Genomic DNA, 72089 nt, shown 5'->3' with positions numbered 1-72089 from the left:
AGTCCTGGCACACCCACTAGAGACATAGCCAATGCTACATATTCTGCTTTATTAAGTAAGGTTGTCTCAGAGTCACAAGTGCTGTCTAGCGTGACCCCGTGTCGAGAACGGTTCAAGTGAACTTGTTGTTTGGAAAGCAAAACAGGAATCATCTGGCTGAGGCAACACTGTGCTTCACTAATATTAGCAGGAATATAATTAAAAGTTTCTTGACCACATGTAAAAAACCATCTTTGCGGTAGCCAAACATGTCCAAAATGAAAGGAAGTCTCTTCAAAAGCTGTGCAATTTAAAACAGGTGAGCTAATGCGATGACAGTGAAGTTTTTTACTTGAAGAAGTACAATTAACTATTTTTGCACATGTTATATTAGCAGGGATTGCTACCACCGGGGTGTGCAAAGCAATAGCGTCAGGGGGTGGATAATAAGCAGTAACCCCCCAGCTAGATATAGCCTTATAGTTAAAGTTCCCATTGAATAAAATTGTGCTATAGCCAGTGAAGTTTTGAATTACTGCAGAAGGGGTACAAACAGGGACTAAACATGTAGAAAGCAAATTTTCCATGTCATGTGCTTCAGATAAGCAAAAGACATCATTTTGTGTGATGTTAGCCAGCTGCACCCATAGATTTTGCTTCATTCCTTGCTCGAATGATTGTTTGGGTGGGATGACAGTTGTTGTTGTCAAAAGGCAGATGTTAACGATCAGACACAAATAAATGATGGCTAAGGAATTTACAGTTAAAACCGCAAAAATGGCAGCACACAGGTTCTCGGGGATTTGCTCTACTTGTTGCTGCTGCAGCACTGCCTGTGCTTTGGTGGTCAAGTTCTTTACATCTCCCCATGTCACTGGCCGACTGGCATACCAGGATCAGATTGGTTGCTGTGCCATCTGTAGAATCACCCTAGCCACTTCTGGGACTGGGTCCAGGGACTGGTGCCACGACATCCCTGGCTGGGTGAATGTAATGTGCTGGAATCCACAAAGGTCCTGTAGGAGTAAGCACAGCAGCATAGCCTCTCCCCCAAGTGACAGAGAGATTGGCCCCAACCATGCTTTGTCTGGTAAAGCCCAATAATATACCAGAGGCAGAGGCAAGCTTGTTTTCTGTTGAAAGTGTCACTGATAAGAGGTGGAATTTTGAATGGAAATATTCAAATACTTTTTTAACTTGTTGTGTTACCCATGACAAATTGGGTACCCTAGATCCATCCTTTTTTATTTGTTTGTGTGGAAGCAATCTTTAAAGGATTGATTAGCACGTTCCACAATGGCTTGACCCATGGAATTATAGGGAAGACCATGAGTAAAAACAATATTCCAGGTTGTGCAAAATTGCAAAAAGGCCACTGAAGAATAGGATGGCCCATTATCAGTTTTTAAGGAAGAGGGCTTACCCAGGGCTGTAATGGCCGAAAAAAGATGAAAAATAACATGTGCAGCTGTTTCTCCTCATTGAGGCGTGGCCCAAATTGCTCCTGAATAGGTACCAATAGATAAATGAATATATTTCCATGGAGCCAAAAAGGGAACATGGGTAACATCCATTTGCCATAGTTGATTAGGGGGAAAACCACAGGGATTAGGAAGACATAAAAAAAAAAAGTTAGGCCCAGGAAGGGAGGAGTGACTGCGTATATGAGAAATAAAATATAAATGATTTCAGTCTTGTAGCAGCTGCTGTAAAGTTAAAAAAAAGCCATAAGACTGGGGTTGATCTTGGGTGTGATATAAGCACCTAGAAGATTAAAAATAAGTTGGCACACATAATGAGAGTCAGAGATTAAGTTAAAAGGCTGTTGAGAAAAGGTGTGGAAAGCTAAAATAGCAGCAGATAATTCTGAGCGTTGTGGTGAGGATTGTATTGCAGTGTAGGACACTTTCCAGGTATCATCATGAGGATCCTTGTAAGCAATTGCTCCTCTCACTCACCCTCAATCTGAAAAAACAGTAGGAGCTTGTGGCAAGGGAGAAGAAGAAAGCAGTGGGCAGACAGGAAAGGAAAAAAATCATTAAACAAGTAAGTCAAGGATTTTTAGGCAGATGATATGAAATACAGTCTATATTATAGTCAGTTAAAGCACACTGAAGAGATAGGTTATTCTGAAAAAAAATTGAAAATCAGATTTTGAGATAGGAAGAACAATATTAATTAAATCAGTCCCATTTCGACAACAAGCTCATGTGCATCCTAAGGTTATTATTTCAGCAACCACCTGGATAAAAAATAAAACATTTTGGGATGGGGTGTGGGGTAAGTAAATATCAAAAATGTTAACTGACAATTTTTATGTGGAATTCTGTCCACAAATTGAGTATTCAAGATGTCATTAATTTGTTCAACCATGGCAAGTGGTGTAGATGGAACTACAATGAGATCTCCAGGTTGTTTTCCTTAGGTCAATAAATTAAATAATGGACTGAGCAAATTTGTAGGCAAAGAAAAATATGGGCGAACCCAATTAAGGGTGCCTAATAATTGCTGTAAATTGACCAATGAAATAATTTTGGGTAGGCTCAAATGAGGAAAAGCTTGGGCAGAATAAGATTGCAACATTTTAGGCCCTAAATAAAGATAGGGAGAATGCAACAGTATTTTTGGGGGGGCAACTTGCAATAAAAACCTAAATCATTTTGTATTTCTGAAAGCCAATTAGATTGTATCTTTGGTGCTCCAATTAAAATATTATTCATATAATGATATATCAAAGCCAATGGATGATGTTTACGAAAAGGAGCCAATGCTGCAGCAACATAAAGCTGACATAATGTGGGACTGTTTAGCATTCTTTGTGGCAAAACTGTCCAGTGATAACATTTATTAGGTTCTGAATGATTCACTGCAGGCACAGTAAATGCAAACTTTTCCTGAGAGTGGGTATCCAATTTAATCAAATTCCATTCAGATGGAAACAAATTTCCAATAAATAAGTGAAACATTTACAAATCTAAGCAAAACAATTCAGAGTCAGTTCTTTTGGTTGATGGATATATAGGTCTAACTAAACAATTTAAACTCAACAATTTCCCCCCCAAAAAAATATTGTCCAACAATTACTGTTTCCTCTTTTGAGTAAAAAATGTGCAAGCTGAAACTTCAAGAGTGGGCATCCACTCCACCCTTCTCAAATCACAATTCTAAGCAGAGGAAAATAAGTTTAAAATGAACAGCTCCCCCTTCTTCTTTCTCTCTCTCTTGCTCTTAAAGCAACACGGCCAGCGGAGAGACAAAAGAGACAGGAAAAAAAATCTCACCACCAAAAAATAGTTTTCTCTCCTTCACATGCATTTTCCATAAATTCTGTCACACATCTGCCATAGAACTCTTCTCATGCAAACACTTACTATTATTTTTCAATTACTTTTACAACAATAAAATCTGCAGTTTACTATTTCTTTCACAGCCTGGGAGAGAGTGGGTGGGGGGTGGGGTTTGAGGGCTAACACACACTTAGGTATCAACAAATTAATTCATTCATTTCCATTCTAACTGTTTGCATAAACAATTCCACATACAAATATTTCATCTCATACTTTCTCCAGGCAAACCATTTATTTTTAAATAAAGCCTTTTTGTGTGTTGTTATCAGAGAGGGTTTGACCCTCTTCCAAGTCTTGGAAATAACACAGAACAACACAGACAAACATATATACACAAATACTATTAAAACAACATTTATTTAAACATATGACTTGTCCTGCAAGAAGCGAGAAAAATCATGAGGTGATTCCAACTAAACATGGTTTTTATAGGGCCCTTTAACCATCTCCTATTTTTCCTCACCATTCAAAGCCCAAGTATAATGTTCTGGGTGCCCCCCAACACACACACACACATACATATATATATATATACATACATATATACATACATACATACATACATATATATATGTGTGTGTGTGTATTATATATATATATATATATATATATATATATATATATATATATATAGTTAATAACACTAAAAATATGAACCCTGGGAATATTCATATCTAAAATAAAATGATGCATTTGCCGGCATCATCAGGGCTGACGGTCCAGCCCTGATGATTCTGGCAGATGATGGCGAAAGCTTGGCGTTTTTAAATTAAACTCTTATAGTTTTAATCAATACCTTGGTGTTCATTTTATTATATATATATATATATATATATATATATATATATATATATATATATATACACACACACACACACAGACACAAACACAAAACACACTACACATCAGCATAAAGCACCACCAGACATTGTCTGACAGGGTTAAATGTAACAGCCACATGAAGTTTCAAAACATTCCAATTGTTCAAAACACATTGCAGAGGAGTACATTTTGAGTTAATTTGTGTCTTTAAATTACTCTGACGATTCCCTTTATTATCTTTTTCTACTTCGAGATTGTTCCTCTAATATTTTCCTTGTGGGGTGTATGAGGTCTGGGAAGAAGCAAAAGAATTAACCTCTTCAGAAGGAGCTGGAGATCCAATTAAAGATGCTTTAGGACAGTGGTTCTCAACCTGTGGGTCTTGACCCTTTTGGGGGTCAAACGACCGTTTCACAGGGGTCGCCTAAGACCATTGGAAAACACATATTTCCAATGGTCTTAGGAGCCGAGACACCGCTTTGCATCCATCTCCGCATGGCCTCCTCCGCCATTTGCAGAGAGGGGGGGGCTTACCTCCTCCAGAGCTCCTGATTGGTCCTGTGCCCGGGTGCCCCACCCCCTGGGAGAAGCGCGGCCAGGGACTCATAGCCTTTGAGCCACCCAGGGAAGCCCTGAGATCCCTGTTGGGAGTGGCCCGCTGGAGGCTCTGCTGAGCGGACCAGCCCTCCCACAAGCCATGGCCCAAGGGAGACCAGCCCCTGCGATCCCCAGCCAGCCCAACCATTGGACCTGCTGGCCAGGAAGGTGCGCCAGAGTCCAGGCTGCCAGGAAGGAAGAAGGAGATTCAGCAAAGGTAGGAGAGGAGAGCCGCCTCCTGGGGCCCAGCACTGGTGGCAGCTTTCTTGCCATCCTCTTCCTCCTCCCCTTCTTCCTCCTACTGCCCCAAGGCGGCTCGGGCGGGCACCGGGGCAAAAGTGGTGCCTGGGGGGGAGCAGCCAGGCTGGACATGGGGCTGGTGGGCCACATGGCACCAGCCCCCACCATGGCTCTATTGGATGGGTGAAGGACGAGGCCGGACAGCGGGGGGGCGGCAGGGATGGCAGCAGCAGTTTTCTTGCCCTTCTCCTCTCCTTCTTCCTCCTGCTGCCCCAAGGCAGCTTGGGCAGGCGCTGGGAGGAAGAGGGGTGCCTGGGGGGAGCAGCCGGGCTGGCAGGCCGCACGGCACCAGCCCCTACCATGGCTCCATTGATGGACGGAGGACCAGGCTGGGCAGCACGGAGGTGGCAGGGACCCCTGATGATGCAGCAGCAGCTGCCGCTGCTGCCATCCCTGTGCTGCCTGGCCTGGGCCTCCGTCCATCAATGGAGCCGCAGTTGGGGCTGGTGCCGTGTGGCCTGCCAGCCCCTCCACCAGCCTGGCTGCTCCCTCCAGGCACCCCTCTTCCTCCTGGCTCCTGTCCGAGCCGCTTTGGGGGCACCATGAGGAAGGAGAGGAGAAGGGCAAGAAAACTGCTGCTGCCGCAGCTGGCTGACCTGAGCTGCGGTGTCGAGCCGGTCTCCGTGCCTTCTGGTTGCCCGGCCACGCTCCGCCCCCAGCTGCCCTCCATAGTGTGTGGGAGTCTCCCCCGCACTGTCCAGTCTGCCTCCCTCACCATCAAAGGCCACCTTGGCCCTCTGGCACCTGGCGCGGCCGTGGGGCTGCCAGGCAGGAGCAGCTCCTTCCTGGCTTGCCGGGCTCTGGGCCTCGGAAGCGGCCAGGGGGTGGGAAAGAGAGCAAGGTGGCGGCAATGCCTGGATGTACATCGGAGGCCAGCCAGCCGGGCCGGGAGGGGAGAAGTGGCACCTTCCAAGTGGGAGCTGGCGCTCCGGCTGCACCCCTCTCGCGTGCGATGGGCTGTGCGGCATGGAAAGGGGCTCCCGTGACCCCACCACTGTGATGGCTGGAGGGACGGGCAGGTCCCGGAGGGGCAGCTGGGAGATGGCAAGAAGTGCTGGGATGAAGATGGGGGGCTCCAGGTTGGCGCGTATGAGAGGGCGGCCAGCGGCTCTGAGGCGTGCGGATCTTCCGTGCGACTTCCGAGGCCCCGGAGGTGCCGCCACTTGGCTCTCCACCAGCCTCTCCGCCAGAGCCTCCTCCCCTCCCAGGGCAATTGTGCGGAGCTGCTTGTGCATCCTTGGCAGCGTCTCCCCTCTTCAATCTCCTTCCTTCTCCATCTCCTTCCTTTCCCCTTCAATCTTCCTTCTTTCCTTCCATCTCCATCCCTTCCCCTTCAATCTCTCTCTCCTTCCTTCCTTTCCCCTTCAATCTTCCTTCCTTCCATCTCCAACTCCATCCCTTCCCCTTCAATCTCCCTCTCCTTCCTTCCTTCTTTCCTTCCCCCTTCAATGCCCTTCTCCATCTCCTTCCTTTCCCCTTCAATCTTCCTTCCTTCCTTCCATCTCTATCCCTTCCCCTTCAATCTCTCTCTCCTTCCTTCCTTCCTTCCTTCCTTCCTTCCTTCCTTCCTTCCTTCCTTCCCCCTTCAATCTCCTTTCTTCTCCATCTCCTTCCTTCCCCCTTCAATCTTCCTTCCTTCCTTCCCCCTTCAATCTCCTTCCTTCTCCATCTCCTTACTTTCCCCTTCAATCTTCCTTCCTTCCTTCCTTCCATCTCCATCCCTTCCCCTTCAATCTCTCTCCTTCCTTCCTTCTTTCCTTCCCCCTTCAATCTCTTTCCTTCTGCATCTCCTTACTTTCCCCTTCAATCTTCCTTCCTTCCTTCCATCTCCATCTCCATCCCTTCCCCTTCATTCTCTCCCCTTCCTTCCTTCCTTCCTTCCTTCCTTCCTTCCTTCCTTCCTTCCTTCCTTCCTTCCTTCCTTCCTTCCTTCCTTCCCCCTTCAATCTCCTTCCTTCTCCATCTCCTTCCTTTCTCCTTCAATCTTCCTTCCTTCCTTCCCCTTCCCTCCCTCCCAACATTTTTGAGCAAGGAAGAATAAGCTTCTCCATCGAACATTGCTATATTGTTTTTGTGGTTAATCACTATGCTTTAATTATGCTTCTTCGTAACAATGAAAATACACGCTGCATATCAGATATTTACATTACGATTCATAACTGTAGCAAAATTACAGTTATGAAGTAGCAACGAAAATAATTCTATGGTTGGGGGTCACCACAACATGAGGAACTGTATTAAAGGGTCACAGCATTAGGAAGATTAAGAACCACTGCTTTAGGGGGAATAAGTTTTACTTTATTGTAATAAGGAGGGGGGCTGGTAGTTAATTGCTGCCCTTCTGAAGCATCTGAGCCATATTTTTCCACTGCCTGACAACACTGATGCCATCGATGTAAGATCTGTACTGGAGCCCGAGGTTCAAGATGTAAAGTATGTCCTACCTTTTCCCAATCTCGTAGCCTAAGCGTCCGGCACTCAAGATTCCAAGGGCAATGTTTCCCTACCTCATCCACCAGCTTCCTTATGTCTGCCTCAGGCTCTGTCACACCTGATTTATGTAGCAGGAATCTGAGTTCCTGTGCATGTTTCTGCTGGTGCTGAAATAACTTGTGACCCATACCTACCAGTGAGGGGTCCTGGAGGACAAAAGTGCATTTTGAGGTCTGATCCAGACTCTGGTAAGTATGTTGGCTGTCGCTCTTTCCCCAGGGGGGGTCCCAAATGTCCCTGTTTGGGCACCAGCTGTAGGAATCAGTGTTCAGTCATTGCAGGGTGCAAATATGGCTGACTGCTTTCGCAGTGTTTATTGCCTTATATATAGGTATTCAAATAGAATATACTAGCCAGGAGGCCCCAGCCAGGGAGCAGTGTCTACCATATCCTGTTGATGTAACCAGGCTGAAATCATGTGAACCAGGTGGTATCATGTACCAACCTGGGATATTTTCCCACATTGCCATGGTGATGTGAATAGATGAGATCATGTAGAGAGAAGAGGCATGCAGGCGTTGGAAGGGCAGTTTGCTGCTCACAACCTCTACTTGGCCCCCATCTCTACAATGAAGAATGGCTGCTGGACTTGGGTCTGGCTAATCTAAAGAAAAGAAGAAACAGGGATGACATAATAGCAGTATTTCAGTATTTGAGGAGCTGCCACAAAGAAGAAGGGATCAAATTATTCTCCAAAGCACCAGAGGGCAGGACAAAAAATATAGGTTGGAAACTGACCAAAGACAGAAGCAACTTGGATTTAAGGAGTAACTTCCTAACAATGAGGACAATTAAGCAGTGGAACAGCTTGTTTTCAGAAATCGTGGGCACTCCATCACTGGAGGTTTTTAAAAAGAGACTAGACAGTTGCTTGTTGGAAATCATATAGGTTCTCCTGCTTGAGCAGAGGGCTGGACTAGAAGACCTCCAGGGTCCCTTCCAGCTCTATTCTATTCTTTAGGACTTAAAGTTGGCTATATTGTGTAACCAAGTACCATATCTGTAGAAGCAATCTGGTCTACAAAATCTCATAATGCTTGATGGCTCTTCCTAAGTTACTACTCTGTTTATTAGTGGAGCCCCTGTGGTTAGAGCTGCAATGCAAACACCCCCTGACCCCATGAATTATGATGCAGGACCAATGAATTATGATGTTCCTGCTAGCTGAGTACACAGAATAATTCATTCTCACCTTTTGATAGGGGATTGTATAAATCATTTTTTCAGTTCCTTGTTTTTAAAAACTAAAATCTGTCAGCCCTCTTACCTTTCCAGAGGGGGTATTTTGAGATATTTTAGATATTTTCTTACAGTTCACATGCATCTAGTCTGTATCCTCTTTATTCCTAGTTTGAAGAACCTTGAGAGAAATAAGGGAGTTGAAGCTCATAAGTTTGATGGAATTTGGAACTGATGTTTGCCTAACAGCAAGGTACAATCTTAGTAACATCTTCATTTAATTGAAAAACACAGAGGAAGAAGGAAATCCCATAATCCTGGACTTTAGTTGCTGGTGCCTATTGCAATGCCAATCAATTATTGACCAAGTCATTTGTTAGATTTTGGTGATGGCTGGGAATTTAGAAGCTATGAATTATACTGCAAGAGTTGAAAGTCAATTCTATTTTCAGGCACATAATTAATCCATACTGGCACTGGATACAGAACTGGGTATTGGGACAGGATACTTGATCATTTCAAGAATTGCCCTAGGGATTTAATCTCCACTATGGAGGAGATTTCCTGGGATCAAACAGGGTGATTTGTATCACTTGTATCTTCAACTTGTCTGCTTCTTTGTAGAGTTGTATCTTCTTCACTGTGGTCTTGGAACTGGAAAAATTCCTCCTCTGTTCTATTATGTGCTATCATAAGCATACTGATTAGAGGAAGATCTCATTTGTAAGATGATTATGATATCCAGATATTGTATCAATTGTTCCTGAGATGAGCATTGGCAACTCAGCTAATTAACTATAATGTTCAATTTTCTCTGTCTGTATTGTATTGACATGAACAATAAGTTCTCTCAACCTGGTGTCAAAATTGTATCCTTATGTATATTAATGTATATTACCTTTTTCTGAAGGCCATTTGATCTGGTTGACCTTGATTGTTGACACAGGCTTGGACATAATATTTCTGTCCTTACTAGTAGGTACCACCCACTTATTAGAATTAAATATATTTCATCAATCTGGATAGTTTTTACTTTGATTATGTCTGGCCTTACGGCTGTAATAAACAGATTGATTGATTGGATAGCTTTTAGGCAATGTATGCTTGAGAGAGCCACTGCATTGTCTTGGAAATGGGCTCATCATTTCACTAGGTTGGTTCTCACAGACAGTGGCAGATTGGCTGGGGTGAGACACCAATGCAATGATTAGACCATCTTGTTTAGAATTGGTGGGATATGCATAAATCTGGTCCTGGAGTGGCAGAAAGAACATTGGGTGTGGTCTGAAGTGGAAATAGGTTCAAATCTAATGGCTAATAATTTCACATTCTTGCTTGCATATTGAAGATCAGCAGCTGGCAAAGCTCAGTACCCTGTCTATTAGAATGTAGATATTCCTTTTAATAAATTTTAGAGAGGCAGTTTGGTTTACAACACAACAACTTTATTTTTCTCCAATGCCTCTGAGGCCATTGTCTCTTTTTCCATATACTTCTGGTCTGGTCAGTCTGTGTGATTGATCAATCTTCTCCCAGTCCCTGATCTTTGGCTGTCATTTGGCTTCATTACTCTAGCCTCTTTTGGACATGTTGATCAGATGAGTCTGTGTCTGCTAAAATTATCCCCCTCACACACACACAGTACATGGAGCTGATACTGAAATGTTGTTACTCATTATCTCCACGATTTTCACTTTTTGTTGTGGTTCTATTCTCAGTGTTTAATACACAGTTAAAAGAAATGCCTTCTTCATGTATGCAGAACTAAAAACTGGAGGAATTTCTTTGACAAAATAAGAAAATTTAAACCCTTCCTTCTAGCAAGAAGTGGAACAGTCAGTTTCTAGTCACTCATATTTAATGTATTAATATACATAATTTTACACTTGATAATAATGAACTGGGCTTATAGTTGTCTTCTGTATTCCTTCAATCCTCAAACATATTTTTGGAGATTGTACTTTTTATTTATTTGTATCACTTTATTATTTTTATAAATGATTCATGTTGATGATATCAATACACTTTCCTTTACCTATTTTCTCCATAACAACCCTGTTAAATTCCATAAATTCCTTCGAATCTGATCATTTCACTCATCACCTCTGAATTCTGATCCTTTACAAACTAATGAAAAGTACTGTTCCTAACAGATCCTTGCATTCTACAATATTAGTACTATCTATGCATTTCTTTAATCAGTTACTTACATCTTATCCCATAATTCCTGTATTTGCTCAAGATTATTTAACATTATTTTGTCCATGAGCAATAATGCATTCCATTTCCTTGTTTACTGTTGGTCCCAAGTGAGTTAGGGAGATGATAGCAGGGGAAGATGTGATAGTGGAACTGTTTTGATTAGTTTTTTATGTTTTATTGATTTTTAAGAATTACAGTCTTTAGTGCTTAGTAAACAACATGTCTGGATTTGCATATTTAACATTAACTTCTTCAATATAAATCTGTTAAGTACTGCACAATCCAGTATTTTTTTTCCTGATCCTCCTTTCTTCCCCATATTTTTTCCATTTCCCCCTAATTACAGTTACAATTCTTGGTACTACAATGTATACAAAGTTAGATATAAGCATCTTTATCATATTTTACTAATATTATACAAATAAAAATAATATCAATTCATAAATCAATATCCTGTTTTTCGTGCTCTTGTTAAGGTTTGATTTCCCATCAGTATTTGAAATATCTTTGTCAGTTATGATTTTCTAAATATTAATTACATTTATATACCTAAATGTTGGTAAATTACATTTATATACCTAAATTGGTATTTTATTCATACCAATCCTCTTATTTTCATAGTTCCCATATCAAAAAATATGATATTTTAATTCTAAATCATATATTTCATTATAAAAGTCTAACTGTCTCTAAGCATCATCAGTTCTTTTAATCTTATTCAAACATTTAAACATATAATACCCCCTCTAATAGGTCAAATTTATTTTTTAAATCTGACTCTCACTTTCTTTCTTTGTCAAGTAGCTTTCCAAGCCATGGCAATTAAATCACCCAGGAATGTTCTGTCTATTTTTTATGAAAGTTGCTTGGCATGAGGATGACAATTTAGGTAAGGTATTTGGTTGGGGGGGGGAATTCCACCCATTTAGTGTATATTGCTTAAGCAACTCTCAGTTTCCTTCTCCCTCAATTTCCCTTTTCATTTTCTGTCTCCCAGGTTGTGACATTTCTCCTAACAGCTCTATATTTCATTTTTTAAAATCTTCTTCCTTGCCATCAGGTGTATTTTGTAGACCTAAGGGGTAAAGGGTCTTTTGCATTTTCATTGTTATGGCTAAATTTTGCAGTATTTTATTTGCATATGGTAGTTTATATTTCCCTTCTCTTATCTCTTCCATCTCTAGGTCCATTTCCTCTGCTTCATCTTCTGGTTTCTGGTTTATTTGTTCATACTTTGTAGTCATCTTGGAAATTTCTAATTGTAGATTTAATTTGGAGATTTGCTCATTTATATTTTCTAAATTGTTTTTAGTCTCATTATGGTTTCTTTTTATGTCCTCTTTGTATGCAACAATTGTTTGGTGAATTAGTTGTAGCATAGAGTATATTTCCTTCTGAAAGGTGTTTGTTTTTTCTTGAGGCATCATTCCTGGAGATCCTCTTGTATCGCTAATCTCAGTAAGAGCAGAACAAAGTTTCATCTAGTTTTCTGGTCTTTATTTGTAGCCTTTATAATCCAATAGGTTCCAGAATATAGGTCCAGTCCAGAAAGCAATATTTTATAGTGATCCTTGTCTCAGGTATCCAAAAATTGTCAGTCAGGCAAGGTTGTAATCCACAATGTTCAAAGTGTTCAAAATGTTCAACCTTCCTGAAAACAGCTCAAAAGTCTTTCCCAGCCAGATCTAGTTAAAAATCAAATTTTTCTTTCTCTCCCATTAGCTCTTGAGATTAAAAGTCCAAGATACTGAGTTTTTTTCTTTAAAAAGATGTTATTGTAGCCATCTTCCTACTAAATAAACTTATGACAATAAAGCTGTTTTCTGAGTAAGATGTAAAATGACCCAAAGAGATGCAGAAAACTGCAAGATGAACAAAAAGAGCTCAGGAATACAGACAGTCTACTATGAGAACAACATTTGTTATGTGGCAATGCCACATCATTTTTCTTGCACAAATTACCTAGACAAGTTGCTTGTATAAATAAAAATATCTGATTCAAGACCTGACATTTTGGGTCAATAATAGCCCTTTTCTAAATAAGGGGTTAAAGTTCTGCCATAAAATTACTAGGCAGATAATGGTTTATTTTTGTTATGTTCCAATCAACTTATACTTATTTTACACTCATGTTACATACAGATGTTTAAACATTAAAAAAGCTGTTCATGTAATTTTAAATCCAAGAATAAGTGTTTTTGAAACTCTTTATTGAGACATGACGATGGAGGATCTCAAATCATTATTTCCAAAGCTCCTGAAGGCAAGACAAGAAGCAACGGGTGGAAACTAACCAAAGAGAGAAGCAACTTAGAACTAAGGAGAAACTTCCTGACAGTTAGAACAATTAACCAGTGGAACAACCTGCCTCCAGAAGCAGTGAATGCTCCAACACTGGAAGTTTTTAAGAAGAAACTGGACAGCCATTTGTCCGAAATGGTATAGGGTTTCCTGCCTGAGCAGGGAGTTGGACTAGATGACCTCCAAGGTCCCTTCCAACTTTATCATCATCATCATCATTATTATTATTAAAGTCCATATTCAATATCATTTTTAAAAGTTTGAAATGAAAATATGTTATATACTAATTAGAGCATTTTGCTAAAGATGCTATAGTTTCTTTTACATCTTTTATGTTCTATTCATTAAGTATTCAGTATTTACAGTATATATTAATGTCTTACACTCAGCTATTTTTCTTATAAACTTATTTGTATCTGCCTTATTGCCCCTATTTGTTTCATTTTTAATGATAATATTCCATTTTTATATTCCTATATAGAAACCTGCTAAATCCTTGAAAGTCATTTACAAGTCTCCATCTGAAGCAGAAAACTTTGCAGAAAAACAAGAAGCCCTAGTTATAACTGTTCAGTTGAATGATTTAATTTAAAGTGAATTTCTCCCATTCATTTAATAGAAAAAATAGATTAGAAATATATAAATAAATAAAGACCTTTCCTTTGGGAAATAGTGAAACATGTAACTTAAGAATAACTGGCTTCAGTTATAATTTCCTTTATGTCTTCCAGATATCTATGCCTTCTATAATCTCCAACCACCTCAATAATGTACATCTGAAGGGTACATGATTATAGTTGTCAAGTTAATCATTGGTTAATCATAATCTCAATATTATGAGAATGTACCTTGAATGGCAATCTAGAAGGAGGTTTGTCTGATCACAAAATTGTTGCCATAGTGGACATAACCAGGCACAAAAGATCAAGAATATATAAACACCAAGTAGTAAATGATGATCACTTCCTGCTATACTCTGTGGAGCTTTCCTTTCCAGATATTCTCACAATGCCATTTTCTGTTTCTATTTGGTGAGCAGATGATTCCAAACAAAACCCTTGGCAGTTCCCCTCCCCCCAGTTTTATTTGCAAAGAATTCACATGGATCCAAGGTTTTTTAAATAAATAAATTCATAACATTTCAAGTAAATTTTCAATTACATGAGAAGCAAAGTACTGTGAAGCAGAAGGCTGAAGAGTATAGAGAGAAGAGTTCATAGAGTGATTGGTCTCCAAGGACACTTGACTGATTATATGCCATCAAGGTGATCATAAGATTTGCATCCTGATGAGGAAACCCTGTTCCTAATCTGGTCTTTAAGGCCTTCCAATCACCATTGCAACTAAGTCCATCCACTTTGCTGCATGTTTTCGACATAATAGAGAAGATAACATGAATACAAATTCAAAACTGGTATTCCAGAAGTGTGTCATCCCATGAAAACCATGTGTTTATTTAAAAACAAGATACCAAGAAATGAGTTCAGCCCACATAGCACATATAAGGGATATATACTTCTGTGGAAAACTATTACTCACTTCTATGTTGCATGCACGATCTCACTTTTAGATTTTAGGCAAACCATGTTTCAGTAGACAATTAAAAACCTGTTTACAAATATTAAAACTATGCTTCCATTTAAGTGTTGAAGTTATGGTTCTGATAGATGAAACCAATTAAAAGAACTTCAAGGCAAAGATGTTGCCTATCTCACATTTTTCTAGCTTACTAAGCAGCAGGTTGTGATCGACTTTGTCAAATGCCTTACTGAAATCTAAGAATACTATGTCCACAATGTTTCACTGGTCTACTAATTTAGTCACGTTATCGAAGAATGAAATAAGATTGGTTTGGCATGATCTGTTTTTAACAAACTTGTGCTGGCTATGAATTATAAATTGTTTGCTTCTAGTTGTTTACAGATCTGTTTTTGATCATTTTTTCCAGGATCTTCCCAGGTATTGATGTTAGACTGATTGGTCTGTAGTTTCCTGGGTCTGTTTTTTTCTTCCCTTTCTTGAAGATGGGAACCACATCAGCCCTTTTCCAATCCTCAGATACTTCCCTGGTGCTCCAGGATTTTTGAAAGATATAGTGCAATGGTTCTGAGATGTGGTCACGTTCAACCAAAGTTCTGGCAACTTCAACTCCCTCTGTCACATCTACTTTATTAGTAAGAATTAGATTCAGTATTGCTTTACTTCTAAATCCTTCTTCCACCTTTTGGACAAGAAAGTTGTCAGCTAGGTTGGTTAAGAATCTGTTTGATCTCCCACTTGCTGCAGTTTGTCTTCCAGTTGATATCTGAATAGTTGAAGTCGCCCATTACTACTGTGGTATGCTTCTTGCATACGTTTGTTAGCTGGTTGGCAAAGAGTTCATCTATTTCTTCAGATTGGTTGGTGGCCTGTAATATACACCTATGGCAATGTCACTTTTCCCCCTTTTATATTGACCCATATCCCTCCATTTATCTGGAGGGATCTTATCTTTGATCACATGCATTTCTGTAGATATGTAGTGTTCTCTTACATCAGTGGTTCTCAACCTGTGGGTCAGGACCCCATTTGGGGTCGAATGACTGTTTCACGGGGGTCGCCAAACAACGCAGTCCGCCATTTTTTCCCCTTTTCCCTAGCTGTCCTACTCCCTCTTATTGGTGGCCACACCCACTTGGGGGTCACCACAACATGGGGAACTGTATTATGGGGTCATGGCATTAGAAGGGTTGAGAACCACTGTCTTACATAAAATGCAACTTCCCCTCCTCTTTTTGTAGATCTATTTCTTTTGAAAAAATTGTATCCATCCATCAGTCCATTCCAGTCATGGGTTTCATCCCTCCAGGTTTCTGTAATGCCAACGATGTCATACTCACCCTCATGTACTACTGCTTCTAGTTCACCCTGTTTGTTCCCCAAGCTTTGAGCATTTGTATATAAGCATTTAAGATCTTTATGCCTGTTTGTAGGTATGTTTCTTGAATCTGCTGATTGTCGTTAGTGTTTTTCTTTTTTCTCACTCCCTATCTCATTGTTTGATTTGTTTTCTTGGGATTTATGTCTGCTTTCTAGAGATTCTAAAGATTGGTCACCCTTCCACCTCAATTTTAGTTTAAAGCCCTCCTGATGAGTTGGGCCAGTCTTTTTCTGAGTACATTTCCCCCTGTTTTAGTGAGGTGCAGCTTGTTGTGTCCTGAGCCTGCAAAAGTAGGCTCGGGACATTGCTATGGTCCCGGGCGTTTGCAAGCTGCCCGGGACAAGACTGAGTGGTGCCAGCCTTGCGCGCATGTGCGAGGCACAAAAGCATGCCTTTTCCCTGTAACTGTTTTGCCCGGGGATCCAGTCACAAGATAAGAGGCCTGCGAGCCTCAGAGTTTGTTGTTGGAGTAAGGAGAAGAGAAATAAAGAGCTGTTGGTTACAGAATGCATGATCTTCATTTGCCATTAACTCAAGGACTTAACACTGGCGACGAGGGTGGGATGACTTGCAAGCTTAAAGAAGAAAAGCTGCAAGACTTACCCAAGGAGTCCTTGAGGAAGGGAAGATGGCATTAAACTCAGCGTCTGGCCTGTCAGTACAGCGTCACTGGAGGTAAGCTCGGCTGATAGACTCCTTCCCAGGCCTAGAAGTAAGGATGGCGAAGATAGGTCGTTTGTCCGAATTCAATGTTGCCCACCCAGAGAGATGGGAGTCCTATGTTGCTAGAGTAGAAAATTACTTTAGGGTGAACCAGGTTAGAGAAGATGGCTGGAAGGCTGCAACCCTGTTGTGTGTCTGTGGTCAGGACGCATTTGAAATTGCAGAAAATTTGGCGGCCCCTGCTGCTCTAGAGTCTGTAACGTACACAGACTTAAATAAGTTATTGAAAGAACATTTCCAGCCTAAGATGTCTGTCATTGCATGGAGACACATGTTTGAACAGAGGGACCAGAGGACAGGTGAATCAGCCAAGGAATTCATTACAGCCTTGATAAGAGCAACCAAACCCTGCGAGTTCAAAGATTTGGAAGAAAGGCTGAGAGGCCATTTTGTATGCGGGTTAAGGAACAGAGACATTCAACAGACACTCTTTGCAAAAGAAGATATTTCATTCCAAGATGCTTTGAAAGAGGTGACGGCTGAGGAGGCAGCAGGTGGGGTGGTCAAGAATATGCGGCCCATCAGGAACAACCCAGAAGCAGTCTCCATTCACCATGAGGGCATCCAAGAAGGCTCGGAGGAAGATCCTGAAGAAGAGGTGGATCGCATTTACCCGTCTATGGAAAGGAAGCAAAAGGAAGGCAAAGAAAAAGCTCCAGCTGCGTCCAAATGCTTCGGGTGTGGAGGTCACCATAAGAGAGCCAATTGCAGGTTCTGTTCCGCCATCTGCAGAGCGTGTGGCAGGCAAGGTCACATAGCATCCATCTATTTGGGTTGCCAGAAAGTATAACCTCGAGAAGAATTGCATCTGAAAGGTACCAGGGTCCCCAGCCAAAACAGGGTGGGTTTCTGCGCGTTGTGCAGAAGTATTTGCAAAACAGGCAGACACAAACCACTTAAAAAGAAGCTGTCACTTAAGGTGAGGTTGCAAGGGGTCCCTTTGGTCATGGAGTTGGACACTGGGTCCGCTCTTTCAATCATTTCCATTCATACATTTAGGAAGATTTGCAACAGCAATGGGTTCCAGGCCAAATTTAGGCCATCCAACATAATCTTAACAGATTTTCAAAATTCCAAGGTGTGTGTAAAGGGGGAGGCCACCCTTACAGTGCAGCACAAGGATTTTGAAGGTCCATTTGGATATGTTGGTTGTTGGGGGTGAACGAACGAGCCTTATAGGACTCGATTGGTTTGAGGCCTTGGGAATCCAGGTTACTGGACTGCAAAATTTGCAAACGTTGGGCCTAGCAGAAGTCTGCAAGGAGTTTGCAGATGTGTTTAGTCCACAGCTTGGATCCTACAAGGGGCCTACCATCACACCCATTAGGGTTAAAGCTAGGAGAGTACCTTTTGCACTAAAGAGTAAAATCGATGCTGAGCTGGATAAATTGATCCAGCAAGGCATTTTAGAGCCTGTAGATTCCAGTCCATGGGAAGCCCCATAATCACGCCTCTCAAGGCTAATGGGGACATACACATATGTGCAGACTACAAGTGCACACCAAACAAGGCGCTGCAACAGCACACGTACCCAGTGCCATTGTCAGCCACATTTTGGCTTCCCTCAAGGGGGGGCGAGTTTTTGCAAAGTTCGATATGGCACAGGCATATCAACAGTTACCTGTTGATGAAGCAGCTGCTGAAGCATAGACCATTGTAATGCATAGGGGTGCATTCAAGGTCAAGAGACTGCAATTTGGGGTAAATGTAGCCCCTGGCATATTCCAAAGTGTCATGGAGTGTACACTTAGGGGTATCCCTGGAGTTTCCCCCTATTTTGATGATGTCCTTATTGCTGGAGAATCTACTCAGAATTTAGCAGAGAGGTTAAGGGCTGTTTTGTTTCGTTTCCGAAGAGCAGGCCTAAAACTAAAACTAAGTGTAAGATAGGAGTCACTTCTACTGACTTCTTAGGATTCAGGATAGATGCTCAAGGTATTCATCCTGCTGAATCTAAATTGAAGGCTATACAGCAAGCTCCTGGCCCCAAGTCTAAAAGTGAGCTGCAGGCTTTTCTGGGTTTCTTGAATTTTTACAATGCATTTCTCCCCCACAAAGCTGCAGTAGCTGAACCTTTACATAGGCTTTTAGACAAGCAGGCATCTTGGCAGTGGACAAAGGTCCAGGAAAAGAGCTTCAATGAGGTCAAGGCTTTGCTCATGTCTAATGCTGTGCTTGCATATTTCAATGAGCAGTTGCCTGTCTGCATTGCCTGCGATGCATCCCCTTATGGGGTGGGAGCTGTACTCAGCCATTTGAGGGCTGATGGGACCCAGGTTCCTGTAGCATATTACTCCAGGACTCTATCTTCTGCTGAGCGTAATTACACTCAGATAGACAGAGAAGCATTGGCCATAGTAGCTGGAATTAAGAAATTCCATGATTTTTTATATGGCTGACATTTCACGGTCTACAAAGATCATAAGCCTCTGCTGGGTTTGTTTACAACTGACAAACAAACCCCTCATATTATTTCCCCTAGAATGCTGAGGTGGTCTATTTTTTTTGTCAGCATATGATTATTCATTAATTCACAAACCTGGTAAAGAAATGGGCCACGCTGATGGCCTGAGCAGACTACCTCTGAAGCTGGTAGAAGGAGACCCTGCTCCTGCCATCAATATTCTCTCTATTCACTCCAGTCAGGTCCCGCCGGCCAGACAATGTCGGCTGGCAGGCCCTCGGGGAAGGGCCTTTTCTGTGATGGCTCCGACGTGGTGGAATCAACTTCCCCCTGAGATTCGAACTACTCCCACCTTGCCAGCCTTCAAGAAAGCCATTAAAACTCTCCTATTCCAGCAGGCCTGGGGCTGATATCCTCGAGGGGAGGGGACGGGATACGATTGGGACATGCTGTATGAATGCACTCATTTTTATTGTTATATTTATTGTTTTAATTTTGTACGCCGCCCTGAGTCCCTAGGGATTGGGCAGCATATAAATTTTATTAATAAATAAATAAATAAATAAATTCAGGAGTTGCCTGAATATCCCCTCAATGCCAGGGATGTGGCTGCAGAAACTGCCACAGATCTCACACTTACACGTGTGCTTTCATGGGTTTTGTCTGGATGGCCTGACAGAAGTCCAGCTACTGAGTTCCAAAGCTTCTGGCTCAAGAAGCATGGGTTATCCACCTTTAAGAGTTGCCTGTTGTGGGGCAGCAGGTTAGTTATCCCTGCCTTCTTGAGACCGAGAATCTTGGTCTCTCTACATGAGGGTCATCCTGGCATTGTCAGGATGAAAGCGCTTGCGCGCAGCCATCTGTGATGTCCTGGGCTTGACAAGGCTATAGAGGCTTAGGTGCATGGGTGTCATTTGTGCCAGCACTCACGGCCAGAAATGCCTCAGGCCCCTGTGCATAGGTGGGAGGAAACCCAATCACCTTGGTCCAGAATGCATATAGATTACGCTGGCCCTTTCAGGGGCAATTCTTCTTGGTCCTTGTTGATAGCCATTCAAAGTGGCTAGAGGTTGTTCCTGTTTCCTCCACTACTACTGCCAGGACAATCCAGGTGTTGAGAGGCATTTTTGCAGCACACTGCCTTCCAGATGTTCTGGTTTCAGATAATGGTCCTCAATTCACTTCTTCTGAGTTCCAGGCTTTTCTTCAAGCCAACATGATCCGTCACGCGACTTCGGCTCCTTTCCACCCATCCACCAATGGTATGGCTGAGCATATGGTGCACATCACCAAGGATGCCCTCAAGAAACTGACTTACGGTGGCTTCCAGTTCTGGTTCGCGGCATCACAAGTTGCACGGGGAGACTTCTCTCCTCGTCGACTAGGTTTCTCTCCATTGGTGGACCCTTATATGGGTCCAAAGTTGCCCTGGAGGGTGCGACTTCCGTCAAGGAGGCTGCTGTCCGGCTGCGGAGGAGCGGCGGCTCCTCCAGCTGTCCGGACAAATCTCCGAGGGCCGACGGAGAAGAAGATCGGCCAGTAAATGGCCGATCGCCCTGCTGCTTCAGACTGTAAGTCTGACAACATCTAAGCTTTGAGTGCCCCCGTGGTGAATCCAGGTGAGAATTTTTTCTTATTTTTCTCTCTTTTCCGCCTTTTTTTTGTTTGTGCACCTGTAAGAGCTTTTGAAATTATTTCCTTGGCTTGGAAAGGCGGCTTCTGCTTTCTTTGGGAAGAAAGGCATTTTACAAATACTGAAAGACTATATTTTACTTTTATTTGGACACTAAAAAGGAAAAAAAGAAGGAAAATGTTTTCTCTCTCCTTTCTTTTTAAGAACTTTACTATTTCTATTTTATATATATATACATTATACTCTAAAAGACAGAAAAAAAGAATTGATTTTTGGAAAAGACTTTCTTAACTCACTGAGGGCATCTAGTGGCAAACATTTAATATTGCAACTTTGCTTATTCTTCTATTGAATTTCAAAACACTAAAGATAAGCTGTACACCTGTGAAGCTGTGTGGGTGGATGTTTTTACATTAAACAAAGCCTCTACAAAAAAGAAAAAGAGATTTCCTTTTAAGCATTAATATTAAAATGGAGAAACCTCAGATACAACTGAACTGTGCACTTATATTGGAAAGATTTATGAGGCCACTGCAGAAATTTGTGCTACATTTAAAAAACTGTACTTTAGAATTAAAATCCAAAGATTCTACTACATTTGCTCAAACTGATGTCCAGGTTACAACTGATCATGGCATAAATCAAAATGTACCAGAGGAGGAATTTACAGAGATAGAAGTGGAATTTATTTCATCTGACAATCCTTTCTTCAGCAACTTAGAGAACCAGAAGAAGCAAAGACTAAGACCTCAAAATACAAAGCAACTACATTGCAAGGAGAACAGAAAAAGACGTTTACTGCAGAGGAAGAGATTTATATTTTCTCAAAGATTACTACAAGGAACAAGAATCAATCTATTGGTTGAAAGGGAAAAAAGATGTTTACTGCAGAGGAAGGGATGTACATTTTCCCAAAGATTACTACAAGCATCAAGAATGGATTTACTGGTTGAAAGGGAAGCGCTTTTATGGAAGCCCGTGTGGCATAGAAAGAAACCCAGAATTAGACTAAAAAGAAATTTAAAAATGTTTAATGGAGTAAAAGGCAATGTTGATTTTATGGATTGTTTTAAGGATAATGATCTAGAGCCAGAACTAAGAAAAATGCAATTATATACATGTGTGTTTAAATTAATAAGTGCTTAAATTGATTAGGTGATTTTTGTGTATAATAATATGATCTGATAAGGTATGATAACTAATTGGATATCTGAAGTTTGAGTAATGAATTGAAAGGAACTAAGGTTTAACATTGTTTTTTTTAAATTAAGTTAGTTATCACTGGAAGAAGAAATGAATGAGATTGGTGATAAGAAGAGGGCTGAGAGAGATTAAAAACTTTAATATACATGGTAGAGATACTTGAAGTGATAATTTGTTGATGTAAAACAATATTTGATTATGGTAATTTTAAATTGATAAAGCTTTAAAACAGGTGGAGTAGTAACAGAAATTTAAGCTAGAAATGGAATATATTAAATCTATTATGTTATTTGTGAGAAATAGAGAGATGATAGTGAATGTATTAAGTTGAGCTGTTTATGTATGTTTTTTACCTTGAATTGTTTGTTTACCCAAACACTACGGTGTGTCTAAAGTACTCTTTGTTAAAATTAAAAAAACCAATAAAATATATTTTTTTAAAAAAGAAACTGACTTACGGTGACTGGCATCACAGGTTAGCAGACTTTCTTCTTGCTCACCGCATCACACCTTATACACCCACTGGGAAGAGCCCAGCCGAACTCTGCTAGGGTCGCAGACTTATAACTAAGCTTGACAGATTGCACCCTGATCGGGTGGCGCCTCTGTTTTCACAGCCACGGGCACCTAGGTGCTTGCAAGTTGGCGCTCTGGTTTGGACCTGGAACTACGGGCCTGGTCATCTGTCGATTCCAGCTGTGGTCTGCAAGGTCTCTGGACCTTTGTCCTATGAGGTGTCCTTGAGCAATGGCCGCATTCTCAGGCGGCACATAGATCAGCTGCGTACGAGACTGGACTCTTCCTCTTCCACTCCTGCTTCTTCTCTGGGGGGGGGGAAGGGTTATACTATGCATGTTGAAGGTCGCTGTCAGCAGTCAAGGGCAGATGAGGAGGATGGGGAAAGCCTCTCTCAAGGTTCCCCAAGTGTGCCCAACAGGAATTCATGGGGACAAGGAACAATGCCCACATCATTACTTACTCCAGCCAGGGAGTCACACAGGGGGTACCCACACTATTCACACACACACTACAGCACTCCAGACAGGGAGACTAACTGGTGGTATCCAAATAAATCAAAGGCTACAAGAGAACTGGCATCAACCCAAGGAAACTGGCCCAATTCTGCAATTGCTCCCAGAAGGAAGTCACTGGGAAAGGGGGTAGACAGAGAGGCGAATCCTGACTCTGGTACCTCTGGCACAGAATGGGGGGCCATAAGGTATTGGGGCACCACAGCTACCCCGGACAACCCTTCTGTGGGGCTTGGGAGTGAGGGACTGTGTTCCCAAGGTCAGTCCATTGTGGACCTGGAGGATACTACAAGTCCACAAAATAATGAGTGGGATTCAGAGGGTCCAGCCAGCCTACACTCAGGCAGGTCAACTGGGTACAGGGAGGAGCGAAGTCCTGGTCTGCCAAGCCCGGTGGGCGAACAAGCAGGCCAGGCAACAGAACCAAGGTCACTGGGGTTACCAGGGCAGCAAAGAGGGGGCACCTCAACCCCAGTAATTGAACAGGGAAGCCAAGGGTGTTCCCAAGGTCCGAGGAGGTCACAATGGGTTAAACACCCACCCAAACACCTTAAGGATTTTGTGATGTTGTTGTCAAGTCAGGGGGAAAAAAGGCAGCAATGCTATAAATAATGGTGTAGTTTGGGGTTTGAGAGTACCCGGTACCATAATTTCCAAAATGATGGCACGGCATCATTCAAGGGTGTGACCCATGAGTAACATATATATATATCCACAGTCCATGCATTTAAATGATGGATTCAGATACCACGTCCCTTCAGAGAGGTCGCACATGTGTGCAGAATAAGGTTTATCTGGGGGGAAGGGGTGTTGTGTCCTGAGTCTGCAAAAGTAGGCTCGGGACATTGCTATGGTCCCGGGCGTTTGCAAGCTGCCCAGGACCAGACTGAGCAATGTCAGCCTTGTGCACATGCGCGAGGCTCGAAAGCGCGCCTTTTCCCTGTAACCATTTTGCCCGGGGATCCGGTCACAAGATAAGAGGCCTATGAGCCTCAGAGTTTTTTGTTGGAGTAAGGAGAAGAGAAATAAAGAGCTGTTGGTTACAGAATGCGTGCTCTTCATTTGCCATTAACTCAAGGACTTAATACAGCCCATCCCTTTTTAAGAGGTCTTCATGTAGGAAATACAGTCTATGGTCCAAGAAACCAAAATTTTCTTGGTGACACCAACCCTTTAGTTTTATGGAATGTCTTTATGGTTGCATAGAAATGTTATAAGTGTTACACAAATTAGGAATTTTGCATGTTCTGCTGCCACTTTTTAAGAATAAAATTTGAAATTTCAATGCTGTTTTTTCAGTGTTCCCGAACACAGCAATTGTCTGTGAAAAAAAATCAAATAAAATAAACATTGCCAAGGACTACCTTTGCCAAATATTCCTTGAAAGGGTGAATTTATTTTTATCAAAAAGTTATAACTGCCAAAAGAAAACAAACTGCTGCTTATACAAACCTAAAATAGGAATGGCTATGCAGATAAATTTCCAACACGCAGTGGAGCTTTACTTTCATAATTTATATAGGACACTTTGGCAAAGTGATTTAATGGTGCATACACAGCGCAAGAAATTGCTAAATCAAGATTTGACTCAACAAGGCAACCTTTCTCATCAGCTTTAGTTGAGAAATATGGACTCTGTGCACTCTGATGTCATTGAAACAGTAGAATTGGATTCAAAAACTCTTTGGGGAATTATGCTTAGAGGAAAATAAATTGAATGGTAGCAGCAACAGCCATGCCCACAAAACTGGAACAAAGGAGTTGGGCTCCTTGACTACTTTCTCTTCATTTCTTGAACTGTTTTTGCAAACTGATATCCTGCAAGGACAATAAAGTGATTGCTTCCTTTTCTTCTTCAGTAACTGTTTTAGTCATAATAGAATATTTGCAACCCAGGATTCAAGTGGGCCAGCAGTTCGATATGCTTTTTATTTGACTTCCATCTGCTAATAGCAACCCTCTTATCTCACAAGTAAGCTCAGGCTCCATTTGTTCCGATTTGCCTTTCTGTATGGTCAGACAAGCAGGAGGCACTACTGGTTGCCTTGGTGTCACATCTCATAATACGAAGAATATTCCTGTACTTTTGTTCAAATAGAACATTGCTCCATTCCTTTGAAAAGATATGAACCTATAGTGCTTTTCTGCCTAAAGAACATAAGTTTATAGGCAATATAGAAAAACACTCAGTGATCCTAATAGAAATGTTGGAACAAGTGAATGGCAATTTGTCTATTGCAGTGCTTCTCAACTTGGCAACTTTAGGGTGATATGGACTTCTATTTCCAGAATTCTCCCATCCAGCAGGCTGCCTGCTGCACAGTATTGTACACTGCCCAAATTAATTTTCCATGAGATGGTTAGCCATATAAATCTGAATTACTACAATAAATAAAATAAACTGTGAATCCCCACATTTTAAAGTTGCTGAGGTTGAGAAACACTGTTCTAGAGGAAAGATTATCTATCTGTCTGTCATCTATCTATACCAGGGCTTTTCAACCACTGGTACAGGTACCACCTGTGGTACATTGGCACCTGGCAGGCGGTACACGACCATCATATAAAAGTGGTAGTGGGGGAGGGGAATGAGCTGAACCGGTGGCAGCACCGCACAAGCCTGAGCGAGAGATGGCTGGAGCTGCAGAGCTGTCAGGGCTCAGCGGAAGCGCCAGGATCAGCGCCAGGCTCTAGCTGGAGCATGGTGCTGATCCTGGTGCTTCTGTGAGCCCTGAAGAAGCACCAATGAGCTGGAAAGTGGCACTGATCCTGGTGCTTCTGCTGAGCCCAGAAGACGCACCAATCAGCTGGAATGTTGCAGCATCTCCAGGGTTTTGTGATTTATATTCAGATGCTTGGCAACTGATTCATATTTATGACAGTCACAGTGTCCCAGGGTCAAGTGAAGTGACCAAAACCTGCTGCAACCACCCAGCAGATGGGGGGGGGAAATAAAAACCAAACATCCCCCACCTCAACCCCGCTGCCAATCCTCAACAGAAATGCTCATAGCAATGAAAACCTCGGACAGGAGGAAGAGCACTGCCAGGTTGGCAGGCAGGTGTCTTGCCGGCTGTGGCTTGGGAGGCACTTTTTTCAGTGCCATTGTAACTTCTAAGAGTCACTAAGTGAACTGTTGTAAGTTGAAGACTACCTGTACTTTATCACTTTTTTCATTTTTTTGGGGGGGGTCATCAAGTTTTTGACACCTTGCTAGGCGACTGGTGGTACTCGGATGTTGCCATATCCTAAAAGTGGTACAATGGGTGAAAAGATTGAAAAGCCCTGATCTATACACAGACACAGACACAGACACACACACACACACACACACACACACACACACACAAAGAAATAGTCCTGTCATCAGTATCACAACAGTGGATGTTATGTATCAGTAGACAGAAAACACAACCAGGTTGTGTTAAATTCTACTTTATTGTAAATCTTGCAATAACACAATTTTGCAAGACTGAAAATACAAATCTCCCACCCTCTGTTTTACAGCTGACCTTTCTAACCTTTCCCTAGGCAGAATGTTTTTGCTCTGTCTTGTCCCTAAGGCTTGTCCCATATATATTACATTATGGATGCTGATTTTATTTCTTTTACATTTTTATTGTTATTGTAGTAAGTCACCCAGAATTATGGTGCTTATGATGGGCATAAGCAAAATAAGTAAATATTATTTTGAAAATATTATAGAATCTGAACTAAAAAGCACAAGCATTTGACACATCTTTTGAAGGAGTGTCCAACAGCATCACTTGGCAAACCCTCTTAATATACCTTCAAGGAGAACAGGAAGGTGAGTATCAATTGTGTGGCACTCTCCATAAAGTGCTGTTAAAAAATCTCTGTCATGTAATCCAATTCCGAAGGTTGCATTTAATATCTCTAATGAAACAGAAGCACAATTGGAATTTGTATCTTTTCAATTATATTGTCACTATATTGTCACTTTTAATTCCATGTAGTTCTAAATTAATGCAACTATTTGGGCTCAGAGTATTGGTTTTAAGCTAGCATGCTGTCTGTGCTGCAAAGATAGAGAACTTGAAAATCTGTTCTAATATCTCTGAAATGTGATTGTTCACTTATGCTTTATAAGTGAAGTCATTTTTCCCTGACAATATGATTTTAAGGATTATTGGAGTAGTATATCAACAGATTTGTCACCACTACAGCTCAATAACAGGTGTAAGTAATTAAACTATAATAACCTATTTATAGAGAAGATTCTCTTGTTAAATTAAATAAAAAGGAACAAGCAAAAAGATTAACGAGGGGACTGTAACAAAATTGTCCCTATTAACGAGCCAATGGCTCTTTCAAATAGTCCATTTCCTGGGTTCTTAACATATCTTTTCCTTGACATGTTCCAAGCTCTAGGCTCTGCCCAATTTTTGTTGTGTCACTGACTATGCCAATAGGAGAGCCATTTGGTGAGCAGGAAAGCACCTCTCAAAGACAACATCAAGTATACAATGGCCAGTACGATCAGGATTCTTGCACCATTTAGTGCCCATCTCCTTATCTTCCTGTATTTTTCCCCATAGCATTAACTGATCTGTTTGTAGAGAATAAGGGTGAACTTTGCTGATTCCTGAATATTTAAAGATTTTGAAAAATGAGGTTACAATTGCTATTTTTCTCTTGTGTATGGATAGGGTTTTGGGGATTCCATTTTCACCTCTGGCCTTTGGAACTCTTGGAAATTGCAATTTAATGTCATATAGGGAGACAAGTATTCCCTTGTAAGTGTGTGTGTATATGTGAGAAAGAGAAAGAGGGAGAGAGAGAGACAATGAGATTGAAAAAGAGATGCAGTGTGTGGAAGGAGATATCAGAAAAGAGAAGGCAGAAGAGAAAGAAATAAAAAGTGGCAATTTGAGGCAAATATGGGCATTAAAAAGCAGATAATTAAACAGGCTAAAGCCGAATTCATCAGTTGGAATACCTTTCATTTATAAGGAAACTGGAGAAATCACATCTATTTTGCAATGACTATTTTCTTCTTCCTAAGGACATGTCACAGAAAATGAAATATTGTTTGTGAAACATGGAACTGACACCTGTTGTTATAACAGAATTGGGAATGAAGCATTCTTTGGGAGGAACAGCTAACTTGGGTACTTCAGCCTGGCGGAGGAACAAAGAGCAACTCCATGGAAAAGAGAGAATACATTGGAAGCAGCACCATTTGGATAAAGAAAATCAACCTGGGATCTGCAACTTTTTAGAAGAGTTGTACTCCACTTTTTTGAAGGACAAACTCTTCGGTCATGCAGGTGATTTTGCAAAATGAGTGGAGCAACCTTACACATACATGGAATATTTTTTTCTGTTATTGTTTGAGTTTCCTGCCCCCTCTTATCATAATTCTTAAAAGTATAATAAGGTTATTTTAGACTTTATTCTATCATTTTTGTGTTTACAGCCACAAAAGTGGCAAGAAACTTGTGGCAAGGTTTGACAGCTGTGATTGCTCCCCTGAATGTTATCATGCAACAAAGAATGCTGGCCTGAAAAGTGAAAGAGGCACAGCAGCATGGAAAACATTTGAGCAAAGATTATGTTCTGGCTTTCTTACATCATGTTTTCCTTTTTTTAATATTGTGAAGCTGCTGTTTTCAGACTTGGACAATCTAGAAACTGGATAAACAAATATAATGAAACAGAAATGAAGTAGTCACAAGATACAGAACATTCTACAGAAAATCAAGAATCTCCTAATCCAAGTGCATTTGGAATTCAGTCATAGTTTCTTTTAACTACATTCAATTTAGTAGGTTCTGAACACAAAAGAGCCAACAACACCATGCATACACAAGCATTCCAAGCTATTACTCATTACTCACCACTACTCCATTCTTCCACACTGCTACAACTATTTCTTGTGAGTTCTACTATGCTACTTAGCCTGTAATTTCTTTCTTTAGTAGGCAATAATAACAGAACTTGTTTTCCTATATGCAATTGCTTTGTCTTTAAATCTTTATCATAATGTCCTTTCTGGCCTTCCCTGGTGTTATATACTCCTGGCTACTTTCCTTCATGACCAGAAGCAAGCTCACCTGACCAATAACCAGCCAAGACACACTGAAAGCCTTTTGTTTCATTTATTGCAGTAAGTGGGTAGAAAAGCTATCAAAGCTTGGTTCTCTCCAAAGTTCAACTCAAAATATTCCCTTCTTTATACAGCCCTGTCCCAACTACCACATCCCTCCTTCTTCCCCATTGGCTTAGGTACTATGAGGTTACACTCTTTCTAACTGCCTCCTACATATTTCCTGCTAAATGTTAGATCATATATCACATTAGGAGATAATTTATGCAAAGTGTGTCAGTTAATATCAGTTAATTACACATGCTGAGTTATCTGTTTGAGTTCTGTCCCACCCCCCTTTTATAACTTCTTGGAACTGTTTTTCAGTTTAATCTGGCTTTCCTGTTATCTCATTCAGCCAGTTTTCCCTGGGTAGCCCTTACCTCTTGCAGTGTGTTCTGGACCTCACATAGCTCTATGTAACCCTAACTAGAGAGCATGTATCAGTATGTTAGAATATCTGGCAGTTATTGGATTAAATGCTAGGTATGTTGATGGGTCAGTGGGAGGAGTTTCAAAGGGTCATTGGTCATTGGGAGACTTCCTGGACACAAGCCAGATGGGAATTCCTTTGTTCATCCAGCCTCATGTCTCCTAGCCACACAGCTTGGAGATCCTTTGCCAACATGTGATGTTTATCAGAAGAAGAGGGGAAAATTCAATATCAATTTACCTATAGGAATGAACAGATATGAAAAACCAGAAGCATCTACAGCATAGTAAGTCTCTGCTTAGAATTCCTGGACAATAAATATTTGTTATGAAATCATTTCTATCGAGTTATCTGTCTGTTTTAGATTGAACTCAAAGCAATGTGTTCTGTCTGGAATAGAACAGTAAATTGATAAGCTTAATTCTCCTCCAATCTCCTGCAACAGTTTGAAGTTAGAAAAGTAAATTTATTAGCCTTTCTCTACATCAGCCCTTAAGGAAGTAAAGTAAAGATTCTCTTGCAAGCAAATGAATGCTCAGAGTTCATATCAGCTTTGTAAAGGCAAACAGTGTTTCAAAGAAGGTGTGATTCAGATGCATTGTTTTGCTAATTCGCTGTTAACTTTGCAAGTAGCCATTGCATGACAAAGTTTACCTGCATATTGACAAGCCTCCACTGGCAAGGATTCATTACCAGTCAAACTTTGCATGCTAACCAACGTTTTGAAGAAAAGTAAAAGTTATAAAGTGCCTTGTGTCTGTTTTTAAATTGCCTTTGGATCTGTTTACAAGCTAATGTTTAAATCAAAGAGATATTGTGATGTTTACCTTACTAAGTAGAAAACGAAAAATCTACACTCTTATTTCTTGCATGTAAAGTCTGATTTCTAACACCAAAAGAGAGCAGCAAGGGGCCCCTTCGAGGGCTATAAAAGGGCAATTAACTCTCAACCGAATGCTGTTTTCTTAGTCCACTTGCCCTAGCAACAAGTCGCTAAGGAAAGCAATTAACCTCTTCTCCCAGCCACAGCATGGTGGAAAGGCTAAGCTCCCCCCTCCCTTAGGAAAGCTTGGAATTTCAGTCAGTGTTAATGGAATAAGAAGGCATCTGGTTTCAGGGGCAGAACCAACCTCAATAGCATTGCAGTAGCACCCCCTGGTGGTCAATCTATTCATGACACCCTTATGCGATTTTTTGCTCTTTGAAATCTAAATGCTGAGTTACAACAACTGACAGTTAAATTCAGCACATAACAGGCTCATACAAAGCCAAGCTAAGAGCATCCCCCAGAGGGAAAGAAGGTACTTCACTGCACGCATCACTAACTACACAGAGTGAATCTGTTAGTTAAAGTGCAAGCTACTTAAATTTATCCCAAGCTACCAACACCCCCTAGAGGGCACAGAGTGAACTTACCAAAAGTACTCACTCACTCAAGCTGAAGACCAAGTTGTTCCAGTTTGAAAGAAATTAAGCAGAAGAAAGCAAAGCCAATTGTCCTTCCTTATTATCACAAGCTGATGACCCAGGGTTCCAGCCTGCAACTTAACGGTTGCCAGTTGGGAGTTTGTACCTCTACATTCTCTCAGTGGCCACTAGCAGTAACATGGTAATAGGAAGAATTTGGCTGGCGTTTCTTCAGACGCCCCCTAGTGGTTAAAGGAGGAACTACATGGAAGCCTTTAATCACACCCAGAGCCAGCCCTCTAGTGGACAAAGGGTGAACCTTGAAGGAAGAGCACCCTGGTTGCTGACCCGCAGCAAGCGACCCCTAGTGGTAGGGTGAACTGTGCTGAAGTACCCACAAACGCAGGAGAATGCACCCAGTGGCATCTCCACCCACAGACAGCAGCTCTGAAGCTGATCTACAAGTAGCAACCCCTAGTGGTCAAAGAGAGAAGTTCTTCAAATTCACTTCAAAATAGCTGAGAAGAACACTGAACCTACCCTAGCCATGGCAGAGTGTCCCACTGGTCTAGCAGAAGGGGTTCAACCAACCAGCCTAGTTGAGATACACCAACCAGCCGGCCAAGGAGAAATGCTGCTAACAGCCAATCTTGACCTGCACACAGAAGCTGTAGCTCAAGCCTCAGTGAAGCCAAAGACCTCTCAGAGTCACTATGATCTGAGACAACAAAGAAAGCCCACAGAAACCATGCACTCACATCTGATGGAGAAATGGGACACCATCCACAAGTGCCATGAAAGATGCTGCGAGAGATTATACAAACTCTACCATAAACAGAAGAAGGAACTCTCCCCAGAAAGCGCACATGCAGTGGAAGGAGATAAGGAAGATGCCTATGCGCAATGGATGGACTCTGAATGGCAACTCAAGGACATTCAGGAACAATCAAGAAACTTAAAAGTCGATAGCGAGATGCAAAGCCTCAAGCTACTAAACGAGGAACGTAAGAAGCTTCTAGAGAGCTCACAGGGTTCCCCACAGTCTGAGCCTTACCAGAGAGGCAGACCAGTCGACAGAGCCGAGTCCGAAGTTTCCCACCATTCACATGCACCATCTCAACGATTGCATGCGGCTCCATCCCATGTGTCTGGAAAAGCCTCATCTTTTCGCCACATATCCAAGGCATATTCCAGTGTGTCCCAACAATCGCATGTCACAGGCGCCTCCTGCCATTCGAAAGCGTCTTCTTGTCACAGCCGAACCTCCCGAATCTCATGAACTGAGCAAACAATCATAGATGCTAATGCTGCCGAAGCAGTCTTTCGTGTGGTACAAGAGGAGCAGCTGAAGAAGAAGGAATTGGAGGCAATGGAAATAGAGGAAACTCGATTGAAAGCCAGAAGAAAGGCTGAGGCAGCTAAAAGGAAGGCTGAAGCAGTCAAAAGAGAAACTGAAGCAGAGGCTGACGCAGAAGCCGAAGCAGATATAAGGAAGGCCAAAAGGAAGACCGCTCAAGATGAGCTTGAGTTCATACAAAGCCAGCGAGATGTGGCAGACAAAGTGGCAAGAGCAAAAGGCCTTCAGAAAATACTCCAGCACACCACTTTCTTGCCAAATAGGGAGCAACTGGAAAATGAAGAGTGTCGTAACCACGTACAGGCCTATGTGGACAACCAAAATGCATTCCAGAATGCACAGGTGAGAGTGCCACAGCCAGCCACAAGCCCCCCAAGACCGAGTAGATGAACAGAGGAATCTCAACGACCAGATGCAGCAGTCAGCCACAGAGTTGATGTCGCGATACCTAGGTCACGAGATCTCCCCACCATTGCCACCCCATTGAACCCTCTGAACCACACCCTCGATAACAACCGGATGGGTCCACTAGCAACGGCAACGGCTACACAGCAGGCAGTGCCACGAGATCTTCCCACTGTTGCTGCTCCATTGAACCCACTGAACCACGCTCTTGATGGCAACCAGTTGGATCCCTCAGCAGCGGCAACGACTACACAGCAGGCACTGCCACAAGATCTGCCCACCACTGCTACCCCATCGAACCCACCAAACCATACCCTTGATGGCAACCGGATGGTTACACCTACAGCGCCAACGGCCCTACAGCAGAACCAGCCATCGCTCGGGGATGAAATTGAAAGAGTTTGAGCCACACTAGAATTTCTGCTGCGCCAACAGGAGGCAGCGTCCCAAGGAACCACCACCAGACCTGACCACAGAGGAGAGTCTCAAACACCAGCCATCCCAACCTACCAAGGAATGAGCTACACTCTACCAGAAAGACAACAAAGACCCTCCAACAAGTAAGCAAGCAGGAACCTGGGTTCCCTCAGCTCAACGCCGGAGCAGAGGAATTCAGACCAGGTCAACAGAGCCTCTCTCACATGACATGGCAAGATGGCCTCAGTGGACAATACGCCAAAGGAAAGCACCAACCAAACATGGCACATGCCCCTGCTCCTGGAAGCGATGTACCATTCCCATCCAGCTACGCTCCTTCGAGACTTTACAGAAGCAAACTAGCTTTGGCATCCAAGGGTGTACACAAATTCTCGGATAAACCGGGAAAGGACTACATATTGTGGAAGCTCACGTTCCAGGCTGCCATCCAAGACGAAGCTATAACAGTGAGCGAAACACTTGGAAACATGAAAACATGACTGGGACCAGCATCCGCATGATTAGTAGAGAACACTCAACTAGCCTACCTAGGTGACCCAGCCACCGCCCTTCTCAAAGCTTGGGAAAGGCTCGATAAGTGGTACGGCGGGCATGAACTGACAGAAAATTCGCTCTTGGATTGTATTTACACCTTTCCTAACATCAATATCAATGATCACACCCAGATGTTGGAATTCGCAGAAACCCTCTCGATGTTACATTCAGTTTGCAAGCAACCCAACATGCCGAAACTCACCTGCCTCGATCAGTTCGAGAAGCAAAGGATTATAGTTAGAAAACTACCAAAGCAGTCAAGGGATGAATGGGCCATAATATCAGAAACTCACAGGAACCAAGACCCTGACACACCACCCGCCTTCGCTGTCCTCGCTCAATTTGTGACCAACCAAGCAAAACTATGTCGTAATGCCAGCAACTTCGAGCCAACAAAAGACATGTTCCCAACAACAAAATGGACCAGTCACAACTTCGGCCCTAACCGAGGTTCTTCCCAAGCCACAAAGGACAGAACCACTGTTTCAGTGCACAAAACAGAGATCACACCTCTCCTAAAGAAGTCTCCAGACAAACGAACACAGAGAAGTGATCTTTCGAATCCTCGTCCAACTAAAAAGAGCCTGACCTGCCCACTGCACAAGTCCTCTCACTCTCTAAACGATTGCAGAGAATTTAGGAAAAAATCCCTAGAGGATCGAAAGTCCCTACTCAAAGAGCATAAGATATGCTTCAAATGCTGTGACTCTATAGATCACATGGCCAGGGATTGTGCAGTCAGGGTGAAATGCCACCTGTGTGATAGTAACAAGCACCCAGCAGCCTTACATCTAGAAACTAAGAAGCCCTCTGAAGGGACACAACAAGCGACTTCAACGATGGAGACTCAAACTGACTCTGAAGAGCAGCCAAAGCAGTATGGGACGTACTACACAGATGTATGCTATGACTCACCATACCCTCCTTCATGCTCACCCATCTGTCTTGCAAAGGTCTACCCCGACGGGCAACCTAAAGGGCCGTAAAGATGTACGCCATACTAGACCCACACAGCAAAGTTACTATAGCTAAGCCCGCCTTTTTTGACCTCTTTGACCTCCCGAGTGAACTGAAGCATTTTGCAATAAATACGTGCATAGTACCACTGCACAAGGCGGGGAGGAAAATCACTGGTCTACGCATAGAAGCGATAGATGGAAGTTCACATTTCCAGTTACCATCAGTATTAGAATGGGAGACCTTACCAGATGTTCGCAGCGAAATCTCAACACCAGAGGCAGCAAGAAAAATACCTCACTTAGCACACATAGCCGATTTAATCCCTCCTCTAGATCCTGAAGCTGAAATCCTACTCATGGTGGGAAGAGATGCCCCAGAATCCATTGGCTCCGATGAAAGAATCAAAGGTCCACCAGGAACCCCAGTAGCCATTAAGACGGAACTCGGATGGGCCATAGGAGGGACGGTTTGTGTTGACCAATCGCAAACCCCAACCCAGGTGAGCATCTCAAAAATCTCCATTCCCAGTAATGGAACAGCATCTCACCTAAAATCACACCTAGAACACTGCACGCTTGTGACAACCAAACCTGTTTTGGAAGCAACAGTGTTCCAACCACAACTAGAACACTGCACGCTTGTGACTACCAAACCTGTTTTGGAAGCAACAGTATTCCAGACAAGCAACAATTACAACAACTTAGCCTTGTCTATAGAGGACAAACAAGACAAACAATGTCTTCAAGACTGGGAATCATGGAGCGTACTCCCAAGATGTCTCCAAAGCATGCAAGTGCAGCGCATGTATGTCTCCAGCTCACCCACCACAGTGCAGAAGAAAGAATTGTATGCTTCATTAGATGTGTCTACAAAGGTGAATACAGCCTTAAGATACATCTCACTCTATAGCGGGGAGAGCCACACTTACGTCATCTTGTTTGCAACCATAGGATGCATCAGAGTCTACAGCGGGGAGTGCTGCAGTCTCAGTGTCTTCTTTGGAAAAGCGAGACTAACAATGCAAGAAGGCCACACCGTACCAGAGTTAGAGCTATGTGGTATGACTTGGCTGTAAAGCTCACCAACTTGACAGCGAAGATGTTGCGCCTTGAACTACAGTGTACCACCTTCTATGCAGACAGCAAGATGATGTCAAGCTACATCTGCAAACAAAACAGACACTTCTACGTCCATGTAAGTAACAGAGAGAAAAGGATTGAAACATCCTTAAGCCCTGAACAATGGCAACATGTGCCAACAAATAAGAACTTTGTTAACCAAGTGAAGTGGCCCAACCTCATTTGGTTACTGTTAACACAGTTAACAGAATTGATCTGGCTAGAAAGTCTTGAGTTCTTGGCCTGTCCAAATAGACAGATGCCACAGAGACCAAAATGTTATGCACTTCCAGCTTCAGATCAAAGTGCCAACCCTCAACCTCAGACACACAGTAACTGTCAACCAATCCGCTTCAAACCCCTATCTAAGCAGAAGCACCTGAGATTAGGCATAGTTTTGATCGTCTTGATTACTTGTCTTAGCATCCCAAGAATTAGCTTTGTAGGAGCCTGCAAGGACTTACTGACTTTCATGGACTCCATGTCATTAAAGATGCCCACACCCACACATGAAGTCCTCACTACCCTGACAACAACAGTAGCAGTCCTCTTCAATACTCCACCGGTGGTTCCAGACCCTTCAGTTCTTGAATATCCTGAGTCTTCTGTTCCAGCTGTTGTTCCCAATTCCTCAGTTCCAGCTGTTGTTCCTGAGTTTCCAGCTCCAGCTGTTCCTGAATTTCCAGATGTTCCTGACCCTGATTCTTCAGCCCCAGCTGTTCCTGTGTTTTCAGATCCAGCTGCTCATGTTTTTCCAGGTTCTTCAGTTCCTGAGTATCCTGTGAATCCAGTTCCCCTTGTTCCCGAGAAATTTTGGGTTCCAGTTTTTCTGTTCCAGATTTGGTTCCACTTTCCTGGAACCTGAAAGACAAGTATGCATACAAAAACTATTGGCCCATGGGACTTATGCACCGGGCCCACCCACTTGATGAATTAGTTTGCCCAGCTGAGGTCCAGATCGTGAAGCCACATGAGTCAGGTTGTGACTCAAAGACACTTGTACCAGGCTGATCATCGATTTGTTCCCGTTGCTGATGAAGACTGAACCAGAAGATCAAACCTCAAATTATGTATTGTCTTATGCATTGTTTGATGTAACACTTGCTTATTTTTTTGCATAATCGTGCATGTTTTATATTTACTTTATAGTTATGCATGTTTCATACCAAGTTTTTACCTATTTAGTCACAAGTTAGTTACCTTTGAGTATTGCATGCCTTAATGCTATGTTCTTTGCTATTTCAGTTAGTTAGTAGTGGAAATATAAATTTCCAAGCAGGAAATGTTCTGGACCTCGCATAGCTCTATGTAACCCTAACTAGAGAGCATGTATCAGTATGTTAGAATATCTGGCAGTTATTGGGTTAAATGCTAGGTATGTTGATGGGTCAGTGGGAGGAGTCTCAAAGGGTCATTGGTCATTGGGAGACTTCCTGGACACAAGCCAGATGGGAATTCCTTTGTTCATCCAGCCTCATGTCTCCTAGCCACACAGCTTGGAGATCCTTTGCCAACACGTGATGTTTATCAGAAGAAGAGGGGAAAATTCAATATCAATTTACCTATAAGAATGAACAGATATGAAAAACCAGAAGCATCTACAGCATAGTAAGTCTCTGCTTAGAATTCCTGGACAATAAATATTTGTTATGAAATCATTTCTATCAAGTTATCTGTCTGTTTTAGATAGAACTCAAAGCAATATGTTCCTCCTTTCTGAATTCTGGAGACCCAGATAATTTTTGCCTACGTGTTTATCTTACATGCTACACTTTCCTTGTTCCCCATTGTGGCTTCTTTGGTAAGCTTGATTTTCTCCACTAAGTAAGTTTCCATTACACAGAAGATTCAATTTTAAATTTTTCTTTCAATATTAAATTTTGAAGACCATTCACTTAATCCTATCACTGGTATCCTTACATTTCCTGGGCAATGTGTTCTAGGGTTTTTAACATATTCCTCTGCATTAAAAGTCCACTAAAGAGAGAAGATAGCAAGGAAGTAACAAGCCATAGGGAGAAAGCAGAGCTACTTAACTCATTCTTTGCATCAGTCTTCACACAAAAAGAAATTATAGCACAACATAGGAAAAAATACTGCAAAAGACAAACTAGAAACAAAAATTAAAATAAGCAAGAAAATGATAAGAGAACACCTATCCGACTTGATGAATATAAATCAACAGAATGCAACAGATTACATCCCAGTGTTCTGAAGGAGCTGGCAGATGTTATCTCAGAACCATTGCACTATATCTTTCAAAAATCCTGGAGCACCAGGGAAGTATCTGAGGATTGGAAAAGGGCTGATGTGGTTCCCATCTTCAAGAAAGGGAAGAAAAAAAACAGACCCAGGAAACTACAGACCAATCAGTCTAACATCAATATCTGGGAAGATCCTGGAAAAGATAATAAAAAAACAGATCTGCGAACAACTAGAAGCAAACAAAGTTATAACTGGTAGCCAGCACAAGATTGTTAAAAACAGATCATGCCAAACCAATCTTATTTTATTCTTTGATAAAGTGAGTAGTAGACCAACAAAATGCTGTGGACATAGTACACTTAGATTTCAATAAGTTATTCAACAAAGTAGACCACAATCTACTGCTTAATAAGCTAGAAAAAGATGGGATAGACAACATCACCACCAGATGGATCTGTAGCTGGCTGACAAATTGTACTCAGCAAGTAGTCCTCAATGGTAGTACATCCACGTGGAGAGAATTAAACAGTGGGGTACCACAAGGCTCTGTCTTGGGCCCAGTGCTCTTCAACATCTTCATCAATGACTTAAATGAGGAAATAGAAGGGGAACTCATCAAATTTGCAAATGACATTAAACTTTCAGGAATAGCGAACACCCCAGAAGACAAGCTCAGAATCCAAAAAGATCTTGACAAACTGGAACAATGGGCCCTATCCAACAAAATGACTTTTAATGTGGAGAAAAGCAAAGTTTTACATTTAGGCAGGAAATATCAAAGATATAAATACAAATTAGGTGAGACCTGGTTCAAAAAGAGTAACTGTGAGAGGGACCTTGGAATCCGAATGGACGATCACTTGACTATGAGCCAGCAATGTGCAGCAGCAGCCAAAAAAAGTTAATAAAATCCTGGTTTGCATAAATAGAGGCAGAGAATCAAGATCACACGAAGTATTAGTACCACTTTATAAATCCTAGTAAGATCAACCTTGACGAATATAAATCACCAGGACCTGACAAATTACATCCCACAGTTCTGAAGGAGCTGGCAGATGTTATCTCAGAACCATTGTACCATATCCTTCAAAAATTCTGGAGCACCGGGAAAGTACCTGAGGATTGGAAAAGGGCTGATGTGGTTCCCATCTTCAAGGAACGGGGAAAAAAAACCAGGAAACTACAGACCAATCAGTCTAACATCAATATCTGGGAAGATCCTGGAAAAGATAATCAAAAAACAGATCTGCGAACAACTGGAAGCAAACAAAATTATAACCAGTAGCCAGCACGGATTTATTAAAAACAGATCATGCCAAATCAATCTTATTTCATTCTTAGATAAAGTGATTAGTAGACCAGCAAAACGCTGGGGACATAGTATACTTAGATTTCAGTAAGGCATTTGACAAAGTAGACCACAAACTACTGCTTGGTAAGCTAGAAAAAGGTGGAATAGAAAACATCAGCACCAGATATATTTGTAGCTGAACAAGTAGTCCACAATGGCACTACATCCACATGGAGAGAAGTAAGCAGTGGGGTACCATAAGGCTCCACCTTAGCCCCAGTGCTCTTCAATATCTTCATCAATGATTTAGATGAGGGAATAGAAGGGGAACTCATCAAATTTGCAGATGACACTAAACTGGCAGGAATAGCCAACACCCCAGAAAACAAGATCTTGACAAACTTGATCAAAAAGATCTTGACAAACTTGAACAATGGGCTCTATCCAACAAAATGAGTTTTAATGTGGAGAAAAGCACATTTTACATTTAAGCAGGAAAAATCAAAGATATAAGTACAGATTAGGTGAGACCTGGCTCAAAAAGAGTAACTGTGAGATGGACCTTGGAGTCCTAGTGGTTGATCATTTGACTATGAGCCAGCAATGTGCAGCAGCAGCCAAAAAAGCTAATACAATCCTGGAGTGCATAAACAGATGCATAGAATCAATGTCACACAAGTATTAACACCGCTTTATAAAACCCTAGTGAGACCACAACTGGAATACTGCAACCAATTTTGGTCACCATACTACAAAAAAGATGTTGAGGCCTTGGAAAAAGTTCAGAGAAGAGCAATTAAGATGATCAAAGGCCCGGAGACTAAAACATATAAAGAACAGTTGCAGGACTTGGATTTGGCTAGTCTAAAGAAAAGAAGAAATAGGGGAGACATGATAGCAGTATTCCAGTATCTGAGGGGCTGCCACAAGGAAGAGGGGATCAAATTATTCTCCAAAGCACCAGAGGGCAGGACAAGAAACAATGGTTGGAAACTGATCAAAGAGAGAAGCAACCTGGAATTAAGGAGAAAGTTCCTAACAGTGTGGACAATTAACCAATGGAACAGCTTGCCTTCAGAAATCGTGGCTGTTCCATTACTGGAGGTTTTTAAGAAGAGACTGGACAGTCACTTATCTGAGATGGTATAGGTTCTACTGCTTGAGCGGGGGCTGGACTAGAAGACTTCCAAGGTCTCTTTCAGCTTCTATTCTATTCTATTCTATTCTATTCTATTCTATTCTATTCTATTCTATTCTATTCTATTCTATTCTATTCTATTCTATTCTTAATTAATATATATTCAATTAAGTTCTTAGGACCTTTTATGTTTTCACACCAGTCTTTCTTAATAATGTCTTAAAGCCTTTGAAATTGTCTTCCATAAAATAACTCAAAAGGGCTGAGTCCCATGGATCTCTGGAGAATTTGCCTATACAAAAACAATAAGCAGCCACTTTTACGTCTTGGGGTTCACGGCATTCAAGCGACACACACTCACGTTGTAACCAAGTTCTTCTTTATTCATTCCACGTTACCACTCAGTAACCCAACAGGCTTGCAGGCCTTTTATAATTTCCCAAACAACCTATCATAAATCTCCTTTGTTCGCTCCTTGCGCCTGTGCGCAAGACTGGCACCAACCAGTCTGATCCCAGGCAGCTTTTGGGTTGCCCGGGACCATTTGCAACATTTCTGGGCCTGCTGAGCTGCCTCATCAGGTCCAGGACACAACACCCCTCCCCCCTAGATGAAACACACAATTACATTTGTTCCCTGGCAGGAAAAAAAAAAAGAATTCCTCTGCCCAGCACACAGGCAAAATATCTTTATAAAATAATAAAGTTAACTTAAACAAACCACTCTCCCAAAATTATAATTAGTGTGTTTATCTGTACCAAGTGTAGATTCCCATCACCCAATTATAGACCAGCAAGGTTCCTTTGTGATGACAGAAACCTCACATAGTCTCCCAGATGCTTGGGAGGGGCCTTAGCCCTTTGCGACCTACGCAAGGTCAGGGAGGGTGCCTGGCCTGTCAGCTCACCTGCCCGGCTAGGCAGACCAGGACTTTTACTTAATGGAGCCTGGCCTACCGGCCTGTCTGGTGAGCTTGATAGACCAGGACTTTGATGCCCATAAATGACAGGTGACTCCCATTGTGGCAGGCTGGCTGAGTCTTCTGGACTCCAGCCAGGTTCCCTTGGAGGGGAGGAAATTTCCAAGCCCAATGGTGGAGCAGAGGTCTCCCCTTCCACCAGGGACTTCTCCTGAGAACTTAGTCCTCAAGCCCACGACCAGTCTCAGACATGACCTGTGTTGTAGCTGTGCCCCAATAGTTCCAGTCCCCCGTGTTGGTGGCCGAGGTGCCAGAGTCAGGAGCTGCCTCTATGGCAAACCCCCTCTCAGGAGAATTCCTGTTTGGCGTACTTGCAGATGTGCAGGCCACCCCCTGGGATGACTTCCTGTTCAGAGCACTTGCTGATGTGCAGGCCACCCCCTGGGGTGACTCCCTGTTCAGAGCAATAGCTGAATCATGAAGATGCCCTTGCTCCTCCACTGGGGTATCAACAGCAACCTGCGGAAATTCCCAGGCACAGTAAGACTGGTTCCCAGGATTTTGACCTGAAGTGTGACCTTGTTCCTGGGCCTCCTCCCCCCTGAGAGCAGAGCCAGGAGCGGAAATGTCGGGGAACAACTGCCAGCACAGTTGGTCAATATGACACCGAAGGATGTGGCCATCTCCCAAGGTCACTTCATATGATAATGGCCTTGAGATCTTACAGACAACAGCTGTGACCCAGAGATGTCCAGGACCATAGTTCCTTGCCCAGACTGGATCGCCCACCTGAAGTCTCCTAGGTGCCCGCAGCTGTAACACCTATGAAGCCACCCAGTCTGGGTACAGTCTGTCCAACTTCGTGATGAGGTGGCGACCCCAGCGGAGTTCAGCTGGGCTCTTTTCAGTGGCAGTGCATGGTGTAGTGCAGTGTGCTACAATGAATGAATAAAGAAAATCTGCTAACCTTCTCTTTTCCCAGTTTGTGGATGAGTGTATAATCATATGCTGACAGGAAAATTGCCCATCTCAGCATACGTGGGGAAATAATGTGTGGTGTCTGTTTGTTGGTAGTAAACAAACCCAGCAGAGGCATATGGTCTGTGTAGACTGTGAAGTGGCAGCCATATAAAAAATCATGGAATTTCTTTATGCCAGCCACTATGGCCAAGGCTTCTCTGTCAATCTGAGCGTAATTCTGCTCTGCAGATGACAGAGTCCTTGAATAGTAGGCTACAGGGACTAGTGTCCCATCAGCCTTCAGGTGGCTAAGTACTGCTCCTACCCCATAAGGAGATGCATCGCATGTGATGCACACAGGCAGTTGCTCATTGAAATGTGCTAATACAGCATTTGAAGAGAGCAAAGCCTTAACCTCATTGAAACTCCTGTCATGGACTTTAGTCCACTGCCATGGAACCTGCTTGTCTAAGAGCCAGTGTAACGGCTCTGCCACTGCAGCCTTATGTGGGAGAAATGCATGGTAAAAATTTAAGAGCCCCAAGAAAGCTTGCAGCTCACTCTTGGATGTGGGCCTTGGGGCCTCCTGAATCACTTGAAGCTTAGATTCAGCACGGTGGATGCCTTCAGCATCAATCCTGAAGCCTAAGAAGTGCATTTGTCTTGCTTTAATTTAAGGCCTGCTTGGTGGAAATGCAACAAGACAGCCCTTAATCTTTCTGCTAGATTTTGAGATGACTTCCCAGCAATGAGGACATCATCGAAGTAGGGACAAACCCCAGGAATACCACGAAGTGTGCGTTCCATGACACTTTGAAATATGCCAGGGGCTACATTAACCCCAAACTGCAGTCTTTTAACTTTAACTGCAGTTTAACTTTAATTTTTAACTTTAACTGCAGTTGCCTCATCAACAGATAGCTATTGATAGGCCTGTGCCAAATCAATTTTTGCAAAAAGGCACCCCTTTTCAGGGAGGCCAGAATGTGGCTCACCATAGGCACTGGATATGCATGCTGTTGCAATGCTTTATTCACTGTATGCTTATAATCTGCATACATGTGGACTTCTCCATTAGCCTTTAAATGCGTAACAATGGGGGTTTCCCATGGACTAGAGTCCACAGGTTCTAAGATGCCCTGCTGGAGCAGCTTGTCCAACTTGCTTTTGAGGGCAAAAGGCACCCTTCTAGGCTTGATCCTGATGGGCGTGATAGTTGGGTCTAAATGTAATGCAATGGGAGGCCCCTTGTAGGAGCCAAGCTATGAGGTAAACACATCAGCAAACTCTTTGCAGACTTCTGCAAGGCCCAACGTTTGCACACTGTGCAGCCCAGTCACTTGAATTCCAAGGACCTCGAACCAATTGAGTCCAATAAGACTTGTGCGTTCACCCCCAACTACCACCACATCTAGGAAACCCTCAAAAGCTTTACGCTGCACTTTGAGCGTAGCCTCCCCTTTCACACTGACTTTGGAATTCTGGAAGTCAGTGAGAATTAAATTTGAGGGCCTGAGTTTGACTTGAAGGCCACTACTGCTGCAAATCCTTTTGAAGGTGTCCAGTGAAATGATTGATAGAGCGGACCCTGTGTCCAACTCCATCAATAAGGGAACCCTTTGCAACTTCACATCAATGCAAAGTTTTTTCTTAAGGGGCTTGTGTGTCCCTGTCCTCAGAATACTCCTGCCTGATGCACAGAAACCCACCCTGTGTTGGCTGGGGACCCTGGTACCTTCCTGAAGCAATTCTTCCCAAGGTTGGACTTTCTGACGACCCAAACAGAGGCCTTGCCTTCCACATGCCCTGCAGATGGCGGAGCAGAATCTGCAGTCAGCTCGCTTATGGCGTCCTCCGCACCTGAGACACTGAGGAAACCCTGGGGTCTTGTCTGGATGCCCTTTTGGCTTTCTTTCTGCTGGCTGGTGAAGTCTGTCCACTTCCTCTTCAGGATCCGCTTCTGAATCTTCTGGAGCATCCTCTTGATGGACGGATGAGACTGCAGTAACGCTTTTGGTGAGTTGCAAGGCCTTCACAGCACCGCCTGCTGCCTCTTCAGCTGCAACTTTGCACAAGACATCTTGGAAGGTGACTTTAGCTTTAGCAAATATTTTTTGTTGCAGCTCTCTACTTATAAGGCCGCAGACAAAACAGTCTCGTAAGCGTTCTTCCAGGTCCTTGAACTCACAAGGCCTGACTGCTTGTCTCAAGGCAGCAATGAATTCCGCAGCAGACTCACCAGGCTTTTGTCCCTCTGCTCAAAAGCGTGCCTCCAAGTGATCACAGATAGCTTTGGATGAAAATGGTCCTTCAACATATTCTTCAAGTCTGTGTATGTTACAGACTCAAGCGGCGCAGGAGCTACTAAGTTTTTGGCCACGTCAAAAGTGTCCTGACTGCAGACGCACAGCAAGGTCACTGCCTTCAAGCCGTCTTCTCCAACCTGGTTAACTCGCAGGTAGTTTTCCACCCGGGCCACGTAAGAGTTCCAACGCTCCGGGTGAGACACGTCGAATTTGGACAGCCAGCCGATCTTTGACATTGCTAGCTTCTCTTAGCCTCACTGCAACTTCAGTGGGGAAGAGGCCCATTTGCCAAGCCCACCTCCAGTGTTTGCGTACTGGCAGGTGAGTGCAGATCTGGGCGCCGACTTCCCGGCTTCCAGCTCTTTTTTTCAGAGGCTAGATTCTTCGGTTGTCTTCTTCTTTGCAGAGATCCCACCTTCGTCACCACTTTTACACCTTGGGGTTTGCGGCATTCAAGCAACACACACTCATGTTGTAACCAAGTTCTTCTTTATTCATTCCACGTTATCACTCAGTAACCCAACAGGCTCGCAGGCCTTTTATGGTTTCCCAAACAGCCTATCATAAATCTCCTTTGTTTGCGCCTTGCACCTATGCACAACACTGGTGCCAACCAGTCTGGTCCTGGGCAGATTTTGGGTTGCCCGGGACCATTTGCAACATTTCTGGGGCTGCTGAGCTGCCTTATCAGGCCCAGGACACAACAGCCACGTAACCCAATATTTTGAGTCTTGGCTTGGCATATTTGTTAAGCACACCTTTTAGGGTCTGGTTCATCCTCTCCTTAAGAATATCAGCCTGTGGACTATAAGGTACACAACCCTTTTATTCCCAAGTCTGCATATAAATATTTAAACAGTGTTGATTGAAAATTGGATCCTTGATTTTTGATCTGTGAGATCACATTTGGTATGCCTGCCCTACTAAAGAACCAGCTCATCTGCTATTCGTTTGGCCATCACATTTCTTAATGGAACTGCTTCAGAATAGTGAGTTGCATAATTGCAGACAACTAAGATATACCCATTGCCTTTACTAGGTCATGGCAAAGGGATTTCAGTGTTCATAGCTATCCTACAGTGATCTTACAGCTATCCTACAGAATGGAATATGAATAAAAAGCACTCTCTCCATAGGGATGTTATTGTGTTCCCCATTTGGTTTTACTAACTGACACAGAAGGCAGGATTTACATTAATGGGGCACATCTTTACAAATTTCTGACCAATACAATCTATCCCAAATTCTGTATGTGGTCCTATCTCTATACATATGTCCAGACCATGTGTAAGGACCCACCCCACTTTGCATCTTAAGAAGACAGAACTCTTGGAATAATTCTTCCAACAGGAATCCTTTATTAAGAAAAAGTGGTTGCAGGCGTGCTAGACAGGACTTGGGGTTCAAGCTCTCCCATCCGAGGTTTTAAGGGGTTCCCCAGTAGTCCCACCCAATCACCCCCCCTTCCAGTGATAGTTTCAGGCATCACAATCCCACCCCTTTTTTCCTTTCTTCCGTCTGGATGGAGACTTCAGATAAACTACATGAAAGGTAAATAGCCTCCTTTGTTATGATAAGGTCTTTTGGTGCTAACCACATTCAAACTCTTTGAGGTTGCAATAAACACATTCAGTTCCTTAGAAGTATACTGAAGGAAGTGAGGGCCATAAAGCCCCTTTGTTCTCCCCCTTCTCTCCCTCTTATGGCAGAATCCAGAGAGGGCAGAATTGGGGTTTTCTATATTTGATAACTAAAGATGAAATATAATTGAATTCTGACATCCGGCCCCCTCAAAATAAGAGAGATCCACCTGGAAGAAACAAAACAGGTATAAAAGTTAGTCAGGCTTGTTAGGATACTCTGTGTGAAACTTCTTCAATAGCTTTGGGGCTCTGACATGACGTTTATGGACCCACTCGTTTTGTGAGGGAGGGAGGTGTTTCCAGGCAACTAGGTACTGAGTTGCTCCATGATATCTCCTAGAGTCAAGGATTTCCTTTATTTCGAAGTGTTGTTTGCCCTCCACCATGATTGGAAGTGGTGGGGGGAGATTTTTGGCCGTAGAGGTGACTGATGCTCTCTTTTCAGCAAGCTGCAATGAAAAATTGGGTGTATTTGCCTGAGATTTTTGGGTAATTCTAATTCTACTGTTACTGGATTTATGATTCTTTTAATTGGAAAAAAAGGTCCAAGTTTTTTACAGGGCTTTAGGGACTTTAGGTATTTTGTAGATAAGTACACCATTTCTCCTATACTGAATGGTGTAGGCTCAACCCTTTTTTTATCGGCTTGTGTTTTGTATGCCTGCCTAGCTTCATCTAGTGCTTTTCTGACTATTGGCCAGGTGTTTTGTAGTTTCTCCATCCATTCTTTCAGCGAAGGGATCGTTGGTTCGTTTGGGGTTAACTCTGGCATAGGGTTGAAACTTTGACCGTTGGCTACTTGAAAAGGAGTGTAGCCTGTGCTGGAGTGGACTGCATTATTGTAGGCAACTTCTGCAAAAGGAAGTAAGTCCGTCCAATCACTCTGTTGGAAATTTAAAAAACATCTCAAATATTGCTCAAGTACTGAATGACAACGTTCCGTTTGTCCATCTGTCTGAGGGTGATGGCTAGATGTCAGTCCCTGAGTGGTCCCTAAGAGGGATAAAAATTCCTTCCAAAATGCAGACATAAATTGCACTCCCCTATCTCTCCCTCTTATGGCAGAATCCAGAGAGGGCAGAATTGGGGTTTTCTATATTTGATAACTAAAGATGAAATATAATTGGATTCTGACACCATGGATGTTCAGGGTTAGTTCCAGTATTGCCTTACAGCAGGGGAGTAAAACTCGCAATGTCACGTGTCATGTTGCAATGTATCGTAAACTTTGTTTCCATTTCCAGCAATGGGTGGGCACAGGTTTCAGCATGACACATCCGGCCCGCAGACTGGCAGTTTGACAACCCTGCTCAGCTTGTTCCTTCATATGGGAATGAAGCCTAATTTGGTACAGCAATTCTGACTTTTCTTGCAATCTGGGTGTTGTTTGCTTGTTTCTCTCTGCTGCTAACAACAATGTTTTAACATTGGAGCTTTCTTTTACAAGGGTCCTAAAATAATTTCCCATTTATGAGTGTCTGTCCTTATGGGTTCACCACTAACTTTGTTAGCCTTTCATACAGCTTTCTCCTTTTGGAACATCTAATTTCTCCTATTAAATCAGAATGGCTAGAAAGAATCCCAGGTTCCTTCCCTTTCTGCTTATGCTCCAAGCTCATCTTTTCTTTAGACTGGATTGTTGTGATTACATCCACTATCATAGTTTCCTTCTTGAACTCTTTTTTTCCTCCAGTCCAACCCACGGGAAGTGGAAAATCTGTTCCAATCACCAGGTACATGGTAAGTTAAGGATTACTCCTACCACTATTCTTCTTTATTTCCTCTTTTACTGCTTTGGGTATTGAGGGAAATACAAAGTTCCTACCACCATTACCTGTTCATTTACCTTTGCCTATACTCTGGCTTTAATCAATGGGACCATTCCAGTCTGCCCAAACACACTTGTAAGAGACTCTTAACTCTTAGATGGTGCCTTTCTTCTTCTTCTTCTTCTTCTTTTTACTAAATGAGGATGTACTAACATTCATCCACTCCCGGTATCTACTAAACCTCTAAAAGTGACCTCATTATCTTTTGGTGGATCATAATTTTTCTCCCTAGAGAAGCTTGCATTCTCTTGCAAAAATTCTCATTTTCCTTTGGCTTTTACAGTCTTTTGACAAATGTCATTTTTTTCCCACAGTTGCAACATCTATGGGTCTCTCTCTGCCTTCCAAATTCCTTACATTAATTTAGGCAGAAACTAAAGGGATTTTTTTTTTACTTCTGTCACCTTTATCCCTTCCAGCTCCTTAGAGTTCTTGCTTTCTGGATCAGGGTTTCTTATTCTCCTTTCTCCTTTCTAATATCTTCTGACCTTGTTTCTACCAGTTAGTCCTCAGCTAATGCTACTGACCTGTTTTTCGGTTGTGTTCTTGTTTTCACTTTAGTAGGGAGTTCCTGTAGAAACTGTTCTAAAATGACTTCGTCTACCACTTTTTCTTTGCTCCTTTCATCTGGCTAAGTCTTCCAATCCTGCTTCTCTGCCTATATATGTACGGAGTAGTGTTTCTGTATAGGGTTCTATCTTTAACATAGAAATAATCCATTGTATTTCTTTTGCTAGAAGATTACTATAAACTCTCAAAGCTTTTCTCATTAAACATGGGGTATTCCATTTACTCTGATGCCATTTACAAGATATAACTCTTTCAATAGACTTCTGTTTCTTCTTCCTCTGAGATTTTTATGTTTTGGGGAACCATCTCCTCTTTCTATACATTCTGAAAACCTTAGATGTGAATGTGATCTTTCAGGTGACTGCACCTCTTTATCAGCCCATAAACTCTTCTCTTCTTGCCTGTCCTTCACTCTTTTCACATTGTACCTTATTTTTCCTGTCTCCCGCCAAAGCCATTCTTCTTTAATTAATCGAAGACTTTCCTCATGCTGTTGCTTTAACATTTCTGTGATATTTGCCAAAACAGCTGAGCCTAGATCTGTTTCTAGCTTTTTCTTTGGCTCAACTATAGTATGGGTGGATACTATAGTATGGGTGGATACCTGTCTCTACCAAAATAGTAGTCTTTTCTAAGGGAGAATCTGTCCCTTCTACCTTTTGCAGACTGTGTAGACTCTAGTGAGAGGTTTGGTTTCTTCAGCCAGGTTACTGTCTATTTTCTGCAAAGTCTGAGTTCTGGAAGAGCCAAACTCTTCCTTTTGCAGCTAATGTTTGTTTTCTTTTCAGTGTTCAATGAACTCCTTAAGTTGGAGCCAACTTCACTTATGTGGTTGCCACCCTGTGTTGGATATTCCACCTTTTTGTGGATATCTCATCTCTATTACCACTTTGTTAGAGACTCTTTTAATTATACCCATTTTAGTAGGTGCCAAACACTAAAGAGCCAAGAACATTACAAGTCCCTAGACACACATATACAAGCATTCACAAGCTGTTACTCTTTCTCACTGCTGTAACTACTCCTCGTGTCATACCTGCTCCAGTTTGCTCTCTCTAGGAAAGTAGGACTCGTGACTCCATTTAATTGAAGCAATGGAACTTTTACTGAAAGAAAATGGTTGCAGCAAAGTCAGGCAGGATCTGGTGTTCCGCACAAAATACAAAGCTATTCTTTCCAACTCCCAATCCCTTCCCCCTTGACCAGTCCCCCAGCTAGCCAGTGTGATGCTGGTAAGATGTTTTGGGAAACTCTGAGTGTGAAACCGGTAACATTCCATTCTCAGAGCAAATGACCTTGAAGATCCTGATACAAGCAGATTTTTTGACCTGGTCTTCTTTTGTTACCACTTCCCCCTCCCCATTTTCCCCACCACCTCCTTATTTCCCACCATTTGATACACAGGTATGGATTGCCCCAAATACCCCTCCTCCCTTCCCCTTTGATGGCAGGAGACCAGCAAGGTGCCAGGCAATGGAGATGCTAGCTCTAATACCAGTGGTCTCTCCATGCCTCTACTATACTTCCCAAGGCTACTATAAAACTCAGAATCTCGTTATGTACCCCCATCCACAACTCCACTGACTCGGTGATGACTGTCACTGGGATCCCCCATGCTACAGAGCCCCAGCTGACAGAAGGCCACTGGCACCTTAAGCTGCTTGAGCCTGATCCCTAGCTTCTCAACTAAGGCACCAGGCATCTAGTGCAACCTGAGTCCAGGAAGACCAGAAAGCTTGCTTTGAGTCCCAAGGATTGGCCCACTATTTCTGTGGGTGATAGGGCCCCTTTTCCCAGAACATCTGGACTGGTCAGAGTTCCATTGCCACCCTTGGGGGGTGGGGAGAACTCTACAAATTGTATTCCTTCCAGGGCCATTTCCCAGGTCTGTGAGACTGGATTGGTGGGTTTCTTCATGGTCTCAGGGGTTGTTTTTTTCACTGGGTGGTTGGCTCTGCACTCGGCTGTGCGGTGCCCCTTTCTTCTGCATTTGAAACAAGCAGTGGAGCACTGCTGTGGGTCTTGGGTGCTCGTTAGTGGTTTTGGGGTGTTCTACTTCTCAGGAGGGTTGCCACCCATGTCCTGGTTGGTGCTTGTTCCTGGCCAGATCAATCTCTACTTACTCTGCTAGGACATACCATCCACAGAGAGTGTGGGGTGTCCCTGGAGACACAGGTGTTATAGATTTTGTCACTCAGCCTATTCTTGAAGCAGGTGAAGAGAATGTTTTGTGGCCAGTTGCTTAGTCAGCACTCCAGCTCATGAAATTCATATATATATGCATGGATTGTCCATATCGGGCACCCCCTCCCTTTCTTTCTCCGTGCGCGGGGAGTCCATAGCCTCTATTCCACCATCCACATGTTGGGGTGGGAGACTCTCTCGCCGCATGATCCAGCGCTGGTCACCTGGCAAGGGGGTGTTGATAGTATAGTTATTAACGTCCATATGCAGGTGTTTCCGACGGCGGGGGGATATATAACCCGAATAACCAAAGATATATATATATATATATATATATATATATATATATATATATATATATATATGTAGGTCTTTGGTTGTTCGGGTTTTCTCCCGCGTAAAATTGGAAGTGTCTTGGCGACGTTTCGACAAAGTCCCATTCGTCATCTTCAGGCTGGTGTTTTCAGCTTCGTGCTTCGAGCAGCAATGTGTGGTCTTAGCTGTTTCTTCCTTTTAACTGCCAGTGGGGGTATGAACTGATTGGGTGGGAGCTTGGCTGTGTTCTGATTGGGTGGAGGTGTGTTCTGATTGGTTAGGGGCTTGGCTGTGCTCTGATTGGCTGGGGGGTTGGCTGTGCTCTGATTGGCTGGGGGGTTGGCTGTGCTATATAACCCCCCCAAACACATCTTAGATCTGACCAACCATTGCCTATCCAACACATACTTCATCTATAATGGACAAAAATACAAACAAACAGAAGGAGCACCCATGGGATCACCCCTCTCACCTGTCATTGCCAACCTCTACATGGAACACTTTGAAACCCAAGCTCTAGAAAAATCGGATCACAAACCCAAACTCTGGCTCAGATACGTAGACGACACCTTCATAATCTGGCCACATGGGAAAGAAAAACTGGACAACTTCCTCACACACCTCAACAGCCTACACCCCAAAATACAGTTCACCATGGAAACAGAAGCTAACAACCAACTTCCCTTCCTGGATGTCTTAGTCTACAAGAAATCCAATGGCTCCCTAGGACACACCATCTACCAGAAGAAAACACACACAAACCGCTATCTGCACGCTCTCTCACACCACCACCCAGCACAGATCAACTCTGTAGCCAAGACACTCATCTCCAGAACAAAACGCTTAGCTGACGAACAACACCTAAAAACCGAACTACACACTCTCACCAATGTACTAACATCCAATGGATTCCATAGAAATAAGATTACAAACCTAATCCAAAAAGAAACCCCCACTAAAATCCAAGACAAAGAACAAGAAAACGGCAAAGCCCTCCTCCCATACATAAAAGGCACCACAGACAGAATCAGTAAGATCCTCCATAAACACAACATCAAAACAGCATTCTGCACAAACAGAAAAATATCCACCATCCTTAGAAACCCCAAAGATAAAATTGAATTAGAAAATCAAGGAGTATACGAAATCCCATGCACCACTTGTCCCACCACATACATCGGACAAACCAACAGAAGAATAAGTGCACGCATTGAAGAACATAAGAACTCAGTCAAAAAAGAGGAACCAACATCTTCCCTGGTCCAACACCTTAAAGCCACAGGACATGAAATTGACTTTAAAAATACCAGAACCATTGCCAAAAGTGAACATTTTAATAACAGAATAATCAGAGAAGCCATCGAGATAGAAAAACGCCCATACAGCATGAACAAGCGAGATGATACCTCCCGCCTACCAGCCATTTGGAAACCCGCCCTTATTGACAAACGACTCCCTAACACAAAAAATGATACCAGACCCACACTCACAAAAACCACACAGGATGTCATCACCACACATCCACGCAAAAAACAATCCCAAAGCCACACCGATGATGAGGCACGACCACAAACCAGAAGCCATACCAGAGCTGCATCATTAGCCACTTTAAACCCCTCCAATCCATACATGAAACAAACTGATACCCTCCATGAAGAGCAGGCACGACCACGAACGCGAAGCCAAAAAATAGCAAGGCAGCCCAAAATCTTAAACCCCTCTGCAACTCAGACAAACTTGAGCACAACCAAACAGAACACTCCCCCAGCCAATCAGAGCACAGCCAACCCCCCAGCCAATCAGAGCACAGCTAACCCCCCAGCCAATCAGAGCACAGCTAAGCCCCTAACCAATCAGAACACACCTCCACCCAATCAGAACACAGCCAAGCTCCCACCCAATCAGTTCATACCCCCACTGGCAGTTAAAAGGAAGAAACAGCTAAGATCACACATTGCTGCTTGAAGCACGAAGCTGAAAACACCAGCCTGAAGATGACGAATGGGACTTTGTCGAAATGTCGCCAAGACACTTCCAATTTTACGCGGGAGAAAACCCGAACAACCAAAGACCTACACACACACACACACACACACACACACACACACACACACACACACACACATATATATATATATATATATATATATATATATATATATATATATATATATATATATATTAAAAATTACATTAAAAATTGAAGAATAACGATTCCTGGGTACATACATTTCAGTAAAAAAGGAAAGCGATCACCAGGAAGTAAAACACCAAGGTTTTAATAAATAAAATCAAGCTTTCGATGGCTAACATCTGCCATCATCGTCAGGATACAAGCCAGTTAGTGAGGAAACCTGCTTATAAGCATAGCCACACCTAAACTCTACGCATGGACCTTGTAACAGGTCCAAGCCAACTAATCCTTACTTCACTTACAGCCTTCAGTGATTCTTTCTTATAGTTCTTACTTACATCCACACAACCACCCACTTCTTCCCTCCCTTTAGTTCCTGAGTCATATAGGCAACGTGTGTTTCTCAAAATTAAAGGGTCCTCTGCACTATTGAATTGATTCTTCTTTCTGTGTTCCTTGGGACGTTTCTCTCCTCTACTCCTCCGGCACGCATCGCACTCATTTGCATTCTTCAATCCTGTCACTCCTTCAATCCCCCCACAATCCTTGCCACCAATCTCATCCACAATTTTATTTCCCCCCACTGTTCCCAGCATGTCGCATCCTCCATGCTCCTCTTTCATGCCACCTGGTGCGACTCTCAATCCGGTTGCCTCTCTTTCAGTCTTCACTGAAGGCTGTAAGTGAAGCAAGGATTAGTCGGCCTGGACCTGTTACAAGGTCCATGCGTAGAGTTTAGGCGTGGCTATGCTTGTAAGCAGGTTTCCTCACTAGCTAGCTTGTATTCTGACAATGATGGCAGGTGCTAGCCATTGAAAGCTAGGTGGATGTAAGTAAGAGCTAAAAGAAAGAATCACTGAAGGCTGTAAGTGAAGTAAGAATTAGTTGGCTTGGACCTGTTACAAGGTCCATGCGTAGAGTTTAGGTGTGGCTATGCTTATAAGCAGGTTTCCTCACTAACTGGCTTGTATCCTGACGATGATGGCAGATGTTAGCCATCGAAAGCTTGATTTTATTTATTAAAACCTTGGTGTTTTACTTCCTGGTGATCGCTTTCTTTTTTACTGATATATATATATATATATATATATATATATATATATATATATATATATATATATATATATATATATATATATATATATATATATTTCTATTAATTTTCTCATTTTACAATTGAGTGTTTAAAAAGCAATGTGATGACTGGGTTAATCAATAGTTCAATAGCATACATAAATATTTAGTATAAACCTCATGTTACAACATCAGATATTTCCTCTCTTTTTCCCCTCAATATCTACTATCTCTTATTATTATCAACTGAATAAAAACATCTTTGTTACAGTTATCAATAGAGCTTAGCTTATATATATCTTAATTGCGTTTGCATTCGATCCTTATAAACAATCCATGTCCTGTTATTGCTTTTTTTTCTAATTTCCCATCAATATTCAAATTAACATTTGTTATTTATGATTTCCAAGTGTTTTATATTTAGGTGACCAAAGGGTTTCCCTTATCTCAACTTCTTCCTTTTTCCCTTTTCATAACAAAGTCTAATATTCTAAATACTCATCTTATCTATTTGATTATAGTCTTATTCTGTTTTCTAAAAGTTATCTATTTTCCTCCTTGTTAAACCATCAAATTAATAATACAATACCCCCTCTAATAAATCAAAACCATTATATGTATTATTTGGGTTAACCAACAATTCAGTAATATACATAAACATTTCATATTGGGTGAACAAAATTCTTAATTTCAACTCAGTAAAAAAAAAATTATTACATTTATCAATACTTTTCAGCCTATACGTAAACTTTAATTTCCCATCAATATGCAAAGAAAAGAAAAGACAACAACAACAAAAACAAAAAAAACAAAAAACCCAACACATTGTTATTTATGATTTCCAAAAATTTTATGTTAGGTAATCAAAATTTCCCTTATCTCAACTTCTCCCTTTTCCCCTTTTCATACCAAAGCCTAACAGTCTTGCTACGTATCTTAGCTATTCAATTACAATGTTACTTTATTTTCTAAAAATTATCTATTTTCCACCATATTCAACCCTCTAATTAGTAATATAATATCCCCTCTAATAAATCAAAGCCATTATTTTCTTCAGCCTTACTCTGGTTTTCTTCCTTTGCCAGCTAACTTTCCATGTCAGTGCCTTTAAATCATCAAATAGTTCTCCCTCTATTATTATATATATTATTTGGAATAAGAAAGACCATTTAATTGAAGTTTTTTGGGAAGAATGAGTCCATTTGTATTCATTAGATTGCTTCTTTATTACTCCAATTTCTCAAAATTGTCCTGATAGGTTTATATTCGATTCAGTCTATTCTTCCTTTTTCTCAAATTTCTTCTGATTTTTGTAAAAAGTCTTTTCCAGTTTCAATATTGTCACTCCTTTTTCTAATTTTTCCGTTGGCTGGGTCTGTTGATCAATTGGGTCCTCTGTCTTGGTGTTCCAATTTTCCTGTGATTTCCTTGTATATTTAAGCTGGCATCTTATTCCTTTATGTTGCTTCTTATTTCATCACAAACTGAAAGGATGGTTTCAGGTATTGATTTCAACATGGAAAGAATTTTTTCCTGGTCTTCATCCATATTTTCTTAATAGTATATTAAGTTGTAGACTTTAGAATAAACATTAAAAATATTTTTTTGTCTTTTGTAGCTAGGCATGGGACATCTATTTCACGTGTTATAGGTGGTCTTTATAGTAGAAATTATTTCTCAAGTAAAAGTTTATAGTCCAAGGCTGTGGTGGCAAACCTATGGCACACATGCCACAGGCGGCATGCAGAACCCTCTCTATGGGCACGCGCGCCATTGCATCAGTCCTAGGCCTTCAGTCCTGTCCATTACCAACCTGAATCAATACCTGCGCAGGGTAAAGTGGCTATGTCCTCCCCGAGCATTTTTTTTTACTAACCTGCCTTTCAGCTGCATTCCGTTTCTCCATTTGCTTCTCAGCCTTCGCTGCGTGTTTGTGGGACTATCGATAAAAAAAAAAAAAGTTCCATCAGACTTTTTAACTTCTTGCAAGATCTCAAGAAGTTAGAAAGTTTGATGGAACTTTTTTTTTTTTACCAATAGTATGAAATTGTAAGGGGTTCCAATTTTCAAAGCATGTTCAAGAATACTGGATAGAATGCATTCTTTGAAAATAGCATGTTAGCTGAACAAGCAGAGAGAGCACAGTGCCTGATCCTATAGCAATCAGAATGTCCTTTTTTTCTTTGCTAAAAATCTCTGTCCTGTCCTCACCTGTAACTGACTAATGTGAAAATGAATCTTTGCTGTATCTTAAGAGCTCTGAGGGTTTCTCAACTTCAACAAAGATGGGCTTAGTTTAGGACACCAATTCTCAACCATGAATTGACAAATTCAAAAAATGCAATTTCCCTTCAGAAAAGAAAATTGTCAGTCTAGGTCTGGAGAGAGATTTTAGGGCAGTGGTGGCGAACCTATGGCACGCGTGCCAGAGGCGGCATTCAGAGTCCTCTCTGTGGCCATGTGCGCTGCTACTGCCAGCAGCTTCCGCAGGTCCATTAGGCTGCTGCCGCCTGGAACAGCAGCCTCACCCAACACAAAGGAGGCGAAGTGGCTAGCTAGCAAGCTTGAGTAGAGATGGTAGAGCACGCCCAGCAAGCCAAAGACCACCCTGAGGAGGGGGCACCATGGCTCCCCAGTCCCAGCTAGGATTGCGTGCCTCCCCCATTTATGCTGGACCTCCTGCCCACCATCCCACTCACCAGAGACCCCCTGGATCTCCCCCAACCCTACCCAGCCCCCACAAGCATCCTCCTCATGAGCAACATCGAGGTGGCCATGCCCACCCCAGCCACGCCCACCCAGTCTACCATAACAACTGCAGCCATGCCCACCCAGTGGGCCATGCCTCCCCTGAGGGCACCACAATGCTGATGCGGCCCTGGCTCTTTGCGATAAATAAGTGGGTTTTGGGTTGCGGTTTGGGCACTCAGTCTCTAAAAGGTTCGCCATCACTCATTTAGGGGAAATTCCGATGTTACCAAATGATTGTTCTGGTTTTCTTATTATTCCGCGTGCTAGCATTCACTGATTTCTTTTCTAATTACTTTGGGATTTTGTTATATATCACTAACTTCTATTATCATCCAGAAAGACCTATTTAACGGTTACAGTTGAGAACTGATCAGAATTTTTTTTAATTTTTAAATTGTTTTCTATAAGATGCTGCTTATTCCAGGTAAATATTCTTACGGTCAGAGCAGGTAAAACTGAATTGTTTGTAGTTCTCAATTGTAATTGTTGAGGAGCTAAGAAAAATACTAACTCTCCCTAATTAAAGAAGATGGAAAATAAGAGATAAATTTAGGTTGGAATCTAAAATAGCGTAAGTGTGCTCCCAATTTTTTTAGTCTGATCAATGCAGGAATTTTTCAATGTGTTTTTGTGATATTTGAAAACATTGTTACCTCTCTAGTCTGGACTTGCTATTTCTCTTTTGGTACTTATAAAACTCCAAGCACAAGGGAATGCTAATGCTTTTAAATCCGATTCCATTTTTTTCTGCCTGTAATCTTAGCACTTTAAATATACCCAGATGCTACCAGTTAATTTGCCTAATATTTTCCTTTGACAATAAGATGACTGTCATTTCTTTTCCATTGAATATTTCAGCATAATCTAAATATTTAATATTTAGAAATACTGATGATATCACAAACTTCTAGATGGAAAACATGTTATAGGCAACAATTAATGCTACAGTAATGACCATTATAAAGGTACAAATGCTATAAAGTCTGGCACAATGGTGGGCTTATCTTTCATAAATGCTGTTGAGATATGGTTTTCTTATATCATCTCTGCAGCAATGTACTTCTGTTATATCTAAATCCTTATTAAAAATAGGCTCAGGATTAAGATTCATAATGGCTAGAATCCAAAGAATTGTGTAGAAAGCAAATAGTAGCTATTGAAAATCATATAAAAGCTTGAATGAGATCTTGCACAGTGTCATAATTGAACAGGTAGGATATATAATTGCATGCTTTTGTTTTTCCAAGAGGATGTGCAGGTCAACACACATCTGGAAGAAAGATTTGGGATTTATCTAGTAAAACATTTTAGCAAATATTTGGCACAGAAGTAGCAAGCACTTTTAAAATATGGAAATAAGACTTTATATCCAGTTTTGGTGACTTTCTACAATATTAATAGGCAATGCCAGTACAAATCAACATAGCTTGCTGTAAGGGTCCTGTTGTGTAGTGGGAACAATGAGGGATTGAAGACACGGAGTAGAATTAACAGCTCTTTATTAGTTCTCACAGAAGCAAGCTCTAGCAGCTGTCTGACTTATATTTATGCGGACCGCCACTAGGCGGCAGCCAATCAGTTTAAAGTACTCATTCCAGCCTAAAACAACAGGTTTAAAGTTATACAGACAATCTATCATTCAAATAAAGCAATCAGTTAACCGTTTCTTTATAACAGACCCTTTGAATTGCTTAATACATAACACCCCTTCCCCTTAAATCAATACGTATTCATAAACTGTACATATTCATTTAGATAAGTAGGTTGCGTCCGCGATCATTTCGATCGCCTCATTTCTGCCTGAGGGTCCCGGTCTACGCTTGATTGGCTGGATAGATCAGAGTCTTTTTGACAGCTTTGGTTGGGTAGACCAGTCTCTGTTTGCCTTGACTGGCTGGTTAGACCAGTCTCCTTTCAGTTGGTTGGTTTGGGTAAACCTATACACCTATCTATGAGCGGAACAGTTCCTGAAAGACTGGGAAATAAGTCCTCCAGCGTGCTCTGATCTGCAGGTACTGTTCCTTTGGTTGGAAGTGACTCACCCACGGCTGAGTCGTCCAGCATGTCTCTTTGAGTTGCACAGGACTCCAGAGATCGAGATGTGCTGCCACTGCCAGGCAAAACTTGGCTCTCCTCTTGGTCGGCAGCAAGGGTTAGATTAACCTGCCACCGCTGCAGCTGATCGATGTGGTGCCGCAAAACACGCCCATCTTCCAGACCACTTCGTATGAGAGTGGTCCTGACACCTTACAAACCACACCTACCACCCACAGTGCCCCTTGACTGTAGTTCCTTGCCCAAACTTAGTCACCGACTCGCAAAGTCCTCGGGGGCTTGGGCTGCACTGTTTCTGTCACAATTCTGTCTGGATGGAGATGGTCCAGCTTTGTGGTCAGCCGACGTCCATGTAGCTGGGCTATGACCCATTGACCTGTGATGCCAATCACCCCGGTTAGTCTTTTAAGTGCTTCTTTGGTCGTCCTGACCATCCTTTCAGCTTGGCCATTAGAGGCCGGGTGAAACGGGGCAGAGGTGATGTGTCTAATCATATTAGACTTTAGAAATGACTGAAATTCTGCAGCATTAAATTGTGCCCCATTATCTGAAACGATTACATTGGGTAAGCCATGTGTGAAGAAGATTCTGTGCAGTTCCTGGATGGTGCTGGCAGTAGTCATAGAAGGGACAGGTGCTACCTCAAGCCTGTCCTTGGAAGGGTCCTGCGTAGTCTATGTGAATCCTAGACCAGGGAGTTTGCATAGTTTCCCAGCGATGTACTGGGGCTTGAGGCATTTCAGGTCTGGACTGTTGGCAAACCTGGCATCCCTTAACTTGAGCCTCAATATCTTTATCCAACCCTGGCCACCAGAGGTAGCTTCTCATGAGTACCTTCATCCTGACTATTCCAGGATGACCTTCATGCAGAGATTCTAAGACTCTTTGCCTGAGCGTGTGTGGGACTACAACCCTGCTCCCCCATAGAATACAACTCTTGTGTGCAGACACTTTCTTGCACTTCAAACACTGTGGTGACATATCTTTTCTCATCTTTGCCAGTCTTGTTGGGGAGAAGTATACAAAAACACTTGTACAAAACATTTTGTACAAATTCTCTTTATATGAGGTGACCAAGATTAACTTTCTATTTCTTTCCCATAACATTTGCCATTTGTCTAAATCAATACTATATCCAAAATTTTGGGCCCGTGTTATCATCACTTCTTTTACCTGCTCCCTTTCCATTTTATATTCCAATAAATATTTATATGTTCTTTTGATTGCTTTCTCCTCCGTTCCTAATAATATTTTATCTAGTGTTGTCAGATTCCTCTGTATACTCCATTCCTTTTTGTCTTTCTTATAACATGACTGAACTTGCAGGTACACCCACCATTCCAATTGTACCCCGTTTTCTTTTAATACTTGTCTAGATTTAAGTTCCTCTTGTTCATTTAGAATATGTCTGTACATAACTACTTTTCCCAAGTTCATGAAATTTGGATGCACTAGCACTTCCAGTGTTGAGAGCCATACTGGTGTTTCTATATAGTTCTGTTGTTTAACTTTAATCCACATATTTAGTAATGCTGCTCTGATATGGTGTCTCTAGAAGTATTGATGAACATCCAGATTGTAAATCATGACCCTCTAGAGTTAATAGCCTTCTGTTTTTTAAATTTATCCAATACCCAAGTGAGTATTGCAGCTTGGTAGTATAACTCCCAGTCAGGTAGTCTGAATCCCCCTCTTACTTTGGCTTCTTGTAGTAGTTTTAATTTAATTCTAGGTTTCTTCCCCTGCCAAATAAATTTCAATATTATTTTATTCAAATTTACAAAATATTTTTTCTCTAATTTTATGGGGACATTCTGAAGTAGAAAGAGTAATTTAGGTAAAATGTTCATCTTTACTGCTGCAATTCTCTCCATGAAGGAGAGTTGCAAATTTTTCCATCTTTCTAAGTCTTTCTTTATCTGATTGTTTAAATTAACATAGTTATCTTCTTTAATTGTAATACATCTTGCTGTTAGCTGTACTCCCAAGTATTTAACTTTCTTCACTATTTGGATATTTACTTTCTCCACCAGGTCATTTTTCTGTGTACTAGTCATATTTTTAACTATCATTTTCATTTTATTTTTATTGATTTTCAGTCCAGCTACCTCTCCATATTCTTCTAATATTTCCACAAGTCTTGTACCCAAATGTAACGGTTCCTCTAAGATAAATACGAGGTCATCCGCAAATGCTTGCAGTTTGTAGGTTTCTTTCTTAATATTTAAGCCTCTAATTTGGCTTTCCTTTCGAATCATTCTAGTCAGTACTTCGAGTACATTCTAGTCAGTATAAATATTAATGGTGAGAGTGGACACCCTCAGACAAGAGGACTTTCATTCAACTGCCAGGATGACAAGCTACAGTGAGCGACATATCTTGGTTGGAATCCTGCCTGGAGTTTGGAGCTTTGTCTGGACTTCAGTAACAACTAGAAAAGGAGCAATCACACTGAAACAATAACTCATCTCAACTAATGCAAGAACATTTGGAAAAAGAAAAGGTTGTAGGTTAGAGACTTTGAGAATTGTGTTTGAACTGAATATTAAAACAATAAGTATTAAAAGACTGAATATAAAAGACATATCAATGTGACAAGATTGCTTTGCAAAGTCCTAGAAGAATGGAGTTGACCCAGAGCAATAGCCTGTTGTTGGGGAAACTATGTGTTGTATTTTGTACAGATGTGCTAGGGTGTGGTGTGTCCAGTCCTTGAACCCTCACAGTTAAATGTGATTTTCTAGTATTCCAATTTTATTCCAGGTTATAGTTCTCAGTTAAACTGATAGTGCCAAAGTTTAAGTCATATCACTGGTGATTGACCTGAGTTCAGATGGACTTGTAGGCATCACCTTGAAAGTTTTTTTATTTTGTTTTGCTTATTGTTTTCAAAACACAACAAATCACTGAAGCATTCTCTTCAACTGCTTTTCCCCCCCACAGAGTAGAGATTCATATTTATCTCATTTTTGTGAATAACTACAATTTTTGTGTTGCTTTGGTACTCCACTGACTCTCAATGGCACTTTTTCCATTTTATTTTATCCTTAGATTGTAATAAGATAGCTAAGTATATGTAGTGCTTTAAATACCACATTATTACTGAATGCATAGATAAATAATTGTTCAGTTTTTTATGTACCATCAAATATGGACTGCCTGTAGTTATATGGTATTGAATCACTAAATAGTTCTTATCAAGTGGTATTTTCATAGATGGTGCTTATAATGTGTTTTTTCAAACATGTCCTTTGCATTACTGGACACACTTTGCTTGGCAACTCACATATATTTAGCAGATAATTTTCCTATGGGCATTCTCCTTCTCACATCCCTCTCTGGTTTGTTTTTGGCCCTCCTCACTGTTAACCCTTAGGCTAGGTGGGCTTTTAGGAGTGCTGGAAAAATGGTAATGCTGTACCCACTGCTACTAGGTTTAAGACTTCTATTTTACAAGGCAAGAGTTATAGCCATTCTGCGGTTATAGGATTGGTGTTAATGTCAGATTTTAAAAAAAAATGAAAGAGGGCAGCAAGTAAGAAAGATTTGCTTAAAAAAAATAAGCTGTTTTACCTACATGATTGTGTGCTTTAATGCTTTAAAATTATTGAATTAAACAAATATAAACAACACATATTCACATACAAGTATTTCTCATCTCTCTCTTCAAGTATACCTTACTTACAGAAAGAAAAGTGATTAGTTACGGTTTCCTGTTGGGAAGGTAGAAGCAACAGGGGATTTATTTATTTTATTTATGTGGACACCTATCTCAAATATATTAGTGTGTGGCTCACAACATTAAAAATATTAAAACCACAATCAAACTGGAATTGTCCAATGGAAGGACATTGTAGCCTGCAGTCTAGACTGAATATCTTGCAAAGTCTTTCACTCTAGACAAGATTTTTTTAAACTGTCTTAGAGGCAAGGTGGCATGAGCACAAGACATAAACAACTGAGATGGCAATTGCAGACATGCGCTCTGTCTATTTTTTGCAGGATTGTGAAAGTTGTCAATTTAACTTAGTTTCTTTAGAGCTAAATCATTTTTAATCTAAAACTATCAATAATTTCCAAAGTAGCTTGCATTAACTTGGCATTCAGAATTTAACTGTTTCTTATCCATGCCTATAAAACAGTGGTTCTCAACCTTTTTAATGCCGCGACCCCCAACCGGTCATAAGTCGAGGACTACCCAACTGGTCGTAAGTTGAGGACTACCCAACCGGTTGTAAGTCGAGGACTTTCCCTGCCCGGGAGCGCTGCACATGGGTGGTGCCGCCCCCCTGCGCCGGCTGAGGTTAGCTGGCAAGCGGCAGAGACGGAGCAGACTGACCACCGGCTGGGCCACCAGCTGGCCCAGCCCAAGAGAGGTAAGGCACCCGCCGGGCCCCACGTGTGCCAGCAACCCTCCCTGCATCCGCCAGCCTCCCACCTCCCACCCCGGCCTTATATTTTTAGTAGTTGCTCAGCAGGGAGGGGTGGAAACTTCCAGACAGCTCACCTTCGCTGCAGACAACTTGCAGCACCATTTGCAGAATGGGACTTTTGGCGGGCTCAGCAGGGCAGAGATAGCCTGGACAATTCCTATTGGCTTTTGAAAGCCAATAAAATTAGACTCTATTCAAGAGAGTCTATTCTATTGGCTTTCAAAAGCCAATAGAATAAAAGGGAGTAGCACAGCTAAGGAAAAGGGGGAAAAATGGCGGACTGCTTGTTTGGCGACCCCAAATGGGGTCCCGACCCACAGGTTGGGAACCGCTGCTATAAAAGCTGCTGATCTTTCAATACTACTGTGCATTTAAGTAAAACTCATCAAAAGTTATAGTGTGTATATATTTCATTCTCTTTTATTATATAGAAGAGGGATTAAGGACATTGAAATAAATGGAAATTAAAGATACAACGACACACAACATTTTATTTTGGTTCATGTATATGTTGCATTTCCTATAATCCCTTAGCCTTCATCATAGGTATAGTGGTAGAATAACTGGAAATTGATCCAAATATTTGAACAGGATATACTGCCATATTTTGAAGGGGCAGTTTCCCCCTCTATCTGCTGCATTATTTAGCATTCTAGTTATACCCTGATTCAGTTATGAAGTTGTCTGAAGAAATGAAGATTACAAAACCTGTCAAGTCTGCCAGGCTCAGCTTGGTGCCTCAAAGGCATCCTGCCATTAAAGGCTAGTGGGGGGGGGGGGAAACAGAAGAATAGATGGGCAATAAAGCTGTGTGTGTATATGATGGGAAATAGGGAGGGGAGAATGACAGGTGATAAAGACCAGAGAAGCTTGGAACAAGTTTGTACTAGCATCCAAGACCAGGCACCCTGAGAAAATATATGGATTATCCCAAAACATCTCAGCATTGTCAAAACAATTGGCTGAAGTCAGATTGGTCCTGGGAGTAGGGCTGGGATGAGGGAAAACCTTTCTGTATCTTTTGAGCACTGGAAACCCAGAGCTCACCTGACTTTACTGCTGTCAACATTTCCTACTAAAAGAACCCTTGCTTCAACCAAGTGGAGTCAAGGGTCTTTCTTTCCTAAGGGATCAGATTGGGGCAGGTCTGACAAAACCATTGACAAACTTTTGTCAAAAGTATTGAAGCCTTCATCTCTTTTCAAAGCTGCAATATTTCTCCCAACCAATGAAATATTATCATCATCAATAATAATTTTCTGCCAGTTCGTGGCGTCTCTAGTCACATGGGGAGATTTCTCTCCTTGTCGGCTAACTTTCCCTCTGCTGGCAGACCCTTATGCGGGTCCAAAGTCGCCCTGGGGGGGTGCGACTTCTGTCGAGGAGGCTTTGCTCATCTGCTGAGGAACGGCGACTCCCTCAGCTGTCCGAGCCATCTCTGAGGACCAATGGAGAAGAAGATCAGCCAGTAAAATGGCCGATCACCCTGCTGCTTCAAACCGCAAGTCAAAGAACATCTAAGCTGTAAGAACACCTGTGGTGAATCTGGGTGAGACTTTTCTTTGTTATTCTCTCTATTCTATTTTGTTTTTGCTACCTGAAAGAGACTTTTTGGAATTACTTCCCTGGCTTGAAAAGGCAGCTTCTACATTTTTTGGGAAGAAAGGCATTCTATAAAAATAGAACAAAATTTTAAAGACTATATTTACTTTTATATTTTTGGGGGTACAGAAAAAAAATTTTTTTCTGCTCTTTTCCTCTTTTTCTAAGAACTGTACTATCATCCTATGCTGGAAGATTATTTCTTTTTCACATTATACTTTAAAAGATAGAAAAAGGGAAATGGCATTTGGAAAAGACCTTTTTTAACTTACTGAGGACATCTAGTGGCGAAAATTTAATACTGCAGCCTCTGGTTACTTGGTTTGAAGATAGTTGACCTTCAAAATACTTTTGAAGAGGAAAGATAAGCTGGGTATCTGTGGGAACTATGGGGGTGGATAGTGCCTAAATTATATTAAATATAGCCTCCATAAAAAAGAAAAAAGAGACTCTTTTTAATTACTATCAAAATGGAGAAACCTCAGTCACATTTAAACTGTATACATATATTGGAAAAGATCTATGAGGCTACTGCAGAAATATGTGCTACAATGAAAAAGTTTACTACAGAACTAAGATCTAGGGATTTCACTTCAAATGTTCAAATGGACATCCAGGTTATATCTGACTATGGTATAAATCAAAATATATTAGAAGAGGAATCAACAGAGATAAAAGAGGAACTTATTCTATCTTACAAACCTTCCATCTGCAACTTTGAGGAACAGAAGCAAAGACTAGATTTCAAACTACAAAGCAACGATGCTTCAAGGAGGAGAGAAATAGACGTCTAATGCAGAGGATGGGATTGCTATTATTGCAAAGGCTACTGCAAGCAACAAAGACAGATCTACTGGCTAAAAGGGAAGCGTCCCTATGGAAACCTGCTTGGCACAGGAAAAAAGCCAGAATTAGACTGAAAAGAGAAATTTAAAATTGTGTAATGGATTTAAAGACAATTTTTGATTTATGGTTTGTTTTAAGGATTATGATTTAGAGTTAGAAGCAAGAATATATATATATATATATGGGTGATTTTTACATAGATTAAGAATACTTTTTGGAATAACAGATTTATTTTGATGAAAATTATGTATTGGAATTGAAAAAATGTTGACCTTTTAGATTGGGATGGTTTTAATAATTAATGGAGTTTTAACTTAGATGATTTTTTTGTACAATAACATAGATGTGGTAAGGTATGACAATCAATTAGATGAAATTTGAAGTTTCTGTAATGAATTGAAGTGAATTAACATTATTTTTTAACTAAGATAGCTATTGTGTAATGGAAGAAGAAATAAATGAGACTGGTGATAAAAGGAGGGATGAGAGAAATTAAGAACTAGAATATATCTGGAAGGGATACCTGAATTGATAACTTGTTGAGTTAAAGTGAAATTTGATTTTGGTAATTGTAAACTGATAAAGTTTTAAAACAGGTTTAGTAGTAATAGAAATTTAATTTAGAAATGGAATATTTTAAACATATTATGTTATTTGAGGGAAACAGAGAGAAGACAGTGAATGTATTGAGTTTTGTTGTTTATTTATGTTTTTACTTTGGAATGTCTGATTACCCAAACACCACGGTGTGTCCTGAGTACTTTTTCTTAAAAATTAAAAAACCAATAAAATATTTTTTTAAAATAATAATAATAATTTTCTGAATCCTTGAATGGGATTTGCTTTTCCCATCTATTAAAATGGGATTTAAAAAAAAGTTCAGAAAACTTATATATGAAGATCCTCAATGAATATCTTCATATAACATCAGATGGAAAAGATTTTGTAAAAAAAAATAAGAATGCCTTCTTTGATGACCTTCAGCTTGGGTGTACTGTGAATGTGCCAGAATTGTGCTCCTCATTGTGGGTGAGGAAAATATTAAATATATCCATAAAGCCATACTGTGGGCATGCTAGTTGAAGCACATGGTTTCACAACTAATAAGACCAACAGGACAGACTACTTTGAAGGGGAAAATATTGTAATCAAGACGATCTGAAAAAAAGAGGCTTCAAGCAAGTTCTTGTCAGTGCAGTCATAACTTTCTTGCCTATAATGTATAGGAAACATTAAGTGATTCACTTACCTGTGAGTAAGATTGCCCCATATCTATTCAGGCAATTTGATAATTTAACCAAATAGAAGCTCCTTTGCCTGGTGGTTGTCATTTGCTCTCTGTTCCTTCTAACTAGAGATCCTGAAGGACAAACCTGGGATGCAACATGCAAACCATCATATTCTTCCACTGAATTATGCTCCTCTTCCTACCCTGTACTCCATGGCCCAGCTCTTACGAACCTAATCTGGAAACAGTGTGTGATTTATGCAGCTGTTTCAGGTTCTGTTACTACTTATCCAGATAGCTGTTAAAATGGGAACAGCATTTTGAGACAGTAAAAGAATCCTTTAAAGAATTCTTTGTACCTTTATAATAATAATTAAAACATCCTCTGTACCTTCATAATTCCTTCTGATAAAGCAAACTCAATGTTGAACATAAATGGATCATATATCATCATCATTTAAACTGATTTTATTAGTTCAGTGTGAAATGTTAATTGCTAACATTATTGACAAAATGATTCTTGCAGAAATTACAAATTCATATTTTATACTTTGCAAATTAATAGGAAATAGAATTTCACCATGAAAATTAAGGAATGATTAGTTTTAAAATATGTTGTTCCCTCTCTCTCTCTTTCTCTCTCTCTCTTTGTCACTTCTCCCCCCACATAATTATTCAAAGTTTTAATCATGTTTTTTTTTGAAATCTTTCAGCTCATTCAATGGAACTATAGGATTTCTATAGTATTCAGTTCTAATTGTTAAATTTTTGTTATTTGGGTACCAAATTGAAAAAAACATCCCCCAAACATGTCTCTGTTTAGGCTTACAATCCCATCCATATTAATGTTGGTGTTAGCTCGACTAAGTAGAACTTTTGCCTGAATTTATATCAATAGGATATCAAGATAGCTATGCTGATATTCCCATGAACTATTAACATTGAATTTAGGAACTATTTCATAGTATGCTAATAAATAAATGCTTAAGTATTAATACTTAAATGTAATTTTGAGTCTTCGGGCCTTACCACTTGATTGCCTTTTGTTAAAGTAGGCAAGAACAATGGGAACTGATTAATATAAGTATAGGTTTTTTGGGGGGGTTGCTTGCATACCTGCCTGGAACCCTGTAGAACTATTTCAGCATCTTAGTGATAATTTTGATTATAGAAATTTCTGTCATGAAGTTATTTCTTGTATTCATTAAATGTATTATGTTAAAAAAAATCTGCAGTATAGTTCAGATATACTAAAATTAAAAGAAATGATGCTACTGATTCCAATAATAACTAGTCTGTTCACTTTTGGATCCAGTGGTTATAATATGAAAGAGGATTCTATGGCTTTGCTATGGTGAGACTGGTTGTATTGAAATGGGGATGATATCTTAATTAACCCCTTTATGGATTACTGCCTTGTCGTGGCGAAGGGGCTTGCGTAACTCAATGAAGCTATAAGCTATGCCGTGCAGGGCCACCCAAGACGGACAGGTTATAGCAGAGAGTTCCAACAAAATGTGATCCACTGGAGAAGGAAATGGCAAACCACTCCAGTATCTTTGCCATGAAAACCCCATGGACAGTACTAAAAGGCAAAAAGATATGACGCTGGAAGATGAGCCCTCAGGTCGGAAGGTGTCCAATATGCTACTGGGGAAGAGCAGAGGGCTAGTACTAGTAGCGCCAGAACGAATGAAGCGACTGGGCCAAAGCCGAAAGGATGCTCAGCTGTGGATATATCTGGTGGTGAAAGGAAAGTCCGATGCTGTAAAGATTTTTTCTCCATAGGAACCTGGAATGTAAGATCCATGAATCAAGGCAAGCTAGACGTAGTCAAAAAAGAGGTGACAAGACTGAACATCTACATCTTAGGAATCAGCGAACTAAAATGGACAGGAATGGGTGAATTTAACTCAGATGGCCATCAGGTATACTACTGTGGGCAAGAATCCCTCAGAAGAAATGGAGTAGCCTTCATAGTCAATAAAAGAATAGGAAAAGCAATACTGGGATACAATCCCCAAAATGACAGAATGATCTCAATTTGAATCCAAGGCAAACCATTCAATACCAAAATAGTCCAAATCTATGCCCCAACCAATGGTGCTGAAGAGGATGAAATTGACCGGTTTTATGAAGCCCTACAGCACCTTATAGAATTAACACCAAAAAATGATGTCCTTATCATCATGGGGGATTGGAATGCTAAGGTAGGAAGCCAAAAGATAACCGGAATAACAGGCAAGTTTGGCCTTGGAGTACAAAATGAAGCAGGGCACAGGCTAATAGAATTTTGTCAAGAGAATATGATGGTCATAACAAACACTCTTTTCCAACAACCCAAGAGACGGCTCTACACATGGACATCACCAGACGGTCAACATAGAAATCAGATTGACTATGTGCTCTGCAGCCAAAGATGGAGAAACTGTATACAGTAAGTAAAAACAAGACCAGGAGCTGACTGTGGCTCAGATCATGAGCTTCTCGTTGCAAAATTTAGGCTTAAATTGAAAAAAGTAGGGAAAAGCACTAGGCCACTCAGGTATGAACTAAATCATATTCCTGATGAATATACAGTAGAGGTGACAAATAGATTTAAGGAATTAGATCTGATAGACAGAGTGCCTGAAGAACTATGGATGGAAGTTCGCAACATTGTACAAGAGGTAGCAACTAAAACCATCCCAAAGAAAAAGAAATGCAAGAAAGCAAAATGGCTGTCTGAGGAAGCTTTGCAAATAGCTGAGGAAAGAAGGGAAGTGAAAGGCAAGGGAGAAAGAGAAAGAGACACCCAATTGAATGCAGAATTCCAGAGAGTAGCTAGAAGAGATAAGAATGCCTTCTTAAATGAACAGTGCAAAGAAATAGAAGAAAACAACAGAATAGGGAGGACCAGAGATCTCTTCAAGAAAATTGGAGATATGAAGGGAACGTTTCATGCAAAGATGGGCATGATAAAAGACCAAAATGGTAGGGACCTAACAGAGGCAGAAGAGATTAAGAAGAGATGGCAAAACTACACAGAAGAACTATACAAGAATGAGTTTAACGTCCCAGATAACCATAATGAGATGGTCACTGACCTCAAACCAGACATCCTAGAATGTGAAGTGAAATGGGCCTTAGAAAATCTGAGCAACAACAAAGCTAGTGGAGGTGACAGTATTCCAGCTGAGCTATTCAAAATCTTTTTTTTTTTTTTTTTTTTTTTAAATTTTTATTCATTAATACAATTAAAACAACAATGGACAAACATGACATTCCAGAGTGAATTTTTCTATCAGTTCCTATCATAGTACAAAAATTTTATAATTTTATAATTTTTTGTTCTTAACCTCTATATACACCTCATCTTTTATACAATACAATTATATATACAATTATATGTACAGTTATGTATATCTTTTAGTTCTACCATTAGTTTGAAGTCCGAGCAGTTCTTAATTCATACCAGCGGTAAAATTTGCCCCAGATTTCGAAGTATTCGTGTTCCGTTTTGTCTTTCATAATCATTGTAAGCCTGTCCATCTCAGCACATATTAAAATTTTATGAAGGATCTCTTCTTCCGTTGGGGTTTCCTTGTTCCTCCAATTTTGAGCAAAAACCAGCCTGGAGGCCGTTAAAATGTGTAGCATTAAATAAAATACGCCTTTGTAATGTTTTTGCGTAGTTAAACCTAATAGAAAGAGTTCTGGTTTTGGTTCTACCGCTTGCTCTAATATTTCTTCCAACCAAATTTTAATCCTGTTCCAAAAATCACGAGCTCGCGTGCATTCCCACCACATATGATAGTAAGTTCAACTTTTCAAATTGCATTTCCAACATTTAGGGGAGACATTGGTATACATTTTAGACAATCTTGTGGGTGGGAGATGCCATCTATAAAACATTTTGTAAAGGTTCTCTTTGTAAGAGGTGGCCAAAGTAAGCTTCTTGTTTCTTGCCCATAGTTCTTGCCATATATGCAGATCAAAATTAAGACCAAAATCCTTACTCCAATTCAACATAGTCACTTTTACTTGTTCCTCATACGTTGCCTGATCTAGCAAATAATAGTATAGTTTTTTAATCATTTTATCCTCCGACCCCAAAATTATTTTATCCAATTCTATTGGTTCTAATTTAATACCTAACTCTTTTTTGTCTTTCCGAGATCTTGCCTGCAGTTGCAGGTATGCCCACCATTCTAATTCTATCCCTTCATCGTGGATGGTTTTCCTGGATTTCAATTCCCCTCTTTCATCTAAAATATTTTTATATGTTATGATCTTGTCTAATTGAGTAAATTTTGGGTGTACATATATTTCTAACGGTGAGATCCAACTAGGTACTTGGGTATAATTTGGTTGCCAAATTTTTGTCCATACATCAATAAGAGCTTGCCTAATATAGTGACTTCGAAAATATTTATGTACTTTATATTTATGATCCCATAATATTGCATGCCATCCTATTTGTAGGTCATGGCCCTCCAGACACAATAGTCTCCTATTTTTTAGTAATATCCAATCTCTTACCCATACTAATGCTGCGGCCTGGTAATATTTTTCCAAGTCTGGAAGACCAAATCCCCCCCTTTCCTTTGAGTCCTGTAGTAATTTTAATTTAATCCTTGCTCTTTTTCCTTGCCAGATGAATTTACACATCCTTTTGTTCAAATTTTGAAAAAATTTCTTGTCTAATTTTATAGGTATACATTGGAACAAA

The sequence above is a fragment of the Crotalus tigris genome, unplaced genomic scaffold (assembly GCF_016545835.1).
Source record: "Crotalus tigris isolate CLP2741 ecotype Arizona unplaced genomic scaffold, ASM1654583v1 scf7180000019191.447624, whole genome shotgun sequence".
Taxonomy (NCBI): Eukaryota; Metazoa; Chordata; class Lepidosauria; order Squamata; family Viperidae; genus Crotalus; species Crotalus tigris.
Note: the sequence above shows the minus strand (reverse complement) of the source record.